The sequence below is a fragment of the Hippocampus bargibanti genome, linkage group LG13, assembly GCF_051943395.1.
Source record: "Hippocampus bargibanti isolate YZ-2025 linkage group LG13, ASM5194339v1, whole genome shotgun sequence".
NCBI classification, from domain to species: Eukaryota; Metazoa; Chordata; class Actinopteri; order Syngnathiformes; family Syngnathidae; genus Hippocampus; species Hippocampus bargibanti.
This window is the reverse complement of record NC_142746.1, coordinates 5,638,828-5,699,634: the sequence shown is the minus strand read 5'-3', so window position 1 is coordinate 5,699,634 and position 60,807 is coordinate 5,638,828. Positions and strand designations below refer to the sequence as shown.

General features: G+C 39.7%; 1 protein-coding gene across 1 annotated transcript; it reads right to left on the bottom strand.

Moving 5' to 3' along the window:
• Positions 1 to 1,616: 1,616 nt before the first annotated feature.
• Positions 1,617 to 60,591, bottom strand: ttc27 (tetratricopeptide repeat domain 27). Its single transcript, XM_089012104.1, has 20 exons — positions 60,313 to 60,591; positions 51,207 to 51,390; positions 49,284 to 49,413; positions 48,112 to 48,252; positions 44,449 to 44,551; positions 41,363 to 41,521; positions 39,661 to 39,791; positions 35,016 to 35,128; positions 31,625 to 31,691; positions 22,954 to 23,067; positions 19,882 to 19,977; positions 18,099 to 18,221; positions 15,977 to 16,204; positions 14,407 to 14,505; positions 13,516 to 13,568; positions 11,967 to 12,132; positions 8,664 to 8,861; positions 8,430 to 8,541; positions 6,964 to 7,064; positions 1,617 to 3,742 (listed from the first exon to the last, which is right to left on the bottom strand). Exons 1-20 carry the CDS (start codon positions 60,401 to 60,403, stop codon positions 3,617 to 3,619), a joined length of 2,535 nt encoding a protein of 844 aa, XP_088868230.1. The 5' UTR covers positions 60,404 to 60,591; the 3' UTR covers positions 1,617 to 3,616.
• Between the last annotated feature and the right edge of the window lie 216 nt (positions 60,592 to 60,807).

The window sequence follows — 60,807 nt, the reverse complement described above, 5'->3', positions numbered from 1 at the left end:
GTTACTGGTCACGCAGCCATCCAATCACAATCATGGATCACAGAAAATGGGAAAGAGCAGTGAAAGAGATTAAGGCAATATCAAAAACAGGACTTGATCAAAACTTTGACATACTGGCGTACTTTGAAATTGAGAAATGGCTTTCACAACATTCTCCCAAGCAGATGAAAAAAAAAAAGACTTACGGCACATGACCAATAAATGTTGTTGGCATTGTGCAGACACCTGAAGTCACAATTTGGTCATTTGTCCCCCCACAAATCTATTGTATTTTATTTATTATAGTACCTATGCTTGTCTGTGACTGTAAAGTGTCCTTGTGAGCTTTGAAAGGCGCTTAAAACGCAATGTATTATTATTATTATTATTACAGACAAACCTCGATTTTCGAACGTCTCGGTTCTCATCTCATTCGGTTTTCAACCGAAAATGTCATATTTTGTATGCCCCGGTATACAACCGAAATTCGGTTCTCAACCAAACTGAGTGCACCTGAATGCATCACTCGACTACCCTCCGCGTCCTCATACGTCACTTCGTCCACTTATGTCACGTCTTCCTCATTGTGACCGACGCATTAATATTGTTGTTGCGAAAATGCAGACATATTTGGTTAAGATCTCCTGAATAGTAAGATTTTAAAGCAAGCAGAGGATGGTTTGAAAAGTTAGTGTGCACTGTGATTGGTGAGCAACAAGTTCAGGATGTCCCCCGCTTACTGCCCAAAGACAGCTGGGATAGGTGCCAACACGCCCCGTGTTAATGTCGATGTTAAAAATTGGTGAAAATAAAACATTACAGTTTGTTTTAACAGAATTTTACACATGACTCGCTCTATTATTAAGTTTTTAACCGGTTTATGCTGTGAAATAGTTAAAAAGTTGTTTTCTACACTGAACGGAATATGATTTTTTACATTGATTTTAATGGAAAGTGCTGTTTCGGTTTTTGAACAAATCGGTTTTCGAACATGTTTCTGAAACGGATTGTGGTCGAAAACCGAGGTATCACTGTATTATTACTATTATTATTATTATTAATCAGTCCATGTGTAAATGTTATGACAAATTACTGGCCAATGAAAAAGTGTTCACGATACAATACAATGGTCGGTCAAACGTATTGTGTTTAAAGGGGGTGTGGCTCCTCAAAAGTGACATTTCAAAGATGCAATATTTCGGTCAGCAATTTAATGAATTTTGGTGGTCATGACAACAAAAATAGTGTAGATGCAAAGCACCTGACTGCATTCTCTAAAAACAAATTGGCCAATTTTGAACAACAAGAAGCAGGCACATTTGTGACTGAATCTTTTTTTCCCCCTTTTTCATAAGATGTAGCATGTGTGCAGTGTTGTCAAGTTAAATTCCCTCTAAAGAGGTTGGTTCTTAATAATAATCCATTTCATTTATAAGTGCCTTTCAAAACTCTCAAGGTCACTTTACAGTCATGGGATCAGTTTTTCTGCGGGTGAGCCGGCGTTCGCTCACCACGGAAGTAACTGAAATAGATATAAAGCTAGCTAGCTAGCTATCTAATAGCGAATCAGATAGCTATCTAGCTAATCGTTAGCTAGCTAGATAGCCTGTCCTAATAGCCAGCCAGATAGCTAGCTAGTCAGATAGCTATCTAGCTAATCGATAGCTAGCTAGATAGCCTGTCCTAATAGCCAGCCAGATAGCTAGCTAGCCGGATAACTATCCAGCTAATCAATACCTAGCTAGATAGCCAGCCAGATAGCTAGCTAATAGATAGCAAGCTAGATAACAGCCAGATAGCTAGCTAATAGATAGCAAGCTAGATAACAGCCAGATAGCTAGCTAATAGATAGCAAGCTAGATAACAGCTAGATAGCTAGAAAAAGCAGTGTACATAAAAATGGCTACAATGTGAAAAACTGTGGATTGTGTCACAAAGGAAATTGCGCAAAACTTTCATTTTTTGCTCTTGATAAATTCCTTCATCTAAATTCTCCTCACAAACAATGCAGTGATTAAAAAGCATTTGCTGCGATTTACCTCAGCCAGAAGAGTAACATTCACACTGTAACACATGATCAAGTGGATGTCGACAGTCCATACATGCAATGTCTGTTTTTTAATATCAAAATATGACTATGATCACAATTACAAAACTTTCGTTTCACCCTTAATTTCACATCTCACAACTCAAATGAAAAAAAGGGGCACTTTTTCGCAGGGGCAGTGAAAAATAAACAAGGTCATATGGGTGCGCTGACTTCCATTTGACGGCTGTTTGTAAAGAGTTAATTTTCAACACTGAACCCCCCCTCGCCCCAGATCACATGTGCAACCGCATTCTTATTTATTTTTCACTTCCCTCTCAAAAATCTTCATTTGATTGATTACAAGGCTTGAAAATACATAATCCACATTTTATAGTTGCTGCTTGCATACAATTTGTACAACGTGCATATTGCCGGCATTGAGGTGAGCCATCCTGTCAATATTACAAATTTGGTCAATTATTATTATTTTCACAAAAATAAACAATTGGTCAATCAACATGTAAGGGGGTTAATTTTAAAATGTCATAACCAGGCTAAAGTGTAAAAAAGTGTAAATAGATCTCTTTATAATGTCATGATGCTTTTTTTTTTTAGTTTACAGTGATACCTTGGCTTACGAACTTAATTGGTTCCCAGACAGTGTGTAAGGCGAAGTGTGTATCCCAAAAATTAATTTCCAATAGAAACCATTTAAATGAGAATAATCCGTTCCCAGTTACCCATAAAACATAATTTTCTACTTTCTAATTTTCTAAGCCTTAAAACTACACACAATATACCTTGTTTTATGTATAATAAATGTGCTATGGTATTATAATTAAAGACATAAACAGTACTAGCTAATAAAGTCATCTTATTTACCTTTGTGATGGTCATTGATGGCTTGATGGAATGGAGTGGCCGGTTTCATCAGCATTAAACACTTGATGAGGAACGTAGCCTTCTTCTTTCACCATCTTGAGGAAGGATCCCTTGTAGGCATTTTCTCTGTGATAATTGTATCTAGTTCCTCATCAATTGTGTTCTGTTTAGCTGGGTTGATAGCTTTTTACATCAAGTGTACAGATGACTTGTGCGGGTTGTTTGTGGAGCCTGATTGATGGGATATTTTAACCTTGCAGTCTACACTCTGCCTTTGAACTATTATCAAATTTGATACTCTCTCACTGTCGTCTGCCGGTCTCTTTAATGTTTAAACCACCCCCCCTCACCTCTGCGTTCTTGACCAATCACGTGGCTTTAACTGAAGACCGGGGGCAGGGAATAGAGGACAAAAACAGTTGGCTGCCATTTTGTTGTTAGAAGAACGGGATCATTCGCGAACGACACATCACTCATTGAGGCAGCTCTGTGTAAGAAAAAAGTTTGTATGCTAAGGTAAAGTTTGTATGCCAAGGTGAAATTTTCATAAATATAATGTTTGTAAACCGAAAAGTTCGTAAGCCAAGGGGTTTGTGAACCGAGGTATTTATTTTGTCTCCTGAAAAATTTTGGAGGTAAAAGACTTCCCCTCAAAGGCCAGCGATGCATATGATAAAATAAAATAAAGAATGAAAAGGGGAACAAAGCTCTGAAGAGACTCCTTATTTAGGATAACTGGCCCCGTAGTTCTCCGCAAACCTCCTGCAGCTCTGTAAGGAGTCGCTCGAGAGCCCCGACCTCTTTTCGCAGTTCGGCACGGATCTCACCTGAAGTTGCGTCGGTGTGCGTTTGCTGGAAGACAATCGGAGAATATTCAAAAAAATCAGTTAAGGTAGCGGGGAGGGTAGACAGTCAATAGAATATTAACACTGTTGCAGATTAACGGTACTTTCAAGATTTTTTGATTACTAATCGTGAAATTAGTCAACTCTCTGCAACTTAAAATCGGATTTTAAAACAGAGATTGTCTAGGTATGACAAATGAGAAAAAAGTCTGAAAAAAAAGCAGGGAGGGGGCACACGCATATATACCATTTTTATATATGTATATGTATGTTGATGTATATATACAGTAAAGTCTCGTTATATCAATATTCTCGGGAGTCGGAAAAAATATCGATATAACCGGACTATCGATATATCCGATCCTGCGGCATGTAAATTTTCTCCTTGCGTTCATAGAAATAGTATCGTAATAAGCAGTACTATCGATATAACCGATATCGATATAACGAGACTTAACTGTATATATATATACATACACACATATATATATATATATATATATATATACACAGTGAGACCTCAACTTACAAACTTTTCGTCTTACAAACGTCAAATTTATGAAAATTAAACATAATACACACCCACCACGGCTGGCGAAGTGATCTTCGGCGGAAGCACACGACCGAACAGCATCAGAGGTTAAGTTACCAACAGTCCTTATGGAAGGTGACTCTCCTTCCATAAGCCATCAACGACCATCAAAAAGGTCAATAAAACTTTTTTTTACAGCACAGTTTATTTCTTTAATTACAGTCCTCATGTAATGCGCCTCTCTTTCCAAACAGCAATTCCCTTTGACCTTCGACCTCCTAACGCCATTCCATCAAGCCATGAATGACCATCACAAATGTAAATAAAGTGACTTTATGATACAATTCAGTGTATTTCTTTCACTACAATACAATAGCACATTTATTATACATAGAATAAGGTATGTTGTGGGTAGTTTTAAGGCTTATTTAGTTGAAAAGTATATTTTATGGAAACCTGGGAACGGATTATTCCCATTTTAATGGTTTCCTAGGATTGGTCTGGGAACCAATTAAGTTCGTAAGTTGAGGTCTCACTGTACTTATTTATACTATATATATATATATATATGACTTCAACATGTCAGAATGTATTATTTAAAATAACTTTGTGATAATACTCACCATTAATATGGTTTTCTGTTCCTCATGATTGGTAAAAAGCCAGCCAAACGATCAGAATAAAAGTCAATTTGCCCGGTACATACGCAAGGTGACTGCTAGCTAGCCTGCACACTGCTCATGAGCTTGCACACTTGCTTTCTGCTGCCTCTCACAGTCGTATATTGATGCTAACGTTAGCATGGGGCTTGTCATAGTGCCACTGACATTCTACTGTCTCATCAATGGTATTGTTTGATTGCAAATTAGAATTGATCAAATTAGGACATATTGTCTCCACAAAGGCGATTCCTTCAGTCTATTCAACCTGCCACACTTTTCACAATTTTCAAGGGAGCAAATCATTGCAACTATTTCACTGGCAGTGGCAGTAATGCAAAACTTTGCACTGGGCAGACCACTCTTTTCCATCATTATCCTGTCAGCATGATACAAATGCTTGAAATTTCAACACCCCCAAAATTGGAACTGAACAGGCTGCACCTTCCCCGAAGTGCTCTGGCGCCATCCGGGGAGCGTGTGTGTTACACGTTGTAAACAACCGCACCAAGTGATTCATGCATACCCATTGTCAGCAGCTTCCACAAGTTGCTCTTTAATGCACCGGGAAACCATGTTTCTTCCCCATTTGTATCTGAATATATACATCACTTACTGACTTCTGTCATGCTTCTCAATTCACAATAATCACGTGTGAAAAAAAAAACAGACACTTGTACTGTAAATATGGGTTGATGCAACACAGCTACGTATATCAATATACCTTTCTTGATACTTGCACTATGTACAGTTTTTTTATGAAATGGTTTTGCACATTTACAGTATACATCTCAGTCCGCTGACATTTTTATTTTACTAGGCTTCGAATCTTGTTTTTCTATCCTTTCACATTTTATTTTGCTATGCTTAGAATATGTCGTTTTTCTATCCTTTCACATAATAATAATAATACATTTCTTTTATAAGCGTCTTTCAAAACTCTCGAGGTCACTTTACAGTCACAGGGCAATTTTTTTTCTGTGGGTGAGCAGCGGCAGCCACACGCGCCAGCGTTCACTCAACCCGGAAGCTAGCTAGCTAATAGCTAATTAATATCTAGACAGCTAGCGAATAGCTAGCTAGCTAGATAACAAGCTAATTAGTCAGATAGCTAATAGGCAGCAAATAGATAGCTAGCGAGCCAGCTAGTTAGTAAGATAGCTAAAGGACAGCAAATAGCTAGCTAAGCTAGTTATATAGCTAATAGACAGCAAATAGCTAGCTAGCCAGCTAGATAGTTAGATAGCTAATAGACAGCAGACAGATAGATAGGTGGATCGCCAGCTAGTTAGTTAGACAGCTAAATTGTTGGTGATCATCATTTTAGAAAAAAAAAAAATTTTATTTTGCTTATTTTCACACCAATGAGGCTGTAAAAAATGATGGGATGGCTCGTCCGTCAGTCAGAAATAAAGGCGACAGATGAAAGATTCAGAATTTTGCCATGGATGTCATTATTTGGCTAATTTACAAAATACTGGCATCCCCTTTGAGTTTCTCCACCTGTGAATTGGTAGCCAGGCTGCCTGAAGACCTGATATTGTTCAGCAATGGCCGGTGTCCGATTCCTCAACTACTTGGCATAAGAGAAAGAGGGTCTTCTGATCAGAAGCACATACTCAAATGTGCTTCGACTTGTGAATGGATCGATATTTGTGGACGGTGACACTAATTGTAAATCTTGGCGATGAAGTGATGCTTCCCCCCTCCCCCCCCTTAAGTGCAAGTAGTTCTTTGGATTTGCACAATTTATTTGCATCCGCTCTGGAAGAAGTCTCAGTCTCCAGAAGTCTCCAATAAGTTAGTTTGCTAAGTGTTTTAAAGAATAAAAAAGGTTGATAGAAAGGTGCGTATGGCTGTGAAATGTAACAACAAAAGTCAGTAAGTTGTAAAAACGGTTGTCAGGGTAACAAAAGGTGCATTAGATTGAGACCTCACTGTGACACATGCAGTCAAAGGAGGACGAGTGAAGAGAAAATTGCACCATCGGTGCATCTGCATGCGCTGAAGTCTGATCTGTGAAAGAGTGGAGTGTACCTTGGCTTTGCTAGCCAAGCCTCTCAGGCTGAGGCGTGTCGAGGAAAGCATTTGAAGAGCTTCTGCGGGATTCGTTTTCTGCTTGCAGCAACTGATGGTTACTATGAAAACAAATGTGAGACACGTGCATTTTAATAGTTAATCAAAAGGTGAGTGATTATAGTCATTTACGTGAAAAAGACTGATCATGCTATTGATTACTCACAATGGTATGCGCAGATATAACAAAGTAGGAAACAGACATTCCTTTCATAACATTGCTGCTGTGAATTGGGAATTTCTCCAATGTGAGACGAATAAAGGTTATCTCATCTCATATCAATGTGTACACATTATTTCTGGAAACCTTTGCGGGTTTTTGCATTTTCCACATTTCTGGAAAATCAGCCTCCCATCCCTGGTGAGTCATTTTTAGAACAGACCCACCATGACCACTTTCAAAATAAAACAAGTTGCACAAATGGCGACTCAAATGAATATAAAGTGTGCTGGGTTGTGTAATATTGCCCCCAGATTCTCAGACATCTGACCGACTCCACCAAATATTTAAAGATGCGTACTTCCACCAACGCAACATCAATCGTCTTTGCCCGTCTCTCACTCCTCACACCACTGCTATCCTTGTTTATAGTTTTGTCACCTGCCGGATTGAATATTGCAATTCATTTCTCCTTGGTGTCCCTCAGAAACTTCTCCACAAACTTCAACTCGTCCAGAATTCTTCAGCCTGGATCACCACCAGAACCTCCTCCTTTCACCACATCACTCCCGTCCTCCAAGAGCTCTACTGGCTCCCGGTCAAATATACAATCAACTTTAAAATTCTTCTTTATAAATTTAAAGCTATCCATAACCTTGCCCCCCCATATCTGACTTTCTTCAATTTTCTATTCCCTTAGATCCTCTTCCTCCCTGCCCGTCTCAGCACGATGGGGGACAGAGCTTTCAACTACTCCGCCCCCAAACTCTGGAACTCACCTCTTACCAACATTCGTAACGTTGTTTCTCTTCCCACTTTCAAATCACATCTCAAAATAAAACCACCTATTTAAAATGGCATTTTCTGTGTAGCTCTCTCTCTTGTTTCTATTTATACAGTAAAGTCTCGTTATATCGACATCCAAGGGAGTCCGAAAAAATATCGATATAACCGGGACTATCGATATATCCGACCCTGTTTGCATGTGATTTTCTCCGTGCTGCATAGAAATAGTATCGATATAACCGGGACTATCGATATATCCGATATCGATATAACGAGACTTTACTGTAATTGTATTCCATTTATTGTATTCTATTTGTAATTGTATTTTATTTATTATAGTATCTATGCTTGTCTGTGACTGTAAAGTGTCCTCAAGAGCTTTGAAAGGCACTTAAAATAAAATGTATTATTATTATTATTATTATTATAATAAAAACAAAATTTGAAAAAGACTGACGGCACTGCGAAAGGATGCCCTCACCTTCGGCCACGTTGATGGCTCTTTTGATCACTTCCCGAAAAAGATCTGTCTCCTTTTCCCAACCACCTACTTGAAGCTCACAGCGGTGGGCCTTGGACAAGAACTGCAGGGCCTAGAACCAGGAGACACAATTAGTCTTTGGAAAGAAGAAAGGCGCACACTCGTGGCGTTATGAGCATATATTGGGCTGGCAGGGACTTTGGAGACATTGGATGAAAGATGGCCGCCACAGACCTTTTGGTTGTCTTCCGCACTGGAGCTGCGGCCATCTCCGTAGAGCGCGGCATACTGTTGCCATATTTCGGGATCGTTGCTGTGGCGGGCACTGATCCGGCCCAGCAGTTCCTTTAGTTTGGACTGCAAAGATGCTGCCTGTTCGCCTTGGCTGTCTGTCAACTTTTCAACGACAGCCCTGACAAGGATTTTGACAATCTGCAATGAAACATTACAACACATATACATATTGCATCAATATCAAAATTGATATTATTTATTGAACGGTGCAAATGGGTAATGCTTATGCTCTATTTTTGTGAAGCCCTTTAAATAGTACGTATAGTACTAATTGTCAATCGAATGTTTCAATGGTTTGCTTATTATAAAACGTTAGCGGACACCAGGGCAGACAACTCTGAAAAGTTGCCTGCCCGGCCTTATAGTTGCCTGCCCAGCCTTAAAGTTGCCTGCCCCATTTTTCACAGCTTGAAACACAATAAGACGACTAATCGAAAAAAACAAACAAACATGGTAGCGAAGTACAAATGATTTTTTTTAAATTACGGAAGTACCTACCACAAACAATAATAATAAATTTCATTTATAAGCGCCTTTCAAAACTCTCAAGGTAACTTTACAGTCACAGGATACGTTTTTCTGTGGGTGAGCAGCGGCAGCCACACAAATGCTCCCTTGCTTAATTTATGGTAAATATCTCTTGCTTAAGATCTTGCTCCAGTTGTCGTTTGTCGTCATGGTGCACAATGCAATGTTTGCATTGCCAAATGAACGTTCGTTTAGCAATTTGCATACTCCGCACGGCATCCAATCAGAAGCTTGTTTCATGCTTTAGACTATACCGTAAATGTAAAGTGTACTTGAGAGTTTTGAAAGGCGCTTAGAAAGAGGAGTCCACGTGGCTTATAGCAATTTGCTTGTAGCTTTTGCTTTATTGAATAAAACAAAATTTGATTTGGAAATTGTTTTTTTTTCCTAGAAGAAGTTGTCGGCCACCCAGGCCGAGACGTTTTGAAAGTTGTACGCCCCGGGCCTCCGGACAGACGTTATTTCAAACACTGATTATACTCACAATTGCTACATGGGACATTTTTTTTCATTTCTGATGCATTGACTGTCGTTTTCAAGATTGATTCTGATAAAATACAAAGAGCTCAGTGCACAAAAGTAGCTCAAGATGATGGGTGGTTTTTTTTTTATGGAAGGTGGTCAAATTCATTTGTATCTGCAAAGACCCCATTATGTCTATTGACATCGGGTTATAAACGGGACACTCCGACCACCAACAACCGGTGCTCTCTGAATATGCGATAGGATGCTTGATGCTATTTTCTTGTTGATTTCATGGAGATACAGAACATTGGAGCAGCTGTTTAGTTTTCAATTGACATCCTATGACTATCAAAATCTTAAGAATGTATCAGTATCAATAAATAATTCCATGCTTAAAGTGACAGCGACTGTTCTTTTCGATCTTGTGCCAGAGATAAGCAATTAATTTTTCAAAGGAGCGGTTATATGGAAAAAACAGATCCTCTGCAAGATCTGTAGAACCTGGATAACGATCTTGACCATTTAAATCAAGTGTATTGCAGCAGGGAAAGATGGAAAATATGCAGGATGTCGGCCCTTGACAACCAGGATTCAAGACCCCTGCTGTACAATACTATCAGGCCAAATCTTCTTGGGCCTATTCCCTCCACCGTGCAATCAAGAAGAACGTTGCTAACATGAGGACCACTGCTGTTATTTTTGCTGGTCTTCTTTTGGGGAAAAATAGTTGCTGGAATTGTCAGAGAAGTGGTGAAATATAGCAGAAACGTTCCTATGGTGACTACAGTGCACTGCTTGATACCTCGCCCTTTTATTCACATCTCTGTGTGTGCGCGCATAAAAGCACAAAGTCGCAGCATATTTTTTTACGTTTGACTTCACTGTGAGGGCCACTCGGAAAGTGTAGGCGGGCCCAGGGTCCGTCTGATGCTTTCGCACACAAAACTGATCTGAGTTTCTAAAGTATGCAAATTGTGAAAATGGGCGTAGTCATCCCCATATCTGCACCGAAGAGAACCTTTGTGTGAGCAGCAATTCATTTGAATTGAAGTCCATGCATTCATCCAGCTGTCTTCGGGCGGTAGGCGGGGGACACCCTGAACCAGTTGCCAGCCAAACGCAGGGCACACAGAGACAAACAATCAGCCTGCCATGCATGTTTTTGGAAAGTGGGAAGAAACCGGAGTACCCAGAGAAATGCCACAAAGGCACCGTGAGAACATAGAAACTCCACATAGGAAGGCCAGAATTGAACCCTGTACCACTGCTCACTGTGAGTTAAGCATGAGGCTGTGCACTTCAGTACCCCAAAAGGAAATATAATAATAATAATAATACAGTAAAGTCTCGTTATATCGATATCGGATATATCGATAGTCCCGGTTATATCGATACTATTTCTATGCACGCACGGAGAAAATGACATGCAAACAGGTTCGGATATATCGATAGTCCCGGTTATATCGATATTTTTTCGGACTCCCTTGAATATCGATATAACGAGACTTTACTGTAATAATGCTTTGCATTTTTCTTGTGAATGTTTGAACTTTGTTGAAGTGTGTTTAAACAAAGAAGAAATGTGAGAGAGTGATAATGGTGAAGTTTCCAGCCTTAAGACATATAATGTAATAACTTCAAGGAAAAAAAGAAATAAAAGGTTTCTTACTTAGCAGATTGCATCTATCATTGGTTATTTTTGGAACAGAATCAGATAAATGAGGTACCGCCGTACTGCATATTTAGGATCCACTTTTTCACCTCACAAGTTCGTCAATCGTGCTTTTCCAATGCCGCTTCTTAATGACGTACTCTTCGATTGGTGCAGTACGTAACGCATGCTTCCCCACAGTGTATACAATCCCTTCCTGTCTACTGATCAGTGGATCCCGCATAAAAAAATACAATTAATGAAATCGAAAAGCACAATTTTGATGAGGAAAACAGATTTGACAACAAGTGCAGATTTTGGACCCTAAAGTGAAACATGACGTTGTAAATGATCGTGACTATGAAAGCGTTCAGATAGTCAGGAAGGCATTTGGCTCTCTCAAATGTTAACCATGTATATAAATGACTCAGAGCAGTGACTGGAACCGCAAGACAAACCAATATTGGACATGCGCATCCCAAAGTCTTGCAGCCACGTCAGACAAGGAGACCAATCTTGAGTATGAATCAAAGCAATCAGATTAGCCAATTGTGGACTTTAAGTATCAGGGGAAGTGTTTTGGTGTTTTTTTCCTTGACCTGGATGTCCTTGTATTTGTCCCTTAGATCCATCAGACGATGGTACGCCTTGATGGCTTCAGCGAAGGCCCCAACGTCAACACTGACCACAATGAAATTCTCCCAAATCTGCCAGTGTTCATAGTTACACTTGAGGGCTTCTTGGAGGGTACGGAAGGCCTTGTTTCTGGAAGAGGAATAAAAAAAAGAAAGGTCAAAGGAGAAACTCTTTCAATTTTGCAATAAGCAGCATATACAGATGCTTTGTATGGGTTCATTTTAAAATTTATTTCAGGAGTTGCTGTCAATGCAAATTAGTGAGAATGTTTGTATCGTAATACATGAATGTTTACAATTGCTTATGGTTTTCATGATTTAAAAATCACACTTGACTCCCATTTTTTGTAGTGGCATATAAATGGTCTGTAGGAATGAACATAAAGGCTACATCCACATGTATGACAAAAATGCTGTGTTAAAGATGATTTTGATATCCACTATTTTTTTGTTTTTCCAATGCATGCATAAAAGATCCACAATCCAAACTTCTGTAAAAGGTTTTCTTTTACACTGCTGAACAAAAAAAATATATTGAGCGCCAGAACCCATTTTGAACACCACACACCCCCCCCAAAAAAATCTACTAATTCAAAACAAGTCGTAACTCATTCACTGTCAGACAATGTGCAAATGTGTCCACTGCAGTGCCAGGGTTTTTGTCATTTCCACTCAAATTGCAAGACACAAACAATATTGAGTTTTAGGACTACATAAACATTCAATGTAGCGTAAGAAACGTGAGACTCTCTTCTTTCATCAGAAAACAAAGTTAATTGTGAAGTTTGATGGGTCTGGAGTTATCTGAGCTCCAGATAATACAATTCATAAATATTGATTGATATAGCGCTTTCACCACAGCTGAATCTGTAACAAAGCGCAAACATGGACAAAAGGCAAATGCTGCTCACTCGTGAAAGGGAAAAAAACATTGCCAGAGGTCTGACCAGCGCTTTATTAGCAAGAAAAAACAAAACGCGAACAAATTCGGTAATGGCACTTCACGTCATGCTTTTGAATTCCCTAATAAATTCGGAAATGGCAGTGATTGAGTTAATATTATCGAGACAGTATGTTTGTGCCGCATCACATTACAAAGCAGCAAAATTAACAAAACATAAAAAATAAAAACAAAAAATAAAAATTAGTATTCCTTAGGCTTTAAAAGTGGACAACATCACCTTTTTATTTTTTGCCTATAAACAACGCGTATCAGATTTTTTTTCACCAAGTGTGAATAGTACGAGTCAGGTTTTTCTTTCAAATCCGATCTTATGCATGTTGGCAATGCTTGTGCAATAATGATGCTAGTCCATACACATCCGATCAATACGTTATCAAAAGCCAAATGCTTTATTTACAAGCGGAAACACTGTGTCACATGACTTTTTTTAACTCAACATCATGCTTTGTGCGCATGCATATTGCATTATGGACGGGTGGCGTACAAAGGAGGCTATGTGGGGTTGTTATGTCAACAATTGAAATGAAATCAGCAGTGGCTTTCACTTACTTATTTCGTAGGCGAATGTATGCTGTCGAGAGGTTGTTCCATGCCTCTGCATTCTAAAACAATGGAGTAATGTGGAAAAAAAGAGCAAAGATTATAAAACAATAGACTACAGTATTTCACAGATACTTTCAAAGTGAGGTGTGCGCACTGAATTTGTCTTGTGTTTTCCTCCGTTCATTAATTCTGTTTAGCTAAGAAACAGTTTTGGGTGGTAAAATTTGAGAGCAACACTTAACCACACAGCTCTACAAATATAAACAATTTTAGACATTTTAAATGGGCCAAGTCAAAAATTACTTGGGGGGGGGGTAGTAGTACAGAGATACCTCAGCTCACGAACTTAATTGGTTTCCAGAAAGTGTGTGTATAGCGAAAAGATCGTCTGCCGAACATTTATTTCCCATAAACAAGCATTAAAAATGAGAAGAATCTGTTCACAGGTCCCTATAAAACATAATTTTCTACTAAATAAGCATTAAAACTGCACAAAATACACATTATTTTATGTTTAATAAATGTGCTATTTTATTGTAATTAAAGAAATAAACTGTACTGGATAGTAAAGTTGTTTTATTTACCTTTGTGATGCTTGATGGCTTCACAAACAGTAACTCCCTAACTCCCTCCTACTCCCGGTCCATGGAATTCATAATCATCGCAAATTCCGAAATTTGCACACTGGAGGTCTCAATAATATTTAGTTATTCAAATGGCATCACATTATTTATCTTCAGTCTAGACACGAGAGACGTTGTGTGAGTGTGTGTGTGTGTAGAGAGAGAGATATGAAAGAAATGTGGTGTCAAGGAATAGATTTATGGGTTTGTCAATTTTTCCCCCTCCCTGTCTACTGCTGTAACGTTTCATCAGAATGTTTATCTTGGTACTCACATCTGGCTCCAGTCCCACACATCGTTGGAAAGCCCTGGCCGCTCCCTCGTAGCCCTCCAAGGCCAAGTAGGCACAGCCGAGGGAAAACCACACACCAAGCTACATACACGCACGCATGCAAACACACACACAGATTTTTAGTTATATTTCACTTGGCAGGTAAAGGTTCTAAATCACAGGTGTGAAAGTTAAGGCCCCGGGGCTGAATCTGGCCCGCCACATCATTTTATTCGGCCCGTGAAAGCAAATGAAACCACGATGCTTGCTAAAGTCCGAACCAAAATATCACATTGTCCCATGTAAATCACAATAACTCAATTTTACTTCAAAATTTGTAAAACTAGTTATTCATTAACTCATTCACTGCCTGATAATGGGCAAATATGTGTCCACTCCAGTGCCAGGGTTTTTGTCATTTTCACTCAAATTGCAGGACCCATAGAATATTGAGTTTTAGGACTACTCAAACATTCAATACAGCGTTAGAAACCCTAGACTCTCTTCTTTAATCAGAAAAAAAGAGTTAATTCCTAAGTTATATGGGTCCGGAGGTATCTGAGCTTGAAATGGGGGCGTCTGTACAAAATACAACACTATACATACATATTGGTTTATATCGCGCTCTAACAACAGCTGAAGCTGTAACAAAGCACTAACATGGATAAAAGCCAAATGCTGCCCCCTTGTGGAAGGCAAAAACATCGCCAGATGTCTGACCAGCGCTTTATCGGCACCCCCGCAAAAAAAAAAAACTTGGGAATGGCGCTCAACGTCACACTTTTCAATTCCAGAATAAATCCGGGAGTGGCAGCGAATGAGTTCATTTGTTTTTCGTTCTACAGTATATGTAATATGTGGAGGGGATTAAACATCCTAATGATTTCCCCGGATTCACAACGGCCCCCCGAGAGGAAACCGTAATTAGATGTGGCCCGTGGCAAAAAATGAATTTGACACCCTTGTTCTAATTCAGGGGTGGCCAACCCGAGGCTCGTGAGCTGCATGTGGCTCTTTGGCTGCTTCAATGCAGGTCCCGGGCTTTCACACAACAACCAAAACGTCTCGCCGATGGCGCTTCCATTCAAACGTTTCTGAATACACAGAACGAACCGCATCAGCCTATAATCAATCCCGCTACTTGATTGACATAGAGGGCAGCCGATCAGCTGACTGGATCACCACTCATGCGCAGAAATCTGTAAATGCTAAGTCGATCGCAATCGACCAAGAGCCAGAAGATTGGTCCCAAGTGGACTGCGAACGGTGGGAGGAGGAAATTGGGGGAAAAAAAGATTTGTGTGTTTGTGTTTTTAGGTTTCATTTATGTTCGGCCGCTCCGGCTGTTGCTCGTCATGCATGCAATGTTCGTGTGTGCATGGTCATCCGTGTGTGTGTGTGCGCGTCTCTGCGCATGTGCGTGTGTGTGCATGTGCGTATGTGGCACATTGCAGTAACAATAAAAAATAATGTCCCCTCATCTCTGACTGGTTGGTCACCTCTGTTCTAAATGAACAATGTCTCATGGGGACACTCCAAGTGAACCACAACATGACATATTCTGCACTCGTACCTGAAGGGCGTTGATTTTGAGTGACTGTTCGAAACAGTCGACGCACTGCTGAAACTCCTTGCTGCGGAGATGTAGGAGGGCTTTGGAGCGCATGGCTCTGGCACTGCGATGGCCTGACAACTCCCAAGCCCGGTCATAATGCTGATGTTCTCTTAAAATGTCCCCGAGTAGGCAATACAGACTCGGTGTCTCCTTTTTTTCCAATTCTCTGCGGACAATCTCTTCAGCCTGAGGCACATGGAAGAAATAATTGTCACTTTTGTTCCGGTTCAGACAAAGTTGTGCTAACGAAGCCCTAGCGTGCACAAAACCTGCCAAACTGAGACCACTCTAGGAAAGGAATGAGATTCAATGACAAGTGCTGCGGTTGAGTTTATTTCTGTCCAACGGTGCAAGATCAACGACGTGAATTAGTGTTCAATGATTGATGATCGCGGCACATGTGTCGGAAGCGCTGTCTGGGGCTTGTATCCCAGCTGGTGTTTGGTGTGTTGCACAGACAGGCCCAGCTGGAAAGCACTTTTTAATAAATATTTTAGGAACTTGTTTGTCAGATCTCAGCAGCATATAAAAAAAGCACAGCACCATGCTTGTAATATTTTGGTCCAATTATAAAACCGCAAATGTGTAGTATATTTTTTTTTCAGTCAGTTGCTGGAAAAATCTGCTAGCTTTTATATGTGTTTTTGGTTAACAGCAAGTAATGGCGCGTAGTTGAAGGTACCCTTGAAACATAAAAAAAAAAAAAATTGTTTCATCTTAGCTTGGAAAAATGAGTAGGTTGCTCTTTTTCCAAAATATTGTTACAGGTCAGAAAGAAACTTACGATGACATGTAAAAAAACAGCAAAAACAACCGACTGTATAACAAACAGCTTTATGTAATTTTCTAATCATTACGACGCATCTGTATTTCTTTTATGAACCTTGAGTGGGAAGCAAAGCACTAAAGTAAATTTTGTTATGTGTATGACTTGAGTATCACTGTGTGCCAGATTTAGTCAGACTGAAACTAGCATCCATGATATTGACACCTGTCCATGAGTTTTAGTTTTGGCCCACCGGGTGTGAAATGATACATTGATTTAAAGGACAACCGACGCCTCCGGACAAGTTGTGTCCATAATTTGTAAAATCAATTGAAATGACTTCTACTCAGCGCATTTTACAAAGAGTCCACGGCATATAGCTATATTTTACGTTTTAAGACTCGCGCTGAATATTCATCTTGTTTTCGAGTCGGTGACGATTCCAGGCGTGACGTCACGTCTGGAACGCCCCTGACCGAGAAAGCGACACACAATGCATTTTGGGTACTTTGTTTGGTCTGAAAACATCGCGTTGATCCATGTTGATGGCAAAATTAGAAGGAAAACACGATGGTGAATCGTTGTGTGTTGCACCAAGACTACTAATTAATACTAGTGACACACATTCCCAGCAGACAAATCATCCCATCTTGTGCATTTTCTGGGATGCTACATTGGAGTCCTGACGGCTCGAATTGATCTGGAAGGACTTCTTTAATCGATTGCAAACATTTATGCTTTCGTCTTCAGAACTATTTGAATCATATCCATAACTGGATAAGTAACAAGAAAGCATCTTCTCCAAATCTGAAGCCATTGTTTCGATTCTAGAGCAAGGCAAAGACATCCTGGCGTGACGTCACAAACAATTGGGCGGGACCTTGTAAAACTCGCCATTTCTGGTTTCATTTTGAAGTAGTTTTGGGACACTTTCATTCATTTTTATTGGTGTTTTGCATTTGACTAAAAATATCATCCTGCGCGTTTTGGGTATTTTAGATGCTATAAAACGTTTTTTTCTGATGTCAGTTAGGAAACAAAAACAATGGTGTCGGTTGTCCTTTAACTGGATGCTCATTTTTGTTGATCTTAATAATAATAATAATAATAATACATTTAATTTCTAAGCGCCTTTCAAAACTCTCAAGGACACTTTCTTGTGGAACAACTTGAGGACATGGCGGTAAACAGCGGAGCACAAATAATTGAAGCGCAAATTGACAAGCAGCGGATAAAGTTAAAGCAGGATTAACTGTTGGGGAAATTGTAGATGTTGGTAGAAGTCTGTTGTTATCTAAATATGAGTTTGTATACCTTGCCATGTTGACCAAGTCTCTCGTAGCAAATGATAACATCTTCCCATAGCTGGAGCTTTTCGTAAATGAGTAGAGCCGAACTGATGCAGGCAAGGTCTGTCAGAAGAGTCGCCAACTGTTTCTGTTGAGAAAGGCAGAATTATATACGTTTTACTTTGATATACTTTGATCCATATTTTCCAACATACACACACAATGTCACTGCCAACACGAGCAATTAACTAATTGGGAATTGTGTGACATGGAGCGCCATTCCCGAACTTGTTCAGGTTTTGGTTTTTCTTGCGGGGGGTAACGATAAAGTGCTGGTCAGACCTCTGGCAATGTTTTTTTCCCTTTCACGAGGGGCCAGCATTCGCCTTTTGTCCATGTTAGCGCTTTGTTCCAGCTTCAACCCGTGATTATAGGAAAAGGAGCGTCAGCGCAGAGCACTGATGCGCATGAGGAACTCTCGCGGCTTAGAATTGAAGCGGATTTACTCGGGACGGGAGATGTGGGATAATTTCTTTGTCAATGGATGCTGCAGCTTTGTGTTTGCTTTCAACATTTGGATTGTAGCAGACGTTTACATTTCACCAACACGTTACTGATCCACTGGTGAAAAGGACACATTGATCCTCTCCTGTTTCATTTAGAACTGCTTCATACAACAAAGAGGGTGCAAGTTCTGAAGTGTCTTTTTTTTGGTTCTTTTAACTTCAAGATGGTGCCGCGAGAGTGACTGCATTAGCAGCTCCTGTATTTTGTTTTTCTACTTTTTCCTTTCCTTTCCTCTTCCTTCCATAACTTTGCTGCTGTGAAATGTAAATTTCTCCACAGCGAGACTAATAAAAGTTAACCCGATTCGATTCGATCCGATCTTTGAAACAATGAGGAGAGTAGCAGATAAATGCAATGAAAATGAAGTTGTGATACCGTACTCTTCACAACTGCTGAGGAAAAGCCAATGTTACTTGATGGTATGATGTCACATGTCACTGTGATATCTGAAATTTTCCTAATTTATTCACGTGTGAAACAAGTTGTGTATAAATGGAACATGCGATTTGGCATCAAAACAAGGCACACCAACATCAAGCCCACGTTCAACCACCTGGTAATATAAAAAAGCCCTTCTTTTTGCAGGCCATTCTCCAAGAGAAAAAAAAAAGCATCGCTTCGCTAGCTGCAATCAAGAGTCTTGACCTACTTTCCTGTCCCCAGGCTGCAATAGGGACTCTTCAATTCCGACTTTATTGCTGTTATCAGTTATTATATGGCGGCTGGATGAGCTCGACTCCTCAAAAAGCTTTTTTCCTCTCCGAGGAATTCCTCCTCCGTCGATGCCTCAGACAAGAATAAATTATTGTATTACTGTTGTCTTTTTTTATACACATATCTGAGGGATGTTATCATGTCTTTTCAGCAATTATGAAGCTTTGTGGCTCAACAGATGTTCACATTTGTCTTGGAATTGCTCGTGTCCTCAAGCAATTCAAAAGCGTCAACTCCTTTTCAAAAGGAACCAAGGCCAACAAAGCAAACATGAACTTAATCTTATTCCGTCAAAATCCATTTGGGATGCATTTTGCATTTCCTTTCCAGTCTTTGTGAAACCTTTTGGTGACGCTAAATCTGGTTGATGCTCAAATGACACCTTTTACAGATCTGCGAGGTTTATGTTTGAGACCCTCACATATGGAGTTTAATGTGAGGGTCACACAACTCACAGAAACCCCCCCGACCCTCTCCCATAAATAAAAAAATACAAAATAAAACAAAACATTCATACTACTTGTTACCTGGACAACCCATCTGGTTGGAGCATGGCAGCAGTAAAAAACTTTCAGACGCTCGGTCAAGGGACAGTTCTTGTCTTCAAAATGGTCTACTATTGCCTGAAATAGAAAACATAAAATGTGCTGCAGAAATAATGGTATTCCTTTTGGATGCAGGATTGCAGCAATTAACTTTAATTGAATGCATTGCTATTAACTCATTCACTGCCAGAAACGTGCAAAAATGTGTCTACTCCAGTGCCAGCCTTTTTTTAATTTTCACTCAAATTCCAGGACCTACAGAATATTCATGAGTTTTAGGACTACATACACATTCAATGCAGCATATGCAACTTTTGACTCTTTTCTTTCATCAGAAAAAAACGTTAATTCCTACGTTGTATGGGTTTGGAGTTATCTGAGCTTGAAATGGGGGAGGCTGTACAAAAGGCAAAAGCCCTTATGGGAGGGAAAAAAACCTTGCTATAGGTCTCACCATCGTTTTATCGGCCCTCCCCACAAAAAAAAAACCCAAACAAATTCGGGAATGGCGCTACATGTCATATTTTGAATTCACGAAAAAATCGGGAATGGCAGTGAATGAGTTTGATTTAATAGCAAGCCTCCAAAGTAGGCATGTCTAATAGCTATCTATTCATCCACAATACACGTGTCATTAGAGACAACATCAATTTGAATCACTAAGAGCAAGAGAACATTGACAGCAATAACATCAAAATCCAATGAGGACAGGTGAAGAAGTTGCATCAAACTGGCTAACTGTTGTTCTGGAGTCTTACCGAATGGGCAACCTATTGGAAATTGATCCAAACAACCAATACCAATAGAAAGAAAATTTGCTCTTATTATGTTTGTGACAAAAATGCATTTCCAAATAAAAGTGTTTCTAAAAAGAAAAGCAAATCAAATTACTGACAAAACAATAGTTGCCCATAACGCTGACATTTCCATCTCAGTTGACCCAGAGCAAAAAAGAACACATTTTGTGGTTCCTTTTGGATGCATGGCAGGCTTCCTCGGGGCCAAAGTGAAATATTTCCTGTATTTGACAGGAACTCCATTTTCATCGGACAGGAGAATTTCACGAAAAGGGTCCTTTGGCAACACAAAATTCCTACTTATTTTAAACCGCTAAACACTTTCAGACAAAAATTAGTGCATCCAAAAGATAGGCTACCAAATAAACAAAGTCATGTAGTTTATTCGATACATTTTAAAAATGAACATTGTAAAGAGCAATACACTGGGGAGACTAAACAAATTCTCAAAAAAAAAAAGACTTTATCAACATCGGGGGGGGGTAATACCAGTGGGCCTCAATCCGCAGTACATAAAAGCTAGCAACCACACATTTGACGGCAATGAAGTTAAAATCTTAGCGAAAGAAAATAGAAGGTTTTAAAGGGGAGTAAGAAAAAGCTATTTTCATAAAACAGCAAAACCCTTCACTAAATCACCATGGTGGTGTGAAGGTTTACTTTGGGTCGTTGTTACAACACACTCCTGAGCTCGTTACTACACAGGGTTAGTGATGCTGATGAGGTGATACCAGAGAGATTGCAGTATATATATATATATATATATATATATATATATATATATATATATATATATATATATATATATATATATATATATATAGTAAAGTCTCGTTATATCGATAGGCTGGGGAGTTAGAAAAAATGTCGATATAACCGTACTGTCGATATATCCGTCTTGCGCCGAACTGCATTAAGGGGCGAGGGGGGGGGGGGCAACACGTAAACGGGGGATCTTTGATATGCCATGTCATTTTATCATTGGGTTCATGGATTGCGTATCTAACATGCTTTTTGTACAGTAGTGAAGTGAAAAATAAATTAGTGCATAACATAAAAACGTCTTTACACATTTTTTAAGGACTATTTCCTTTCCAAAATGCAACCAATGCAAAATCCTCACGTTCTATTCACACGAAACCACGAAAAAAAAAAATATATATATATATATATATCAGAAATCTTTGAAGAAATATGTCACCAGGTGAAAAGAAATATGTCACCAGGTGAAAAGATTACAACCAATAGCATCACAAGCCAAGCTACTTGTGGTTTGGTGCCATTTTCTTTGCACTTCTCCGGCTGGTCTCGGTCTGTTTGCCTAGGCGGGATATGGACACACACCCTTCCATGAGCCACCAGTCCACCAAACCACACTTGTAGTACAGCCCACTGGGGTTCAATTGGGCTGCGGTTAGCTTTCTTCCACATCAAACTTTTTCAACCAAGTCATTATGACTGGCTTTGGGCATTAGGACACAGTTTATGCTGACCAAAAATGACACTGAAACACCATTTCCAGAATGTCTCAGCCTTCAGTCACAATGCAACTGCCAAGTCTCTCAACAGCTGCACCACACAGAATCCGGACAGATACTTCTTTATTCCGGCCCAAATAATTATTTTTGGGTTTTGACAAATAAACAACTGCAAATTTCCCCATTGTGGGACAAATAAAGGTTTTCCGATTCTGAACTAAATGAACAGATAAATAAACAAATAAAACATACTGAGAATACATTAAAAATTAATTGTGTAAATATGACAAATATTCAAACAACCATGCCTTTCCTCATCTTCTTATCCTCACAAGATTACAGAAAAGCGACACGTTAAATTTGAGTGAGAGTTGGGAAGACTCTCCATCCAGCTTTATCCTCACAAGGGTCGGAGGGATTGCTGGAGTTTACCCCAGCTGTCTTCCAGCAGTACACACCTTGAGCCAGTTCCCAGCCAATCACAGAGCACACAGAGACAAACAACCAACTCTCACACTCACATCTTGGGAAAATTTTGAGTTTACCGTAAAGCTGCCATGCATGTTAAACCAGAGTACCTGGATAAAACCCCCGCAGGCATGGGTAGAACGTGAACTCCAACCAGGAAGGGCAAAACCGGAATCGAACCCTATGGCTCTGAACTATGAGGCAGACGTGCCAAACACTCGACCAAAGTGGGGCCCAAATATTCTGGTCAGGCCCTTATCGTTGGAGCACGAATGATGAGCTGGACTGCATGCAGACGACATGTTGTTTACCTGAGTTTGCATCATGGCTCTCTCAATACATCGAGAACTCCCTTTTTCCAGTTTGGTTCTGAGGCAAAGTGCAGTCATCTCCACAGCGCAGAACTTGGGCTGAGACAGTAAACACTGCGGACACACAAGATAGTACATTTCAAGTCACGCAAGAACAATTTAAAGGAAAACCGACATCAATGTTTTGTTTCCTGACTGACATCAGAAAAACATTTTATAGCATCTAAAATACCCAAAACACGCAGTATGATATTTTTAGTCAAATGCAAAACACCAATAAAAATGACTTAAAGTGTCCAAAATCTGCAAAAAAATGAACCCGGAAGTGGCCAGTTTCAGAAGGTCCCGCTCCCATGTTCGTGGTGTCATGGCAAGACGTCTTGCCTTGCTCTAGAATCAAAACAATGGCTTCAGATTTGCAGAGTATGCTTTCTTGTTACTCATCCAGTTATGAATATGATTCAAATAGTTCTGAAGAGGAAAGCACACATGTTTGCAATCGATTAAATAATTTATTCCCTGCCATTTTGAGGCAACATTTGGGGGGTAATGTATCACCAAAAAAGAGGCAGAAAATGGCGACCAAGCTCTGTGTGAGGAATTAATCAGCCCATTTCCACAGGCTGATAAATTCCTTACATGGAGCTTTGTCGCCCCTGTCTGCCTCTTTTTGGCGCAACATGACGTTTTCAGACCAAACAAGTACAGCAAAATGCATTGACGTGATGGAAGGACTGCTACAATGTGTCCTTTTTTTCGGTCAGGGGCGTTCCTTCAGTGACGTAGGTTGAGGACTCGTCACCAACTCAAAAACAAGACTTCCGGAATATTCAGTGCGAGTCTTAAAACGTAAAATATAGCTATATGCGGTGGAATCTTTGTAAAATACGCTCGGTCGAAGTCATTTGAAGCCATTTTACAAATTATGGACACAACTTCGGCCGACCAAACGTCGGTTGTCCGTTAAATCAAGGCAAACAGTCTGTGGCCTACACCGTGGCTGGCATGGTCACTTTAGAATTTGGTAAAGTTGTTAATTTTTAGCCGACAAACAAAATTCAAAACACCAGGCCTCAATCTGAAAAAAATATATACAAACGTATTAGTAACCATGAGGACGTCTTGTATCATTTGACGTGTATGGTGAACCCATCATCCATTTTTTTTTTGCTCTTATTCAGAATATAGCTACGGCCGCTCTGAAACTGTTGCGGTTCACTCAGCTGACTTTATTTATGGCAGCGTGGGTTTTCTGTCTCTAGACAGTCAAGTGACGGGCATTCATTCCCCTGGCCAGAGCCAAAGTCAGTCAAATACGACCTAATAGGATACTTTCACTCAGTGTGGCATCGAAAATAGCTAGTTTTGAGCCGAGCCAATGCGCAGTGTTGGGAGTAAATTTGCCTGCTTGGGCCATTTTGGTTTTGGAATGATATCAAAATAATGCATAGTGTTAAGACCTTGGAAGAAAAAGGACTGTCTTCACAATAAAACTGTTGTTAGAATTTAAATTTCAGTGAAGGTAGTTTTGTTTTACGGCATCGTATATGGGAGACATTTGGAAACATGTCGATTGGAAAATTTTGACAAGGACCTAAATTCCCCTATTCAACCAATGCATCACATTTTGCGCTCATATTGCTTGGGCGGTGAATGGAAGAATTGTATGAAGCAGCGATTAATATATGTATTTGAATATTTAGCTTTTGGTTATATTTGAATATGGAGGGAAGGAATTGCAACATCCTTTTTGCTTGGAGTGACTTTTTTTCCACAATGCTGTATCATACTTGGGAATCCAGTTTGAATTGCATACACTTTCTAAAATGGTTCATGATGTTAGCTTGGATCACATTTTGCCCATTGGCTAAAATGTGAGTGACTCAGAGTTTGGATCACAATAACACTACAATAAGCCCTTCCTTTCCAACAACTTGGAATAAACAACATTCATCAAGATTTATGGAGCCAATTTTCTGTTGTAGTATGACAATGTTGGTTAACCCAAAAGAGAAGAGGATTTTTTGACGATATCTGTGACATTCTGTTTGTAGAAGTCAGTGAACATACACAAAAAGTATCAATTTCATACATTTTGATTTGTTGTTTTGATTTTGGGACTTAGGGTTTTTACTCAGAGGATCTATGTGTGTATTAAGCTGTTTTTTCCATTGATGATGTGCAAGTGTAGATATAAAATAAGGGGAATGATATTTTGAGAGATGGCCTTATTGCACCAATAGCAATAGTAGCATGTGCCATATAGCTATAGCATAGTCTTGCCAAAGTGTTTAATGTTAATAAAATGGCAATAAAACATTTGGTTCCTCAGACACAAGCCGGAAAAAAAGTTGGATGCCAATACCTCAGTACTGTAGACCCAATTGAACACCCAGCAACTATTATCTATATCAGGGGTGTCAAACTCATTTTTTGCCACATTGTAGTTATGGTTTTCTTTCAAGGGCCGTTTGGAATTTGAGGAGGCAATTGGAATGTTTAATCCCCTCCACATTTTACATATAGCGTGAATAACGAATGACTTGTTTTCGTGTGTAGTCTTCACCTCGTAGTTCATGCACTTTTTTGTGGTACAAAATGAAGCAATCGACCTGATACAAGGGCACACAACATATCTTACACCGCATTCTCGTTTCACTTTGGGAAAGCAAGTTTGTTGCGGTGAGGGTTTTGCACGAGAGCACATAAAGCTTTTTTTCATGGCGGATTTTTACTTTTGTGCAGACAAAAGCGTCCTGCTGCTTTCACCAACTCCATGTTTCAGTCAAGGTGGAAAGCAATCCTTATGGATTACAGTGAGACCTCAATTTACAAACACCTTATCTTACAAACTTTTCGTCTTACAAACGTCACATTTCTGAAAATTAAACCTTATAATAAGCACTATTTTCATAATACACACCCACCACGGCTGGCGGAGTGATCTTCGGCGGAAGCAGCACCAGAGATTAAGTTACCAACAGTCCTTGTGGAAGGTGACTCCTTCCATAAACCATCAACGACCATCAAAAAGGTAAATAAAACTTTATTTTAGAGCACAGTTTATTTCTTTAATTACAGTCCTCATGTAATGCGCCTCTTTCCAAACAGCAATTCCCTTTGACCTTAGACCTCCAACGCCATTCCATCAAGCCATAAATGTAAAAGTGACTTTATGATACAATGCAGTGTATTTCTTTCATTACAATACAATAGCACATTTATTATACATAGAATAAGGTATGTTGTGCGTAGTTTTAAGGCTTATTTAGTTGAAAAGTACATTTTATGGAAACCCGGGAACGGATTATTCCCATTTTAATGGTTTCCTATGGGAAAATTTCTTTTGAGATACACACTTTTCACCTTACACACTCTGTCTGGGAACCAATTAAGTTCGTAAGTTGAGGTCTCACTGTACTTATTTATACGCGGATCAACCTGCTCGACTCTACGCTACTCAAAAACTCTACCCATGCATTCCTCTCCGTCGACAAAGGAAATCACGTTTGAATACGTCGTGGATCGGTGGTTGTAGTGGCTTATCGTGGCATATCTAAACATCATGGGGACTAAAAGAGTTTGTGTGTGGGGTGCTGTGTGAAGTAGACCACGCACACACTCTCACACACACACACGTTTTTTTCATCATAGTGGGGACTCGATGCGCGAAGGATTTGCCCCGTGGTAACCCAATTTCAAATCTGAAAAAATACATTTATGGAACTCATAAAAATTGGATTTTAGGACAATTTTTGAGCCTGTGCACACTCAGAAATCACTTTCAAAATGCATATTTCTTTCGTCATATTTCAAAACGTGAATACACACACATGCGCGCACGCACACACACACAAACACAAAAACGCACACGCACGCACACAATACAGCCAAAACTGCCTAACTTTCTATCTTTATGCATCGGGTCTGTTCACAGATTTTTTTTTAAATTAATTTGAAAGCTCCTTGTGTATGTACTGATATCCAATGGTGTGCAAAGTGCACTGAGACCTCGAGATGTCCTCCAGCCAAAAGGGCTACTGTGGTCAGTTAGTGGCGATGACAGCCAGACATGTGACAACCATCTAACCAGCCTGCAGATTCCTGGATCTACATGTAGACTGGGAAGATGCCTGTTCACAGAGCTCGCAGCATTCCAGCACATACGGTTACTTTTTATTCAAAGGTTACAACCTGATGATGGCAAAGGATGACTATAATAATATAAGCAGATCAAATAGTCGTTACTGGTTCTCATTGCGGAATGAGTGTGGGTGTACTATTTATTTTCAGTGTTGAAGAGGGGAAAGTAAATAAATAAATAAAACTCAAAGATTATTTTCCCCTGTCTTTTCTGTGGTGCCTCGTCTAGCCGACTGGAGAGACTCAAAGGACAGTTTACTTTGCTGCCAGTAATGGTTGCCGGAAATCACAAATTAAGGAAAATAAAATAAAAACGAATTGTTTATCCTGATATCATAAAGTATGACACCAGTTACTGATACAGGCGAGCAAGATGCATTTGGAGTATGTATGAAAGGCAGTTTATAAGTACTTAATAAAATTAAACAAATTCGTCTTTCATTGAAATGTGACGTTTTAGATGTCTAAATTGCTACTTTGCTTCTGTCATTACTTTGAAGAAAGAAAAAAAAATATGTTGCATATTTGGATTAAAATTCCCAAATAAAGACAGAGAGAGAGAGAGAGAGAGAGAGAGAGAGAGAGAGAGAGAGAGAGAGAGAGAGAGAGAGAGAGAGAGAGAGAGAGAGAGAGAGAGAGAGAGAGAGAGAGAGAGAGAGAGCTAGCAAGTGAGCGCTCAGCGGGTCAATCTGCTATACAGTAGCTCTGCTTTATGGCCAATGAATGATTTTACTGCCTATACATCTGCCACGAATCTTGGAAAACGTTACAATGCATTGCATGATTCAGACTTTATCTTAGTTTTACTCCCTAGTACTTCATACTATCTTTGTGATTGCTTTATTTCATGTATATGATAGGTGTCCATGTTAAGCGCTTTGTTACAGCTTCAGCTGTTGTTAAAGTGCTAGCCGCTGCTCACCCGCACAAAAAAAGTTCTTATCCCGTGACTGTAAAATGTCTGAGAGTTTTGAAAGGCGCTTAGAAATTAAATGTATTATTATTATTATTATAGATAAATCAATATGTATTGTTTTGCATTGTAGTGATGTCAAAACATTGTTTAGTACAGCCAGACACAAGGGAGCGAGACAGAAACAGGGAGAGAGAGAGACAGGGATACATAGAGAGAGAGAGAGAGAGAGAGAGAGAGAGAGAGAGAGAGAGAGAGAGAGAGAGAGAGAGAGAGAGAGAGAGAGAGAGAGAGAGAGAGAGAGAGAGAGAGAGAGAGAGAGAGAGAGAGAGAGAGAGAGAGAGAGAAACAACATAATCAAGTTCATCGGCTGGCCTGGGGCACACATGTCAAGTAGGGGAACTCTAAACAAACGGAAACAAATGCAAGATAAATACGTACGAGACAAGATATTTTTGTCATATATGCAACAGAATGGTTTGGCATCAAAGGGTTCCAGCTGGATGTGTTCAGCTCTGGAGCCTTGCTGTTTTTCAATTTTAATTTCCTGTCCTGACAGGCACTCTTATCAGCCTAGACAGATTCGGGATTGTCACCAAATAAGCCAAGTGCGCTATCCTATGACTTTGTTGCGATGTCTCCAGATGAACAGCCTGTTTCCAAATGAGATCTGTTGAATTAGAGGCAGCCTTGTTTTCCAACGTTTATCAGTTCCAGTTGAGTTTTTAATGATGGAAGTCGACTTGGGTCCCTGACGTCAAGTGGCAAGTAGGATAATAACTTGAAGACATCAGAAACGCCTCATTACGCCAACATGACCTCACAATGATCGGGCACTGACGGCAATGAATGAATGGCTTTTGCAGCTGCTCTAAGAACAAACGTCTCTCGATTCACACTTTAACAAAAATTACAGCGGAATATTTTACAGCAAACAATCTGGAAAAAGACGGTCAACTATTTGTTCTGCAAGAGCCTCCCCTCCCCAATCGGAAAATGGCAGCGGAAAAAAAATATATTAAAAAACAAGAATAAAGGGTCGATCTCCAGCCATTTTGCGATTTTATCCATTGCTGGAATGAACTGAAACTTTCTTATTAAAAAAAATTAGCACAATAAATCTTGAGACTTTAAAACGGGGTTGTTTTTCTTCTCATGTGATGCTCTTCTGTCATTTTTCTTTTTTTTTTCAATGACTGTTGTGATTAAATTATTGTGAAATGCTGATGATATCAGCATGATGATCAGTCGAACTCTAACTAAAACCTTATACGGTAGACCTTCTACTGTACAAGGTTTGTACTCTACAGGAAATACGGAAATTTCGGCACAGTTGATTGTCTGGTTCGTACATCTGCCTCACAATGCAGAGGAGCCAAGAGCTCGAATCAAAGATTGTCTAGCCTTCCTGTAGGGAGTTTTTATGTTTTTCCCCACACCTATGTGGATTTTCTCAGTCACTCTGGTTTCCTCTTACATTTCACAAATGTGTGGGACGTTAACAGAACAGTCTACATTGTCCCTCGGTGTGTGCCCAGCGACTGGCTTCTATTACTGTACATATTTGAGAATAGGGCTTACTCACTCACCTATGCTTTAAAATACTTAATTATTACTATTTGTTTGTCTACTTCTACCTTTCATAATTTTGCTGCCGTAAATTGGAAAAGTCTTAATTGTGAGACAAATAAAGGCATTCTTGTCTTATCTTCATCTCAGAGCGCCTGTGCTGTGACCAGTTCAAGTGAAATATATACAGTTTTATGGAAGTCACAAGCAACCCGATGCTCTTTACTGCAAAGGCAATAAAATATTGAAGATTTAAATGCCACGGAGGGCATTTTACCTAAAACCAGCTGTCGAAACATCCGCAGACACAGCATTATCAACAGTCCTATCCACAGGGAGTTGTTATGAAATAGACTGCTGGTTACCTCTGAACCAGCGGCAACAAGAAGAGCACAAAAAGGTCTGAGTGAGTTGTTACCCTTTTCATTCTTTAGGGACTTCAACCGCAATTTAAACGAATTGTTTGAAAATGGTTAAACATGTGTCACTTACAATAATGATGTATTAACAATTTGGAATCTATTAATGGCAAAGTAGAATACAGGAGACCAAAATGTAATAAGCATGACAAATGACAGCCAGGTATGATGAGACTAAACAGAGATATCATCGTCGGTCATCAAAAAAAATGACATTTTCCACATTTACTGCAAAATTGTAGCGACGTGCCGGGACTGACGAGCAGCCTACAGGACACTGAACTTGTGAACAGTGAAGTCAATCGGACAACTTAAATAATATTCAATGCCAAATGTGAAATAAAGTCAAAGTCAACCAATTAAGTTCGTAAACTATCACTACATAAAATCACTTGTTGCATCCCTGTGGAGCGTTGATAGGGTAGTCATTAAAGGCAACACAAAACAGTGCGATAAATTGAGAAATAATTAATTTTAATTCTTATTCAGGATCTTTCAAGCACTCTGGAGTTAGTTTTGAGAGTGTTTTTTGCTGCTAAGATAATGAACCTCTGACAAAGAGTGCAGCCAAGCCTGTATTGCACATACAACCGATGAATAAAATCCCCCCTCCCTCTCTCTCTTTCAAAAAAAATTAAAGTCATGTATAATTTCCCTTTTACTTTACAATTGTGAACCACTTTGTGTTGGTCTTTCACATGGCAAACAAAATATATTTATGTTTGTGGTCAGAACATGACAAAATGTGGTAAAGTTCAAGGGGTGTGAATACCTTTTCAAGCCACTGTATGTGTGTGTATGTATGTGTGTGTGTGTGTGTGTGTGTGTGTGTGTGTGTGTGTGTGTGTGTGTGTGTGTATACTAGTGCTCTCAAGCCATTTAAAACATTGTTACAGTTCATTAATTAAAGTTTGTCATTAATTGATCTAATTTTAATCTTGTCCTAAAATTGATGAGAAAACCCCTACTTTCATTTTCAATTGATTACATTCATGAGGCAGATAAAAAAAGCGGCATGATAAAGTACTTGGGCAGATGGAGCCATCCGCATTTACTTACTGCTGTATTTGATTCGAATCACCTATTCGAATCAGTCCTATCTGTAACCTTTAGTTTTGACCATGATGGAGATTATCTCTGTTTTGTTTGTTATTGTAAATCTCCATAAAATTAAAAGAAAATAGAACATCATGAAGGCATTGTCACATTCATGAACTTTGGCAACTCCACATGGATGGTGGTTTACCGAACTATTTGCAAACTAAAAATAAGAAACACATTATAAATATACACTGTCCACATACAAATGATTAGTGTCCTTCATGAGGATCAAAGTAAAGATCTGTCCTACCCCTACAAAACAAACAAACAAGCAAAAAAAAAAAATAATTAAACAAAATAAAACAAAAATAAAAAAAATAAAAAGAAATAAAAAATAAAATAAAATAAAATAAAATAGCAAATGTTGACAGGTGGCAAGAGGAGGCATATGACAGGTTGACCGTAACCCTTCTTGCTACGGTAGTCCCTGAAGTGAATTCACATCCTCTCAGGGGACATTTGACCCATTTGACAACCACAACCAACATGTACAACTATTAATATTGATATTATGGAAGGTACTTACTGATGTGAAAGCCAGAAGTTCTTCTTGTGTCAATTTGTGGACAGGGTTGTTCTTGTGAAAATCAGTGCTGGAAAACACAGTCCACACAAAAGTCCAGATCAGCCCAAGAAAAATGTATATTAGTTCAGAAATTCTGCTTCAAGCCTCACCCTTGCCAAAAGTGAGGAAACCCCTTTCACAAAAAACAACCTAATGTAGGAGTAAATTATATTGTCATTTAATGTGTGTGTGTGTGTATATGTGTGTATAAATAAATACATTCGGGAATGGTAGCGTGAGTTAATATGATATTACCTGAATCAAAACTGTGGTATTTTCTATATAATAATAAACACAAAGCATGCTACAAGGATCGTCCTATCTGAACGCAACACTCTCTGCTCGTTATGGTAACATTTAAACATGCCTTCAAAATATGATTCAACGCAAATACAAAGTGCATGAAATCCATATTTTTCAGTCCAACTCCTGATACTATCTGTTAAATGTTAAATTTCTTGAAATTCATGGGATCCTCTTCTGTCTTGTTTGCCCTTCCCAAACAAACTTTGCAAAGACATTTGTTTTTTTACTCATTTTACTAGCTCCCGGGTTTCATTGCAGCGGTAACCTATCACATGACCAAGAAGCGCACTTTGACCTGCGTCAAAAGTGACATATTCTAGATCATATTTGTCAAACTCAAGTGCTGGGGGCCAAATCTGGCCCACCATGTCATTTGATTCAGCCCGTGAAAGCAAACCAAACTAGTGAATTTCCATGATGCTTGCTCAAGGCTGAATCAAAATTTCAAATTGTCCCATGTAAACCACAATAACAGTCATTATTTTTTTACTTCAAATGTGTTATTCATTAATTTGTTGTGCGCTCTAGATGTAATATGTGGAAGGGATTGAACATTCTATTGGCTTCCCCAAATTCATAACGGCCCCAAAGAGGAAAACCGTAACTACAACGTAGCCCGCTGCAAAACATGATTTTTGACACCCTTGTTGTAGACCAGGGGTGTCAAAGTCATTTTTTGCCGCGGGCCACATTGTAGTTATGGTTTCCTCTCGAGGGCCGTTATGAATTTGGGGAACCCATTAGAATGTTTAAATCCCTTCAAATATTACATATAGAGCACACAGCAAATTAATGAATAACTTGTTTTCAAATCTGAAGTCAAGAATAATGACTTTTATTGTGGTTGACATCCAAAAATATGAAAATTTGGCGCAGATTTTAGCAATCATCATGGAATTTAACAAGTTTGATTTGCTTTCGCGGGCCGAAAAAAAATGATGTGGCGGGCCGGATTTGGCCAAATTCCGCGGCGAAGGTATTGAGGACCTCTGTTTTAGAAGACTCCATAGAAGGTGAACCCTCTCTCTCTCACTTAACTCCATCCCCATTTTATCTTACCAATTAGAGGAGTAGTTTGTTTACTTTAACCCTTTCAGGGACAGCAGTTACATCAGTGGATAGCTTATCGTGGTATCAGGCAACAGGATGCAGTAAAGAGAAAATCAAAAAGACTCAAAGAGTTTGCAGATTTTTGGTTCTCCCGTAATGGTGTTTCAGCCCAAGCCAAACTTCTGTCACAAAGTTGATCACATCCCCATCGCCTCAACTCCAAAGTGCTTTTTCCGGATCTGGATCGTTACAACTGAACTCCACCAGTGGGCATCCATCAACCTGTTTTTCCAATCAGGACCGGTACCATGAATTCTTGATCCATAGAGTGAAACCCAGACGCTGTTGGGCTCTTTCTTATAGATGTCTTTTTCTCATGACAAACGGAATTAAGTTCCAGGCACACATGGGAACTTCCTTACCTTTGAGAAATTTGTGAATACACTTCGTCTGAGTTGCACCACAATAAAACATTCCATGGCAGTCTCAGCAAGCACAAGGTATGCCGACGACAGTAAAAGGAATGTTGCTTTGTGAAATAAACTATGCCTCCGTCACTCTTTAGAGATGTTTATAGTTGTATTAAGTTCATCCTGACTACTTGATATCTAATTTTAAAAAGATTATTTTCTTAAAAGACAGTGTATTGTAGGTGTTCAAATATCTGACATGTTTCGGCGTATACTTCCGCCTTCGTCAGAGTGACACCTGTTTCAGAGCGCTGTCGGCCCCGCCTGCACCTGCACAGGTGCTGGTTGTCCCGATCAGTGGCAGACTGCCACGTTCGGATTGGCGGCCAACGGGTAGCACTGTCAGCCCTGCCTGCTGCCTCGCAGGTGCTGGTCGTTCCCAATCAGTGACACTGGCAGTGCACCCTCACGTCCAGCCACGCTGTCGTCGTGCAAGTTAAATTGATTCACATCCACGACGAGCTGTGCAACGTCCGCGTTCACGTCAGTCCGAGACCCCACTCACCGCTGGATGCCGCAGCTGCCATGGACTGGTCTTGTTTCCCCGGTGACGGGCAGTTCGCGTCCACATTAGCCCATGTCACGTCGAGTTTGAATTGAGTCACTCGACGAGCCGTAACGTCCACGCCAACGTCCGGTCGAGACCCGTTCCCATACGGCCGTCAGGGTTGCCATTCTGCGCCTGGCAGTGCAACGTCCACGTCGCGCCATGCGTCGTCACGTGAACGTGCGAGATGGATGCACTCACGCCCACGACGATCCGTGCCACGTCCACTTCAGGGCGAGTCCCGTTCCCATCAGGCCGTCGCCCCTCATATGCTGGAGAAGCAACGGTTGCCGTCCCCACCATTGTTCCCTGGCGAGTTGGACCTTTTGGGAGACTGTTGGGACTTCTGGAAGCAGTCCCTTGAAGGGGGGGTACTGTCATGATCTGGTTGGCGACCAACGGGTGGCGATGTCGGCCCCGCCTGCACCTGCACAGGTGCTGGTCGTCCCGATCAGTGGCGGACTGCCACGTTCGGATTGGCGACCAACGGGTAGCGCTGTCAGCCCTGCCTGCTGCCTCACAGGTGCTGGTCGTTCCCAATCAGTGACACTCAAAAGGACTCCCGGCACGACCATTCGCTGTCGGGTCATTGTTGTATGCTTTGTATGCAATTGTATGCTGTGCTTGTTTCACCTTGGCGGACTTTTAATCTTGGTTTTCTTTTGATACTTCGTATTTTTTCTATTCAGATGATTTTGATGTTTTACATTTTGTTCCTGCTGACTTTATTTTAATACAATTTGTCAAACACAACCTCCTGCTCCCTCCTGTCTGATTTTTGGGATCAAAAGCCGCCATCACCACCTTGCAAACCGCGACACACACACATGGATTTACAGGATTTGTAAACTATTCGCAGGGTTACTCTATAGCTGAACTGGAAGTCTAGGTTTTGGATGATAGGGTTGCGATAAACCTGGAATTAACACGACTGGCTGCTCGTGTTTGAAGGTTGCATGCTCATCCAAGTGTCACTTACCAGATGCCCAGAATGACTGCTTGCTCCTCAGCAGTGAATTGCGGCAGCCTGTATTGGTCCGGCTCTGCTAAATTAACCTTGTCCAACACGGTGTCATCCCCAAGATTGCAATTCTGCAAGTACAAAAAACAAACAAACAAACATTAGTATAAATGACTGCTTTGAACAGAACAGACAGTGGTAGGAAAGCAAACAAAATTTGTTTGTTATTATTATATTGTTTTTCAATATGAACATACAGTATGCATCAATGTGGATACAGGTATATTCATCTTACAGAGAGCCAACAAAATTAGCAGCAGAACAAAAAAAAACTGTGTTTAGATATTTTAACAAATGCTGCAACATTGAGTTCACTGACAATAAATTCAGTCATCAAATCAGCACGACATTTGCGGCAGTTGTCGAGCAGTGTCACTGGTTTTCCACACAACAGGGTGGAAGCAATAAATGCCAGATATTAAAATCTTCGCACCCTTGTGACGACAGTGAAAGCCAACCAGATTGCAGGTCATCATTTGCAAACTTGATGTCATCGGGATTTTTATTTTTTTTGGGGGCGGGGGGCAAGACAGGCAGGATCAAACCAGGAGTTCTGCACATTCAGTGTAGCACATTACACTGCAACATTTCAGGGAGTACTGGGGTCTACTGGAAAATATACATAATATTGTAGGAACAATAATATGAATAGTAATAAAAATGAAATTTGTTATGATTTAGACAAATTGTGTAATCCATAGTAACAGATGAAAATCTCATTTTGGAAAGGGAAATTGTGCTTTCATAGGTCTGCAGAGAAAAAAAATACTTCCAGACGAATTCCAAATTCCAACAATGAGGACAAATAATTTTGAATACATTTGATCGATTAATTGTGGATTAATTTTTGCACATTGAAGACATAAATAACTTAACCCGATCTGCGTATTTCCACCTACGCAATATCAATCGTCTCTCACCCCTCACACCACTGCTATCCTTGTTCATAGTCTTGTCACCTCCCGGATTGACTAATGCAATTCACTTCTCCTTGATGTCCTTCAGAAACTTCTCCACAAACTTCAACTAGTCCAGAATTCTTCAGCCCGGATCATCACCAGAACCTCATCCTTTCACCACATCACCCCCGTCCTCCAAGAGCTCTACTGGCTCCCGGTCAAATGTAGAATCAACTTTAAAATTATTCTTTATACATTTAAAGCTATCCATAACCTCGCCCCCCCATACGTATCTGACAGAGCTTTCAGCTGCTCTGCCCCCAAACTCTGAAACTCACTTTCTCCCAACATTCGTAACATCGATTCTCTTCCCACCTTCAAATGCCATCTCAAAACCCACCTATTTAAAATTGCATTTTCTGTGTAACTCTGTTGTTTCTATTTATAATTGTATTTTATTTGTTATTGTATCTATGCTTGTCTGTGACTGTAAAGTGTCGTTGAGCGCTTTGAAAGGCGCTTCAAATAAAATGTTTTATTATTATTATTATTATTATTAAAAACAACATGTACATAAATTTAAGAGTTGGACAAAACGTTCTCTTCCTACCTGATTTTGTCCCCACAAATGAACATTGTACAAAGGGAAAACAATGCCCCATGAAAAATGAAAAACATTGTCAGAAGAGTAAATAAAAATCACCCGCATGCAATAACAATAGGGAAAACTATATCATGCAAATCTGAACAGATCATTGTTTAAAAAAACAAAAAACAACAACAAACAAATAGCAGAATTAACAACAGATGTATTAGCGGCAAAACTAAATCTGCCATTGTAACCTGTCCGTATGTTTTGTTTTAAGAGGCAGTTTCTCCACTGGGGGTGTTTATTTCTACTGTCTGTCGACACACACTCATTTCTCTCGCATGAGTTCCCTCAGTTAATGGCTTTCGCAGTAAGCCAACAGGGTCCTTTTTTAACCATGCATCATACTGTTCATGTTGGACTGTTCAAGATGAGGCCAGTGAGATCTTTGAAGTCTGTTTGCAAATCGAGATGAGGAATTTCATCTGTGGGATTCCTGAATGAGTATACTGCAAACAGATTTAATCTCTGCTGCAGATATGTTTATTTTTTTCCTCCCCAAAATTCTGGAAACTTCTCAAACATTTCAACAAAACGTTAAGAGTCATTGCCATTCAAACAGAGCATGCTAATTCAAAAATAAGGCAACCTACTTACATTGAAAAAATTGACAACAGTTCGAAACAGGGCAGTATGTTCTACAAGTCGGGAGAAAAACACTATCCTTATATAGTCACAAAATAAACTGTGCCGTCCAACACAAATCATTAACTCATTCACTGCCCGTCGTCTATGTCTAAAAATGTGTCCACTCCAGTGCCAGTTTTTTTTGTCATTTTAACTCAAATCCCAGGACCCACAGAAGTTTTAGGACTACATAAACATTCAATGTAGCATAAGAAACATTAGACTCACTTCTTTCATCAGAAAAAGAGTTAAGAGTTAATTCCTAATCCTTATATGGGTCTGGAGTCATCTCAGCTTGAAATGAGGGTGGCTGTACAAAAGGAAAATGCTGCCACCTCATGAATAGATTTTCTGAAGGATATTGTGTATACAGCACAGGTGTCAAAGTCAAGGCCCAGGGGCCAGATCTGGCCGACCACGTCGTTTTATTCGGCCCGTGAAAGCAAATCAAACTTGTGAAATTCCATGATGCTTGTTAAACTCCGAACCAAAATTTCAAATTGTCCCATGTAAACCACAATAACAATCATTGTTTTTGACTTTATATGTGAAAACTAGTTATTCATTAATTTGTTATGCGCTCAATACGGTATGTAATATGTAGAGTTGATTAAACATTCTAATGGCTTCCCCAAATTCATAATGGTCCCCAAGAGGAAACCTTAGCTAAAATGTGGCAAAAATGAGTTTGACACCTTTGGTACAGAGCATCGCAGACAATGCACAAGCCGGCCATGCAACATTATTCACCCAAAAAAGGAGAATGCAAGTCACCAATGATCTGAAATAAAAACGGAGAAGTAGAAGCAGAAAAATCACTAGGTAAAAAAGAAGAGGACTATTAAGAAAAGACCAGACTAGATTTCAGTTCCAGTAATTATTCCCAATTTATGAGCCTGAGTAATGCTCCGTGCTATATTTATATGTGCGACTGTGCCATGTTTTAGTAGCAAATGTTCAAATGTTTATAATTACAACAAGAGCAATGCCCATCTCTGTTCGGCCATTGATGGCATTTCACATGAGAGGTTAGCATTATACTAGTATTTCTTCCTGAAAGAAATGAGAAACAATACAGCAGTCATTCCAATTGTGAACAGTAAGAGTGAAAAGCACGGGCAATGGCTGGGAAAAAACATTCAAATAATGGGTTTTAATGAATTCGTCAGATGTGTTAGTAGCAAAAAAAAAAAACTATTTTGCCTCTGATAAACTATGACTAGAAAGATTCAAGTATAAAACAAATCAAATTCCCGGTATCAAGAATAATGTTCCTGAAAACAGTTTACCCAATCAAGCAAAGGTTCCATGTCAAGTACCCAAAAGTTAAGTGCAACTTGACCGTGACCTGGCAGACTGAGAATTAACAGGCATGTACTTTTGCATCTCAGATTCTGTTATTGTTTGATTTGGAAGGCACGTCTGTAATGTTTTAATTACAATCTTAAATCATTTTGTTCAGTATAATTCCAAGGCGGTCCCATTCCACTCCAGAATGATCGTGCCTAAATGAGCAAAGCGAAGTTCAAAAAGTCATGTTTAAAAGAGATTGATGAGGCCCCTCTGCACAAATTGGTTTTGTTTCATTACTCTCTGTGTATTATTCAGGGTTCCAAATAACTTTGTCCAAACGTAAATAGAGCGTAGATGATATATGACACCTTCTAGCTTGGAAATTTCTGTAACTCGTTGAATTATTAAACGTCCTTCTTGCTTTGAATTCTGTCGTTGACGGCTTTGATTAAGCCCACTTAGTCCCTCTCCCCAAGTAATGCGCACATTACTGGTCTGAGCGCACATTTTAACAAAAAAACACAAAGTTCACAGGTGAAACAATACATGTTTTGTATGGTGTCTTATCAGTGTCTAAAAACAGACCTCAACGTACGAACTTAATTGGTTCCCAGACAGTGTGTAAGGTGAAAAGTGTGTATCTCAAAAAAAAAATCCCATAGGAAACCATTAAAACGGCAACAATTCGTTCCCAGGTTTCCATAAAATATACATTTCAACTAAATAAGCCTTAAAACTACACACAACATACCTTATTCTATGTATAATAAATGTGCTATTGTATTGCAATGAAAGAAATACACTGCATTGTATCATAAAGTCACTTTATTTACATTTGTGATGGTCATTTATGGCTTGATGGAATGGTGTTGGAGGTCGAAGGTCAAAGGGAATTGCATGAGGACTGTAATTAAAGACATAATCTGTGCTGTAAAATAACGCAGTGATGAGACTCAAGTTTAATTCCACTTGAAACAAAAAGGACAATTGTGGTCCGTGTAATAATTTTGCCACGCTCACAATGAATTTGTGGCACGCGTCAATGGTGTGAGATGATTGTTAGTAGACGTCCCCATCAAATAACGAATTCTGTCCAATATAGGTTGCCTCTCCCTGATATAGAAGTACTTCATACCTTGGGGAGTAATGCTTGCGGTGTTGGTGAGGGACTTGCAATAGATTGATCCGGTTCCTGCTTCCTCTTGACCTCAAGGATGAGCTGAGCCAAATACTTCTGCTGGAAATATGTACGTTTCCCCAAGGCACCTTGATTGACCAAAAACAAACAATCATAAATAAATAAATAAATGTAACTGGGGCTTATGTTTTCCAATCACCAGAAATGATAAAGTTCAAAGCAACAACAACAATAAAGGAATTGTTCTATTGAATCCCAAAAATGAGGCTGCTTAAAATGCAAAAAGGTGTTTCAGACTATCTGGTCAAGTGGCCATTGTATGTACCTGTATGTACTCTAACAGCAGTTAACTGTATGTAACACAGGTTATTTATTAAACATAAATCTACACCATAACACTGCATCCTGAAATATACTTGAAACAGTGAAATTGTTTAATAAGGCCATTCTATGAAACGTCCATTCGAAACAAAGCAAATTTTAAAGGACAACCGACGTCTCCGGACAAGTTGTGTCTATAATTTGTAAAATGGCTTCAAATGACTTCTACTGAGCGTATTTTACAAAGATTCCACCGCATATAGCTATATTTTACGTTTTAAGACTCGCGCTGAAAATTCCGGTAGTCCTGTTTTTGAGTTGATGACAAGTCTGTACGTGACGTCACTGAAGGAATGCCCCTGACCGAAAAAAGGACACATTGTAGCAGTCCTTCCATCACGTCAATATATTTTGCTGTACTTGTTTGGTCTGAAAACGTCATGTTGCACCAAAAAGAGCCAGAAGAGGGCGACCAAGGTTCATGTAAGGAATTTATCAGCCTGTGGAAACAGGCTAATTAATTCCTCACACGGAGCTTGATCGCCATTTTCTGCCTCTTTTCTGGTGATACATTTGCCCCCAATGTTGCCTCAAAATGGCACGGAATAAATTATTTAATCGATTGCAAACATGTTGGCTTTCCTCTTGAGAACTATTTGAATCATATTCATAACTGGATGTGTAACAAGAAAGCATATTCTCAGAATCTGAAGCCATTGTTTTGATTCTCCAGTAATGCAAGACATCTTGTCGTGACGTCACGAACTGGGGGCGGGACTTTCTGAAAATGCCCAATTCGCAGCTCATTTTTTTTGCAAATTTTGGACACTTTTGTGTTTGAATAAAAATATCATACTGTGTGTTTTGGGTATTTTAGATGCTATAAAACGTTTTTCTGATGTCAGTTAGGAAACAAAAAAGTGACGTGGGTTATCCTTTAATTGTTTTTACTGGCAATGCTTACTTTAGCAATGGAAGGAAGTCGTGCAAGGAAGTTCATTCATCTGCATAAGTGTAACCAGTTGCCATACGGAACATAACCATTAAGGGTGAACGCTATAACCATTGTGCACCCAAGCCACACAGCTCCGTTAATAAATATTCCAGCAGAATAAAATTAATCTTGACAAATTCAATGGACAGTTCTGACATTTAGGAAACAAAAATCACAAGGCTTAGATACAAAACACAAGTCCCTCATGATCTCTGGAGCTTTTTTGGGATGTGAATTAAAACATGTTTTTCATAGCAGATTGAGCAATTTCTGGACAAAAACTATCAACAGATTCTTCAATTATTAGGATAATTAGTGGTCACAACTCTAGTTATAATAAAGGGAGGAAAGGGAAAACAAGGTATTTATTTGTATACATCATACCAGTCATGTTGATATCAAGCAATGAGAGCTCCTGGGCTTTCTTGATGTGGTCCTTGGCAGTCTGGTATTCGAAGTAGGTCAGACTACAGTAAACACACTCCAAGTGGAACTGGATTGCCAGATTTCTCTCCTCAGAGAACAGAGACTCACATTTCAGCACTGTAGGGTTAGAAAGGAAAAAAATCATCACAACCAAAAATCTGTCAGTGTCATTTCCCCCCCTAAAGTCAGTCAGAATTTTGATCATAGTTTTATTAATGTGTGTGTACAGGAGGTCCCTGAGTTACTCTGCTCCAATTTATCATTTGTACATATGAATTATACTGACTGATATCCATAAATGTCATGAATGTTCATATAATGCCATATTTTTAACTGCACTCATATAGCACAGAACTGTAATTCCTCTTTCTGCCGTAACCCACACCACGCAGTCGTCTGCAATGTTTTTGTCAGCAACGGCCTACCCAACAATGTGGCCTCACTTGAACTTCAATGCACAAGCAGGCAATGACAGTGCAATTGGGCGGGACGACGTGCTCCCACTCATCAACCACAACCTGACTCCCCTACCCCCAAATCAACAATAATTCAAGTGTTCCGTTATTGGACTTCTGCATTCCCCATTGGTTGTCCATAACAAGCATGTTCAAACATTAAGTTGTCCATATGTGTATTTGGCACCAGGATACCAAGGATGCAATTCGGTAATAAAATGTGTGGTTGTGTCATCAAACTTGCCGCCACATGTCTTTCACTCAGTTGAAGAACGATGCAAAGCTGTAATTGATCTTTGCCTGGTGGTGTAATGGTTCAGATGGCAGATAGTAAGATCCAGTCCTCACCTGGCAGAAGGAAACATATTGTGCGGTTCCGTCGAGGCAGTTGACCACAGCTGTGGCAATCCCCTAAACCATTGATGCACACCAGTGATACAGGTTACTGTCAAACCGAAGGAGAAGTGCTAACAGGCCTTTATGATCGGTGGATATTTCAAGGAAGCTGATAGGTATTGGCTAGCCAAACAGGATGTAGCATTTGTAATAGCATAAGCAAATAGTCTGGCATCTGAAGAGTTCGGTGACACCATGGAAAATTACTTCCAGATGACTTTGAGGAAACTATGGTCCACCACCTCGGGTCTCAAGAGGAGAAAGCTGTGCACCATTAACACTGTATAGCAGACATGTCCAGCTCCGTGCCTGGAGGGCCACTGTGCTGCCTGCTATCCATCTCTCCGAACTGCACGCACCTGATTCAGATAATCAGCTCATCAGCCAGCTGATGTAGCAGCATCAGAACGGTCCTATTTATGTGAATCAGGTGTGTTACTCCTGTGAGAGCTGGAAAACCAGTAGGCCCTTGAGGACCGAATTTGGAAACCCCTACGTATCATGATGTTGTGAGTGAATCTAGAGTGGTTCAAAGGCACACTGTGTTTCTTTCTAAGAGGCAACAGAGTCTGGGGACTCTGATGTAAAGTTTCTTATCTTTGGGATTTTAAAAAATCCTCAGAGAAAAATTCCCAGAGTAAATTATATCTTCCTGCTAGTTTCTAAGGACACTGGATGATGTGTGAGGGTGTCCAGCTTGACACACCTATACAACAGTGTGGTCATTAGGGAATATGCCTTTGGATTGGCAGACTGGGATGGTTTGAAATACACATTTTGCAAAGTGGCTTCTGGATGCCTGCCTGGTGAAGTGGTCTGGGCATGTCCCACTGGGAGACGACCCCTTGTAGGACCCAGGACAAACTGGAGAGACTGTCTCTGGTTTGAGATTCTCCCAGAAGAGTTGGGCGAAGTGGATGGGCAGAGAAATGTCTGGCCTCCCTTGACCAAAAATTGCTGGCCCTGCAACCGAGCGGCAGATGAAGAAAATGTATCAATGGATGAAACTAATCTTCCATTATCTGAACTGATTATCCTGTACAGAGTACTGGCAGTCATGAAGCCTACACCAGGTGATTTCGGGCAAAAGGCAGAATAGACTGTTAGCAGCAGGGTAAATTAAAAGATGACGACAACCATTCAGAGTATCACAAAATGGGAACTGATCCCACGTTGCACGCACACACACCTTTGCCAGGCCTGCTCTAGTCCACTACAAGAAATGAATTTTCATGTATGTACTTCAGGATACTGTGACAAAAAAGATTTCTGTTTTTTTTTAGATATACAGTATTAGGGAGAAGACGTCACTGTGCAGGTTTTTAAACTCCTGCTTCAAAGACAGAAAAACAATGCCAAAACTATCATGTGAAACACAAAATCTGCATAAACAGTATTCAGGTTCTTACTACATATTGTATTAATAGCACCTCTGCTGTTCGCATCCAAGTGTTTTGTTGAACCGCATCAATGTGTCGTTCATAAACAAGCACAAATACATTTTGGAATAGCAATTCATTGATAAATGAATTGCTAACAAAACAGAACACTTCCAATTGAGATATTAGTTCTGGGCAGCATTCAGTCTACTGTTCATTTGCACCTTGAGATCCAAATGGTCCAACACAATCCATTCAGGCACTATTGACAGCCTTCAATTTGTTTGAATTTCGCTAAATCATTTACAATCTAATGAAACTAGGAATAATCCATTCCAATGTCAACACACCCATCCCTACACACACAAACACCCCCCCCCCCCCCCACAAACACAAAAAGAGATGCTAGTTAAGATATGGAAAACTGTGGTCTTGCACGCTATGCTGGCATCTTGCGTGATTTTATACGTGACTGCAATCATCCTTTTGAAATCGGTGTTGCAGGAAAAAGGTTAATGAGGTGAATTGATTGAATGCGCTGCATTCATGCATCTAGCATAAAGGCAGTTCAAAGCTTGATGTTTGTAGAAATTCACGGGCATTACATTTCAATTCATACAATGTTTCAATTCATCATCTACCCGATTTTTATGAGCGGCATGACTAATTTACTGATCTCAAGTTCATAAAATAAATTTCCAAAGTACACATGGGTGTAATTACCTTGCTATTGATGTCAACAAGGTGGAATTTTTGAACACATAGCTCGAAATATATTCTTCACCATTCCAAAGGTAAGATACATTGTGTCAACCTTTTTCTATGCTCATGAGGGAGAGGTTGAGGAGCTGCTGAGAACACGCCTCCAGGATTTGCTGGTGCAGGTTGATATAGCGCAGAGACCACCAGGAGAGAAGCTGTTAAAATAAAATAAATAAAAACAATTTAAATGGGGAAGAATGACAATAAATATTTGATGCGCCCTCACTAGGCTAAATACGGCACTCAGATTAATAATGTATTTGTGGATGTGAATTGAACGGCAAAATCTACCTGTTTTTATCAATCAAAGAGAGCGAACATTTGGACTGAAAATGTTTTCGGATTTGGTCTTGCGACGTTCACGAACTGAACCGGAATGGGTCGCTCTCACAGTAAGTGTGAGATCATTTTTAACCCACAGCAAGTGGAAAAATGGCACCTTCCGCCACCCTAGTGAGGATAAAGCGGCACGGAAAATGGATGAGTGAATTTAATTGATTATAAGGATTAATAGAGAATGTGCACTCCATCCATAATGGTCAAGCTGTGGTGACATTTGCTATTTATCCATCCATAATCCTCATTATGTCCTATTATATCCTCTTTTCGTCAATGGATGCTACAGCTGCGTGTTTGCTTTCAACATTTAGCTTGTAGTCGACGTGCACATTCCACCATGTTGTCCCTGATCCACTGGTGAAGAGACGCTTTGATCCTCTCCTCTTTCATCTGGAACAGCTTTACGTAACAAAGAGGGTACATAAAGTGCTTAAGAATGAATGTCTCTCAGTGTCATTGTGTTGTCATGTTATTTGTTATTTAGTTTTTCTTTTGTTCTTTTGACTTCAAGACGGCGCCGCGAGAGTGGCTGCCTTTCCAGCAGCTCCTGTGTTTTGCTTTTCTACTTTCATTTCTTTCATAACTTTGCTGCTGTGAAATGTAAATTTCTCCACTGCGAGACTAATAAAGGCAAATCCAATCCAATCCAATCCAATCCAATCCAATTATGAGCGCAGGGGGTGCTGCAATCCCAGCCGTCTTCGGGCACTAGGCGGGGGATGCCCAGAATTGGTTGCCAGCCAATTGCAGTGCACACAAAGATAAACAGCCACATCATGCATTATTTTGGAATGTGGGAGGAAACCAGAGGACCCAGAGAAAAAAAACACACACATACACATTAACACACAAAAACAAGTATTTGAACCAAAATCATCCGTGCGAAGTGGCAATGGCTGTGAGAAAAAAAAAAAAAAAAAAAAAACGTCAGAAAACGGGGGAATATAACCAACCAAATCTGGCTCACAAATATCATTCCATGTGCTGAGTCTTGAAACAATGTACTTGCAGTTTCAATTAATAGATTCTCCCAATGTTTTGAAACAAGAGAGTGCAAAATTAGCATGAAATAAGTTTTGCAAAACATCACTTAGGTACTGCATCGTTACAAGTGTGAAATGGATCCACCATTTGTCTCTTTCACCTAATCAATATCCTGAGAGACACTCGCCAAGAAAGCTTCACACATACTCCCAAAATGTCAGCATTTGCATGGATGTTTGTCTCTGGCCTGGCAGAGCTTCCTTTTCGACGAGTCGAGGTGTGAGGTGCTGGCAGCGGCAAAGTAGCAAGCAATTGGAGCTTAATATGCACAAGGGATGAGCACGCACGTGCGAGCATGTGAGCGGACGTGCATGTGAAGGTTTAATTTAAAGCAAGCCTGGTCCTATTCCCACACGCTTAGCATACCGGTCGTATAAATTAATTTCCTCAACGTCGATTAGTATTTAAATAGCAAATTAAATTTGAATCACCTCGGACAGAAAATCGCTGTTGAATTTGTATGTACATCAGTGTTGCCGATGTCAGATCAAGGAGCGCGATAATTATTTTCTGCCCCGTGAATTGATGTTGGTTTGTACTCAGGCAATAGCGATTACTGATGGCTTGCTGATAAAGAAGAATAGGTGAAATTTGCAGTTTCTTCAGTTTCGGGAATTCACGGAGATGGAGAATTAAGCGGATGGCAGGAAATGTCATTGAGTTACTTCTGACAAAATTAGAAGCTGCCTTTTAACGAGAAACCGTGTCATTCTAAATCCACTCAAAGACGATGTCATTAGCTCTTAGCGCGCTGGACGTTCTCATGAAAAAAGATGAGTTACTTCTCACGGTACATCTGATCTTCCCAATTTGACTTTGTAGTCTCAGTGTGATCTAAAAGTAAGATTCTGATGCTCAGCTATGATTAATCTTAAACTCCAAAACTTGATGAACACACACACACTGGTTAAAGGACAACCGACATCACTTTTTTGTTTCCTAACTGACATCAGAAAAATGTTTTATAGCATCTAAAATACCCAAAACACGCAGTATGATATTTTTAGTCAAATACAAAACACCAATAAAAATGACTTAAAGTGTCCAAAATCTGCAAAAGCCTCACAGCACAGAAAGTGACTGACCGTCAGGAAAGTGAACCTGCCACGTTGGTTTAGCGCAGCTGTTCGATTCTGAGACGGAGGATGAGGACTTTGATGGGTTTGATTACTGACTGTTACCGGTAATGTGCTTGTTTTTACCATACCGACGCCGATTGAGTGATGATTACAAAATGTTCTTACTTTGTAATTAATAAATAAAGCACTACCAAACTCAGTTTTGCTCCCGATCTGTTTTTATGAATATGCACACTTGTATGCCTGTGTGTTGTTGTGAGGCGTACGTACGTATGGCAGTAGAGCATATGTACCGGTATATAAAACTTGCGTTCTTTCATCCGGTGCGCCCAATGTGTATGTTAAATACAGAAATGGCACACATAAATGAGACTGCGCCTTTTCACACGGTGCGCCCTTTGGTCGTGAAAATACGGTACATGTTTGGTCTGAGAACCGTGTTGCACCCAAAAGCCGACAGAAGAGGGCATCCAAGCTCCATATGAGGAATTTATCAGCCTGTGGAAGCGGAGGTGGCCATATTCATAACTGGATGTGTAACAAGAAAGCATATTCTCCGAATCTGAAGCCATTGTTTGGCTTCTCCAGCAATGCAAGACGTCTTGGCGTGACGTCACGAACTGGGGGCGGGGCTTTCTGAAAATGCCCAATTCGCAGCTCAATTTTTTTGCAGATTTTGGACACTTTAAGTCATTTTTATTGGTGTTTTGCATTTGAATAAACATATCATACTGCGTGTTTTGGGTATTTTAGATGCTATAAAACGTTTTTCTGATGTCAGTTAAAAAACAAAAAGGTGACGTCGGTTGCCCTTTAAATAATTTATTCCGTGCCATTTTGAGGCAATAGGAATTAATCAGCCCGTTTCCACAGGCTGATTAATTCCTTACATGGAGCTTTGTTGCCCTGTCCTGCCTCTTTTTGGTGCAACACAAAGTTTTCAGACCAAACAAGTACAGCAAAATGCATTGGCGTGATGGAAGGACTGCTACAATGTGTCCTTTTTTCGGTCAGGGGCGTTCCTTCAGTGACGTAGGGTGAGGACTCGTCACCAACTCAAAAACAAGACTTCCGGAATATTTAGCGCGAATCTTAGAACGTAAAATATAGCTATATGTGGTGGAATCTTTGTAAAATACAGTCAGTAGAAGTCATTTGAAGTCATTTTACAAATTATGGACACAACTGGACCGGAGACGTCGGTTGTCCTTTAAATATGAGGGATTTTTTTTGTGGTTGTTGTGATTGTTTACCTGAAAGTTTTCCATCTTGGAAGAGCATTTGGTGAGAATAACCCTCGCCACCAGGAGGAGGAATGGGTTTGCCACTAGGCTGTAGACAGACTCACCATCCAGGAGCAGGCATGCGTGGATATTTTCCACGATGGACTGGGACTACAATCAAAATTGCATTGGAAATCACACAATCAAGCTTCACTACAAGATTGTTGAGAATCATATTTGTGTGCGAGTGTGTGTGTGTTTAATGTTCTAAAGTTTTTAGTTGTGACTTAAAGCATTCTAAATCATTTGTATAATTTCTGTTGAACTAACATATATCAAACAAAGTTGAAGTCATTTCGCTGTCATCTATTATTTAATTGCGTCGTACTGGTGTTTTAAGCATTTCCATTGTATCGTTTCATTTTGGCTTCTCTGGCTCTTTTTATTTCTGATTTTTTTTTTCAAAATGGGTCACTCCCTAAGTGTGAGATCATTTTCAACCCACAGCAAGTGGAAAAATTGCACCTGCCGTCACCCATGTGAGGATAACGCGGTGGCTGCCGCAGCTCACCCGCAGAAAAAATATCCTGTGACTGTTAAGTGTCCTTGAGAGTTTTGAAAGGCGCTTATAAATGAAATGTGTTATTATTATTATTATTATTATAAGTTATAAGTTATAAGTGCCTTGCATGTCTTGCACGCTGGGTCCGAGAGGACATTAATTTCATCTGTGCTGTATGTCATGCATATTAGCATATTTGACAATAAAGCTGACTTTGACTTTGATTATTATTATTATTATTACGGATTAATTGAGAATGAATCCTCAACCCGTTCATAATGGTCGAGCTGTGGTGACATTTTGTATTTATCCATCTATCCATTATCTCCAGCAGATTTGGTCATGCTATGCAGCCCCAAAAAAGCGTCTGGCCAATTCTGGGCTGGTGCCACCATTTGGAAAAGCTGGTCGCACCACAGCCATAAGTCCAAAAGTTATTGCAGAGCATGGTTGTCACATATACTGTACCTCATCTTGCCGGGCCAAAATCAGTCACCCTGGATGATTTAACTGTTTCGGCTAGGCTATGAAAATTTACTGTGATTGGGGAACAGAAAAAATCTCCAATGATTTTGTTAAAATGGCAAATCTGTGAAGACGGAAGTCAAATAGGGTAATGTCATTTTTTTTTAAATAATACCTGAGCAGAGAGCAATGCAGGAGGCAGAATGTCGCAGAGTTGAATGGAGAGTGGCGGACCAGTCCAGTTGCTTTGAACAAACATGTGGAGGCACGAGACTGCCAGGACCATCACAATCAGTTCTTTGAATCTGCAAGGACAAGACAGTCTTAGCAGAGTTTAGAGTGAAGGTGAGTTCAGGGTTTTTAGTGGGGAGAAAAAAAGCTGAATTTCAATAAATTAGAGGACACCCAAGCTCTTTGGAGGTGATATTACACTTTACAGAAAATTAAGGTGCTTAAAAAATTGGGAATCGGAGGCATGCTTTGCTGCCTTTTGATTCGCTTCCTTTCTGCATTTATGGAGGGTGATGGAGGAGAGCAAATGGTAAGCAATCACGATGAGCGAAGAGTAAGAGCAATATGTGCCACATTTATTTCATTTATGAGCTGTTTTCAAGCTAGCACGAGGAAGAGCCATGTTATGATGTCCTAAATGAGAATTAATAATTCATGACGAAAGGAAGAGACATTCTTAATAGGAGTGAACAAACACTTTTAACAGCTTGGAGTTTACGCTCAACTACGTCCACCTCATTAGGTCATAATGAAGATTTTTTTTAATTTAATCAGTGCAACTGCAGCAAAATAGGCAGTAGAACCTTCATAGTCAAATTATATGAGGTGATAAAGATCAGAATTTGAGCACAATATTTTGGGAAACATATTCATCAAAATTGACAGGGGTGGTATAGTGGCACACTTGCCTGCCTTGTACATCGGAAGTGTGGGATCGTGTTCGCTCAGTGACAGTGTGGTGGTGGGTGTGAGCGGTCGTTCGTCTGTTTGTGAGCCCTATTAGAGGCGACCAGCTCAGGGTGTAGTCGCCCAAAATCAGATGGGATTCGATTGGGCGCCTTAATCCATCCCACCCGCAACCCAGGCTAAATAGTGTCAAAAATGACAATATTCCCCAGAAGTCACATAATATTTCTCAGTTTGCATGTTGCCGAAGATTTCGAGGTTGTCATGATCTGGTTGGCGACCAACGGGGGCAGTATCGGCCCCGCCTGCACCTGCACAGGTGCTGGTCATCCCGATCAGATTGGCGACCAACGGGTAGCGACGTCAGCCCTGCCTGCAGCCTCGCAGGTGCTGGTCGTTTTAATCACTGACACTTAAAAGGACACCCGGCACGACCATCCGGTGTCGGTTCATTGTTTGCTGCATGCATTGTATGCTGTGCATGTGTTTGTTTAACCTTGGCGGACTTTTACTTTTGGTCTTCTTTTGATACTTTGTATTTTTTCTGTTCAGATGATTTTGATGTTTTACATTTTGTTCCTGCTGACCTTTATTTTAATACAATTTGTCAAACAACCTCCTGCTCCCTCCTGCCTGCTTTTTGGGATCCGCACCCGCCATCACCACCTTGCAAAACGTGACAGAGGTGCCCTCACAAAAGCTCAGATTTTTATTTCGAAGAGGCTAGGAATGACTACATCAATATATACCGTATAGAAAATGGTGTTGGCTGTCGCTGCTCAACTGCAGAAAAAATATCCTGTGACTGAAAAGTGTCCTTGAGACTTTTGAAAGGCGCTTATAAATTAAAGTTATTATTATTATTTCTTGTGCCGGTCCCAAGCCCGGATAAATACAGAGGGTTGTGTCAGGAGGGGCATCCGACGTAAAAGCTGGGCCAAAACAAACATGCGTATCATAACTCTGAAGATGGAGGACACTGATTCGCTGTGGCGACCCCTTGAAGGGAAAAGCCGAAAGGAAAAGAAGATGATGATGATTATTATTATTATTGTTGTTGTTGTTGTTATGAGGGGAAGATGGTCAGTGATGCTGCAAGCTCTTTTTTTCTATTCAGTGCTGGAAACGCAGCAACTCACACTGTGCCATTTTGAAGTCAAAAGAACGAGTGAGAGTTTACCTGTTGGTTTGATGCCCTTCTGTGTCATCGCTCAGGTACAACAGGATGCATCTCTCCAAATAGGCCTCAATGTTCTCACCCTCATGACAGTGACCATCACCGGTAAACAGCGCCAACACCTGAGGGCTTCTCAAAACTGCCTCAAAGTCCCCATTCATCAAGGACTCCAACAAAGAGCCCATTTCTAGAAGAAAACATGAAAGTTGACATCAAAATTGTAATGTTGGAGGTTGTTAAATCTGAGTTAAATGATTCACAATTGCACAAGAATAGTTTGAAGTAAAGTATGGTTTTATTGATTATTTTAATGTGGGATAAAATTTGAAGCATTTGATTAAAAAAAAAAAAAAACATTCCTCCCTTTCAGCCATGAAGAGCTTCACACAACATGTTGACAGCGCAAATGTAAAATAATACAATTTGGGACCGATTGTATGCCAAATGCAAATGTGAAGGGAGCCATCGTTGTATCTTTAAAATGCAATGGTCATCAGTGAAACAGTCATTATAACCCGTTTAAGAATAATATCTAAAAATAATGGGAATTCACTTTTCTCAAAAGTTTCTAATTGAATGATCGTTTTAAGAAGAGAATATTAAGATACATTTATGAATATCTTTTTTTTTATAGCACCTGAATGAAATATCCCGTGGGTGAACATATGGATGCCCCGATCGGGGATAAAAAGGAGCATGTCTGAATTGTTTAGTCATTTTGAAGCACTTGGAGTGTTCCACCAGCCTGCAAAGCATGTTTTTTTGCAATGTGGGAGGAAACCGGAAGACCCAGAGAAAACGTGTGGGCCCAAAAAGAACTTGCAAACTCCACACAGGAAGGCCGAGCCGGGATCAAACCCACGACCTCGGCACTGTGAAATCAATGTGCTAACCACTCGACTCCCGGGCCAGCCTGGAAAATAACACATACGTTTTTGACAAGCAGGCTCTCCTTTTCTTTGTCTTTTTGTGACAGAAAAAATATAGCGAGAGGGACAGGAGCAAGACTTTTTTCCCCTTGACAATCACACCATGTTTGTGGTTCAATACACTCCAAATCCTGCTTGTTAATAAAAATGCTAAGTATTGAGTTTTTTATTGCAGCAAATGGATGGTTGTCCAACTGTCCGTTAAGACTGGAATTTATTTGTCCTTGTTACAGGTCCTTATGAGCAGATTAGACTTGTCAGCCACTGTGCAGCTGCCTATAAGCGATGTTGCTGGCAGACGTAGACAAACAGCGTTACATTATTTAATGTAAATAAATACTTTGTTTTAGACCAATTCAGTAAAATTAGATCATTTGCTGTGTCACAGTAATGTCCAATAGCACCGCTGTTGGGAATCAGTAGTTTTTATTATTTTTCACCATCCATGAAACAACTGGTAGTTTATAATGTCCACCTATTTCCTGAATATTATATTGGACATACATACTGAACAAGTCAATTAAAATCAAACCTACTTGTGGAGCATACAGTATTTGACTACTTTCCTCTCTCAATCACAGTACAAACATGCAGTGCATTGAAACAAACACAGTTAAAAATAAGGGCGGGAAATCTGCATGTCGTTTTTCCCTAAACACTCCAAATAATTTACATTATCTTTTAAGCACACCCACGGATTTAATAAGGATTTGCAGCACCTGCTGTCGTAAAAGAGAAGGGGGAGTGGGTTTTTTTGGCGATCTAATGAAACCCTGGGGCTGCTATGATAGCACTATCAAAAGGCTAGAAGGGGATGAAATGAGGGAGGTGCTTTGGCTTTATGAGGGAGAAAATGAAAGCCTGAGGAACAGCCAAGTGTTTAATAACATTTCAGCTACTCTTCATGTCTGCTGATGAAATGGCAGCAATTATGGAAAACAAGGCCATGGTCCTCAAATTACTCTCTAATTCAGAACAATTCAGAGGGAGCACAGAATTTAATAAGCGGTGGGGAGCAGAATCTGCAGCTGAATTACCTGAAAGAGGCAAAAGGGATCCAAAATGAACAATGAAAGAAATCTCTGGAGACACTTCGATCTATGAACCTTCATGAAGAAGCCAACTGCGCAGTCAATGTCTGGTGGTTTATATCCAGTAGTTACTATGTGGGTCGGGTAGGCTTGGTTTCATCCAGACTGTGCTGAGATCATATTTGGGATATTTTGGAGGCTTGACCTTCTTGACCAAATTCCAGGTTAAGAAAATAAAAAAAATAATTGATATTCAAAGCCGAATCAAAGTAAAGACATCATAATGAGTTATTACAGTGTCTCCAATTGGTCATATTTCTTCTCTCACCATCCAGCTTCAATCAAATCCAGATGATGTTTTTTTTGTAGCTTGAAATAAATACAGCGTCGCTCTGGAAGGATGAACAACAATATTTGTAGAAGTTGTTCCCTTCAAAGATTTTTCACGATCTTGGAAAATCCTATTTACCCATCAGTCTAAAATGTGAAAAGAGGCTTAAAAAGAAGCTATGAACTGTATTTCAATTCACGTCGTAGTACAGCGATTCTCATCGTATTGTACTGGTGCTACAGAGGCTCCCTCTAGGGGTATGCAAAAGAATCCAGAATATTTGAAACTTATACAAATGAAATTGAATTCATTCAAAAATATGAAATCCATCCATCCACTCGTTCATTCTCTGTACGGCTCATCTTCAATAGTGTCACAGGTGTGCCGTACAGCTAGGTGAAAACAACTGGTCACCAGAAACTCAGTGACAAAAATACCAATCAAACTCATTACAACGAAATAAAATATCTGGCAAAATAAAGCCTAATGGTAAGAACATGAAGGGATTTGGGAATCTGTCATTGGGTAGAATCATCACTTCTCAGTACCCCCCCGCCCCAACTCACCCGCCACCCGTGAAAAAGAAGCCAATTCAGCCAATATGATTGTAATCCCAAAGCGACAATGCCATTTTCAATACCCAATATTGCTCAGCACCGGTGAACATTTTTAAAAAACATGTTATTTATTTATTTTTTTTAATTACGGATGCATGTAAATTTTGATCTTATTGTAGTTTTTAGATTACGAGACTATTTGTTTTTTTTGGTCAGGTTTTCATTAAAATAACATTCATATAATTTGTGTAACATAGTAACGATAAATTTTGGGTTACAGTGAGCAATACCTGCATTATCCGTAACAAAACACATTTAGTTTTGTTATTTTGTGAAAATGTTTCACATTTAGAACATTATCTTATTACAGTAATAAATTGATTGAAAATGTAATTAATATTTTTAATCCACATATCCTCATTAATATTAAGTATTTAATTTGCGGTCTTATTTCAAGGTAGAGTGAACACTGGTGTGAATGGCTGCCGCTGCTCACCCGCACAAAAAAATCCAGTGACTTTAAAGTGTCCTTGAGAGTTTTGAAAGGCGCTTAGAAATTAAATACATTATTATTGTTGTTCTGAAATAGGGCCACATAAAATGACGTGGTGGGCCAGATCTGACACCTATGCACTAGATTAGTAGTTGTAGTTGATAACCTGGGTTCGACCGAACCCTAGGGGTTCGGTGGATCCTCCGCCAAAGAGGTCCACCCCTCAGTCTAGACTGCAGTTAGTAGGCATCTCATTGCTGGACAGCTCTGGGGAGATTTTGCATTTTTGCACCTGTAATGGGCAGCATTTTCACAGCCCCGCTTTGTTCAGCGAAAAGATCGGTGCTGTTTGACAGTCTGCGGCTGGATGGATGCATGCATGGCTGGAGGAGCCCGCGATGAGAAGAAAGGAGTGTCAAGGCAGAGCGCCGATGCATAAGTGGAACTGTCGCGGCTTGGAATTGAAGCGGATTTACGTGGGACAAGAGAGCTCAATCTCTTTTCATCAATGGATGCTGCAGCTTCATGTTTGCTTTCAACATTTAGCTTGTAGCAGACGTGCACATTTCACCGTGATGTCCTTGATCCAACGGTGAAAAGGACACTGATCGTCTCCTCTTTCATCTAGAACTGCTTCATACAACAAAGAGGGTGCAGAAAGTGCTTAAAATTGAACGACTGTCTGTCTTTTGTGTTGCGTCACAGTATCATTACTTTTTAGACTGGCTGCCTTTACAGCAGGTCCTATAGTTTTTCTACTTCTTCCTTTCCTCTTACTTGCATCACTTTGCAGCTGTGAAATGTAAATTACACCACTGTGGGACTAATAAAGGCTAATCCAATCCAATCCATATGTATTATCAGAAAGCGACGACAACAATAATTATCACTGTAGTAACCATGATTAATAAAAACATCTATATTCAGATAGAAACCAATTTATAAGAACCTTGTTATGATAGTATGAACATTAATAGAACTGAAGGTTTTTAGAACGCTAACAATTGGCTTGTACAAATTATTAGGAATCATATTTGTCTTGTCCAATCTTTCCTTATCACATATTTTTCTTACGTGGGAAACGACTATGGTACAAAGTGATAGAACGTGTACTTATTAAAGCTATGAAGAGGGCAAAGCCAAACCTAAAGGGTCACCACACACCTTTTGAAAATTGTGTGATTGGTGCTTCCAAAGTCATTTGAAGGTTTGTTTGTTTTTTGCAAATCATTTTTGCAAGAATACGGCTGCTGTCATGTTCAGACGACAGCCCTGTTTACCCATTGATGCGTTTCTTGGAATATCTTCAGACAGTCACGTATAAAATCTCACTTTGTAAATGCCAAGAATATTACACGTTGCCTGGAGGAACACAAAAAGACTGCCAGCTGAAATGCTGCCAACACACCGGAGAGAAATAACAATCTGTTACCTCAAAGAAAGGAGCTTATCTGTTTTCTTCTTTGCAATATTAGACTGAGGAAAAGACATAAATAGAAATTTGGAAACAATCCAATAGTGATGATTTGCACATCTATACATTAATGCCTTTAAACTAAATTCATGTTTCTTAGCTATTATGTACATCACTGTCCAATAACCATAATTACCAGGAAAGATAGGCATGATAGTCGCTTATTCTTAATTCAGTCGATGATGAGAAACTGTTTATTAATCTTGTATTGACACAATAGGGGGAAGTAAAATCCACTACCTGGCTGCAACCAGAGGAGGTGGTGTTGATTCACAGTCTCAACTATGTAGTTGCTTTTCTCAACAAAACGGGACTTGAGTTGATGTGGTGAACGTACACACAAACACACACAGAAAGGGACCGATAAAAAATGATTCAACTTGTTCTAATTTTTGGTTAAAAAAAAGGAAGTGTACAAAAGTAAATGTACTTGAGTAGATCGGTAAATAGTAAAATGCTCAACTCGTGGAGTTTGCATGTAACTGCATGGGTTTTCTCTGGGTACTGCGGTTTCCTCCCACATTGCAAACATGTCCATTGCAAGTTAAGACAACGGACGTCTCCGGAAAAGTTGTGTCCATAATTTGTAAAATGGCTTGAAATGACTTCTACTGAGCGTATTTTAATAAGATTCCACCGCATATAGCTATGTATTTTATGTTTTAAGACTTGAGCTGAATATATAGGAAGTCTTGTTTTTTAGTTGGTGACAAGTCCGTACGTAACGTCACGAAAGGACCCCCCCTGACCGACAAAAAGACACATTGTAGCAGTCCTTCATCACGTCAATGTATTTTGCTATACTGTTTGTCTGAAAACCTTGATGTTGCACCGAAAGGCCGCCAGAAGAGGGCGTCCAAGCTCCATGGAAGGAATTTATCAGCCTGTGGAAACGGGCTGATTCATTCCTCACGGGAGCTGGTCGCCATTTTTGGGTGCGACATTCCCTCCGCCCGTTTGCCTCAAAATGACATGGAAAAAATGCTTTCGATTGCAAACATGTATGCTTTCCTCTTCAGAACTATTTGAATCATATTCATAACTGGATGTGTAACAAGAAAGCATATTCTCCGAATCTGAAGCCATTGTTTTGATTTTTCTGTCTTGCCGTGACATCACGAAAATGGGGGCGGGACTTTCTGAAAATGCCCAATTCGCAGCTCAATTTTTTTGCAGATTTTGGACACTTTAAGTCATTTTTATTGGTGTTTTGCATTTGACAAAAAATATCATACTGCGTGTTTTGGGTATTTTAGATGCTATAAGACGTTTTTTCTGATGTCAGTTAAGAAGTTGTCCTTTAAAGGAACACTTGTTGGTAATTGCTCACTATTCAATGGCGCGGGGCACAGGTCTCAAACTCAAGGCCAGGGGGCCACATCCGGCCCACAACATCATTTTATTCAGCCCACAAAAGCAAATCAAACATGTCAAATTCCATGATGCTCGCTAAAGTCTGAACTAAAACTTAAAATTGTCATATGAAAACCACAACAACAGTCATTATTTTTTACATCAAATAGGAAAACATATTTTTTAATTTGTTGTGCGCTCTATATGTAATATGCGGACGGGATTAAATATTCTAACGGTCCTCGAAAGGAAACCGCAACAACAATGTGGAAGGTGGACATACAAAAATAAGCACATGCATTGATTATTCATTTTGTTTTATTCAACCTTTATCCAAAACATTTTGTTTATCTCCAGTATTATCCATAATTTGGTTGATGCCATCAAAACATTGAGCATGTGAAATGGGGGAAAGAAAAAAATATGAGGAACATATTTTAGCACAATATCTACATTTGAATAAGGACTCTGCAGGTTATGTGTTTTATTGTAATTGGTTAGTTACCATGGAGGCCTTGTGCGCAAATATGTCTTGTTCTGCGGCTTCAAGTGCTATTACAGCATGTCTGCGTTCATAAAATCAAAACTATTTGTGGTCTCTAAGTAATTGTGATGGGTGCCTGGTCATTGTCAATCACGGGCCTACACAAATTGTGTTTTGCTTGTTGAAAACCATGAGTTTGCTGACGATCCTCAGCCAATATGTGCTTCTTTTTTGTTGGATGTTCATTTATCACCGCCATGCTTATATGACAGGGATGTTTACAAAGTATACATTGTTTCGGTTGAAACATAGCCGTATTTTCTGACTGCTGCTAGCGCGGCTTTACCATGACACTCTCTCATTCGCAAAAGCCTCGGACTACCGCCAACAGACTACAGACTCGGGCCAGTTCGGCAGAAAAACAAAATGCAGAATCATCAAATTATTAATAAATGAGTCAACAACTTTGAGATGAATTATTGACAATTTTGATGGTCAACATTGTCGTAACCAGTGGACAAATTTTGCCAGTTCCATTTCGAAGGAGTCATTATTTTGATTGATGTTATATAAGACTTTAATAAGTGCAGTTTCATTGCAGGTGTGGTCAAAATCCAGACTGAAATGCATTAAAGAGATTGTTTTGAATCATAAAATTGCGAAGCTGTTGAAAAACAACCCTTTAAAATTATGTTTCACGCGTACTGCATCACACGGCTCCTAAGAGGCCGAAATGCACAGGAACATTCAGTATTTATTTTCAGTGTTTTTTCACTTGCAGTTATCTTCGTATGTTGTAAATTTACTTCTTAATTTCTTTTCTTTTCATTGTTCTGTCAAATTCTTTTTAATCTCAAGGATTCAAGGAATTTATCTTCGCTCAAAATTTATTTATTTATTTATTTATTTATTTTTTTGGGGGGGGGGTTGCACCAACGCCATATGACAGGGCATGAAAATGGATCCCTGAGATCCCAAATTAATCCAGTTGGTCTGAAGAACAGTAAAAATATCATGAGAAAAACATGCCTATTAAAAAATATATCAGGGCAAAGATGTGGATGCAGCTGAATGGATTGGCCATTGTTGTTTGCAAGGTCATTTTGTACTTGACAAAAATAAAACAAAACAAAGTTATGTCCAAGAATAAAGTGTTAAAAGTGTATAGACATAATGCTATCATCTAGTTTTTTAGCAGTTAAAATTCTCACAGAAGTATATTAATGTGAATGTAGCATGGGACGTGTCACAATGCCACTGACATTCGACTTTTTCATCGACGATATTGTTTCATTGCAAATTAGCCCAACTGTAGCCCAAACAGGAAATGAGCAGCGAAAAAGCAAAAACAATTTATTTTATCGAGCCAGATGCAATCATCAAAAGAGCCATATATGGCTCCAGAGCCATAGGTTCCTGACGCCTGATTTACAGGATGAATGCAAGCATAACTTGTATGTTTTATTTTATTTTTTGAACAACCCCATGTTGTCGTTTAAGATAACTACGAGTCGTAACCTACAGAAAGGCGGTGATAGCTACAATTAATTTTGGGGGCTATTATTTGATATATTCTTGTAATTTGTTTATGGAAAATATGTATTCACTAATTATAATATCAACAGCGCCGTGAATGATTATTGAAATTCTCCGATGTTGCTTTCAATGCAAATAATCAACAAGTAAGACATGTTCTGAACAAAACATAAATCTGCGGGGAAAAAAAAATCCATCTTTCAGGAGCGCCTCAATCTGGAGTGGACCACCATGTCTACAGAACAGGTATGCTGAGTCACCCCCACAGAAATAAGATTTGAAATTATAACACAGTTTCGCTTTTTTTTTCCAGTTCTACGTTGTGTCAAGACTTCTTTAATTCAGCTAATTTTAGACAAGTACTGCAATGCAAACATTTGAAAGAGAATAGAAAGAAGCTACAGAGAGCTGCATTGGGAGCAATCTTGTATTGAGCCAAACCCCTATCAGAATTTCACAAAAACGTGGCATTGGAATAATTGTGCAAATAATAAATATTGGATAAAATATGTTTGGTTCATCAAAACATCGAGAGCTCAGCAACACGTGGGAAATTGCAAGATCGCGTGTATTTTTTTAGTGCTTGCTCTCAAGTATATTTCCATTAGCTAAGGACTGATAAGCGTTAATACTGAATTATTGAATGCTGTCTGGCACGACATTGTTCGCGACGAACGCATTTTCCCCCCAACATAATCCTTTCTCGGCAACCACGAAGGTCTTTTTTTTCGATTTTAGGAGATAAATCTTGAGACAATCATACTATTGATGATAACAATAACAAAGACTTCCGTGAGTGTTTCCCTTTAGAGTAGCAGCTCGCGTGCAGGTCTGTCAATGTTTCCATTTGGTGACACCAGTCCCCAAAGACAGGGATCATGTTATGTGGCTCAATGGTCCAAAAGTATTGTGCAGTCTGACCTGTGACGCTGTAGATGTCCTGTTTCCATGCAGTCTCCTCGCTGGGTGTGAGAAAGCCTCGAAGGATGGAGATCTCCACGTCGAGCAACATTTTGCCGGCCGCAACTTCCAGCACTGATCTTGCTCGCTCTTCTTTTAATGATGATTTAAAAGCAACTCCGAACGGTGTACTCTATCCGTCGAAATTATCGGACAGAAATGCGATCAGGATTTGCACACATAGAGAACGTGTGCCGTCAGCGGGCAGCCATGACAGCTGCGCGGTGCATTGTGGGAACACGATTCCAGCTTTGCTTGAGTCAACCGGCTTTTCGATGACGCCCCCACTTCACGGTTTGTCTTTCACGGATTTGAAGCAAATGTTTAGTAATAATAAATCATCATCATTATTTTCATTTATAAGCTCCTTTAAGAACTCTCAAGGTCACCTTACAGTCATAGGATACGTTCGATGTGGTTTTCTGGGGAAAAACATGTTATACAATAAACAATACC

Coding starts and splice junctions, on each gene's coding strand:
- ttc27 (XM_089012104.1), bottom strand. CDS start 60,403: ATGTTGCTCGACGTGGAGATCTCCATCCTTCGAGGCTTTCTCACACCC. Junction 51,391..60,312: donor GGACATCTACAGCGTCACAG/GTCAGACTGCAC, acceptor GTTTTCTTCTAG/AAATGGGCTCTTTGTTGGAG. Junction 48,253..49,283: donor CTGCATTGCTCTCTGCTCAG/GTATTATTTAAA, acceptor TTTTGATTGTAG/TCCCAGTCCATCGTGGAAAA.